General features: G+C 32.6%; 1 protein-coding gene across 1 annotated transcript; it reads left to right on the top strand.

Annotated features, from left to right (window-relative positions):
* Positions 1 to 12925: 12925 nt before the first annotated feature.
* LOC128202235 (kinesin-like protein KIF21A) lies at positions 12926 to 39369 on the top strand. The gene is made up of 3 exons (XM_052901809.1): positions 12926 to 13316; positions 15703 to 15756; positions 38419 to 39369. The coding sequence occupies exons 2-3, from the start codon at positions 15719 to 15721 to the stop codon at positions 38672 to 38674; spliced, it is 294 nt and encodes a 97-aa protein (XP_052757769.1). The 5' UTR covers positions 12926 to 13316; positions 15703 to 15718; the 3' UTR covers positions 38675 to 39369.
* Positions 39370 to 60948: the final 21579 nt, after the last annotated feature.

Genomic DNA, 60948 nt, shown 5'->3' with positions numbered 1-60948 from the left:
TACTGAATCATTATGTAAGCATAAAAAGTACCCACAACTCTACTCTGACTCTGTGATTACATGTCATCTGTATATTTCTATAATATATATTTTTTATATAAATTTTTGCATTATAATTAATAACTATTAGAATCCACAATTCAATCAATATTTATACTTTTTAAGTTATTAAACTTAACTAACTTAATTATGGCGAAATATGTAGACTTATATTAACTTATATACTTACCATATTTCTTGTAAATAAATATTCATTTATTCATTCATATGATAAATAAAAACAAAACTGTAAAAAAAAATTTATCAAAATTCCTCTACATCGATTTAATTTTTCTCCAAAAAATTCTTAAACGTATCCACTTCTCCAACACAATTTTTTTTACCGAAAATTGTGAGAAAAATATCCAATCTGGCAAGCCTGACTGCGTTTAGAACTAGCTAGTTAACTATGGCCACTGCGACATACTTCCCTCAGCGACGTCCACACTTTCGTGCCAAACCTGTTATTCGCTATACCACCCACTTTCCTAACTACATTTATAACGTATGCCGTTTCTAAATCAAATGCATTGCACTTTCTTGTCTACACCGAACATTCGAGTCACAAAATTATTTTGATGTTTTAATTCACTTTCTAGTCATTAGAAAAGCAGTATTAATATAAATTAACATTCAACGTTTGGAAATTCATAATGTATGTACAATATTATTCTTACTGGGCACGGGCCTCTTTTACTTTATAGAAGATAGACAATTGACTACTATTTTTTTTATAGGTGAAAATGAAATGGTAGCCTCGCTTGCGCTTACGGGATACGCTGGCGGAGCACCAGTGAAGCGTGATCGATGAGAATGAAAACAGGCCAGTTCGCCCATCATTATGAATTCATCAGGAATTAACCATGATAGTTTCCAGGGGAAACCGCGAGGTGGTCTACTAATGGTGGTATATTGCTAGTAATCAGATTCTTAGTCTCCATTACTAACAATCCCTTTGCTGGGGGCATTGACTACTATTGTCAATACTTAGTCGTGTGGCTCCGGCATAAAATAGGCCACCCCTTCCTTTCTCGTGGGTGTCATAAGGGACAACTAAGGGATTAGCAGCAACGTCCCTCTTAAAACATTTCCAAAGCCTAACTGCGGTTGCCAATCCACCTGCCAAGTGTGGCAACTACTAGAAAAACCCCTCAAGGGGATGGCTTATGTTCAGCAGTGAACGGTTAGAGGCTGATATGATGATGATAATGATTGTCAATGCTGGCCAGTATCGGCGTATTTAAGAATTCCAGGGGAGAGATTAGCCCCTTTAAAAAGGTGCATATGTACTTTTTAGATATATCTTTGCCCATAGCTGAAAGCATCGCTCCTATTCCTGGGGTGGACGTAGTCCACCCGTCGCGGGGGGAAAGAGATTGTTAGCAATGGAGTTTGACAGTCCCATTGCTAGCAATATGCCTTATTAAGTCGAACTTCACGTGGTTCCTCCTGGTAACTATCGTGAACAATTCTTGTTGAATTCGTTACGATGGGCTAACTGACCTACTTCATCCTCACCTATCATCCATCACTGGTGCCCCGCCGGTTTATACCGATAGCGCGGGTAAAGTTACCATTCCATTATCATCCATTAAAAAAAAGTCCACCCGTCGCCATCATACTTAAATATACCTGTACTGGCCAGACGGTTTGGTATAGACATTTATTTATGTTTTTCTTCTATTCTGGTATATTCTAATTAGATTTTTTTGTCACCTTTTAATATAACCAATAGTAAAACAACATCCTTGGAATTCAGGGAATGGTGACATGTTTATAGTATTTTACTCCGTTTCCACATAGAATAATTATTATGCATAATTTTGCAAAAATAAATGTTAGCAACTCGAACTAACAGCCCATTGCTAGCAATACGTACCCTTCCTATTAGACCGATCTTTACCCGGTCCCTCCCGAAAATCATCGTTAATTCCCGGTCATTTCATCACGCTCAAGCTAGATTGCTATTTATTTATTTACCTAGGTATACTACTATTTTATTTCCATTAACAAAACTATGCCACTACTTATTCTTTATTATTTCTCTCGTTACTCCATTTTGAACTACGTGGAAAGTACACTGCTGCAGTTGAAAGTCCTTCAATATTCGAACCACTAGAAAATTTTATACTTCCGCAAAATCTTTCCAGAAACTATCTAAAGTTGTAAATTTTCTAGTGAAAAGTTCTGCTAAGTAGGTGTATCAGTTCCAATTACGTAAATGTATCGTTGCTCTTACAATATCGCCATTTTGAAACAAAAAAGGTATTAAGGAAAGAAAGTAACAATGACTCTAATCTAATATTCTGTTGCTATGAATATTATATAGGGGAAAATTTGAAATTCAAAAGGGAACAATGATACCTGATACAATTTGTGCAAGTTACATCAGAGAACAATGGCAAACCAATTTTACTCCACTTAATGCTATTAATATTTTCCCGTGTTGGTACCGTACTAATGTTATCAGGATGTAATGTGGAAGACAGGGATTTTTGCGGAGGAAATTTTAATTAATTTATTTAATTTTACATTGTTAATAAAAGATTTAAAAAAAAATAAAACACAACATGGCCTTGTCTGGCATAGCAATTAAAAGAGAGAAGAGTATCTTGATTTAGTATGTTTAATGTAATACAAATTTATAAATATTTATTTAGCAATAGAATTTTAAAAATAACGTTTTAAAAGAGCTTTTATTTTAATTAAAGATTATTTCTATTCTATGTTATCATATCGATTATCTTTAAATGTGCACTTTAAATATACACAGTGAGACCTAAGTGAGGTAGTGTTTTACCAATGAGATTGGACATGAAATAGGATTCATTTATATTAACTTCATAAAGAACTTCTCCGACTTACAAAGGAGGTTGTATGCCGATTTGGAAAATTCTTTTTTAATTGAAAGATTATATAATACATACAAATTGAACGTTTATGTAATAGAAAAATAGAAATTTCATCAAAACCGGTTCAGTAGTTTAGTTTTTAAATTAAAATAACTGGTTTTGCCACAATTAAAGTTAGTTTTTTTTGTGGAATACAACCTTAATTACTCATTCTTAGTTTTCTTTGATTTATAAAACGGTCTCATAAAAGGACGATTTATTGCACCCTGTACAACAGTTAGATACTTAATATCACATAGATGTAACAAATGCCTATATGAAGATAAGTTAATAAGTACATTCGAATGGTGTACCCATGTACTGGAGACAACAATGGCAGCGGAGGTCGCGACACGGCGTCATGCGTCATGGCGTCCCGTGATGCGGGCGCGCGTGTTTGCTGAGCAAACCTGCGCCGCCGCTGCCGCAGCCCTCGCCTCGCTTCTCAAACAAACGCCGCAAGAAGCCGTTTCACACACTACTTAAACTTTTTATTTTTTTCCCCTGAGCTGTTAGCTTTGTAGCTTGGTGGGTAATGCTGTCAGTAACACGACGCGACGTTGTGTGTGGTCGACGGTCCAGCCGCCATGTTTTGACTATTGTGAAACATCCACACGTCAAGTAGCTGCCTAGTACTTACGGTATTATGTACATATCTATTCTGCATAATTTCAATTGTTGTATTTAAGCAATCCTATGTAAATGTAATTTGAATCGGTCAAACGCAGAAACTTAAAAAAATGAAGAGATTTTTAATTCGCTTGTATTTTTTTACTATTTAGAACTTTATCATTTATGAACCAATTTGGACTTTTTTTTTTTTCATTTGAAAAGATACACTAAATCAATGGTTGACTGATAGAGAACATCAGCCGGTGTCCGCACAATGCAACATACAATGACTTTAATGCACAGTGCATTAAAGTTTAAATAAATAAATATACTTTCAGATTGGTCCAATAAAAATTTCATCAAAGTCGGTGCAGTTGCTTGATTTTGAATTAGAATAAAGATTAGGTCATTTAATTTGATTGAATAATGCTCGAATAGTCGATCAACATTCTTAGACAGACAAGTCACGTCGGACATCCTACATTTTAATATCAGCAATGAACTACATCGGGGGTCAAAGCCCATAAAATATAAAAATAACGTGAAATTTGTAAAAACGAATCGCTCGTTTATAAAACTTGAAATGTTAATACCGACACAGGTAAGTTTTTATCAAGTCTAGATTCCTGTCTACACGATAATAAACTGGAAAGCAATCCAATTTGGCCCGCCAATTTTCAACTTTTTCTCGCGACCGATTCTTGTCCATATCAATCATAATTGGCTGCTTTTTGCGATTTTGAGAATCGCGTCGCTGCGTGCACGCATGACGTCGGCGGCGGTGGCCGGGGGGTGCGCGGGCAACGGGGGGTGTCACTGTGCAAATGCACTCGTAAACCTGGCCCGAGGTCAACGCACCCCCTCTCCTCGCAGCCGCCCCCCGACCCGCGCACCCCCGGTCCTATAAAACGTTTACCGCTACGATATTTTATTATGAGTAGGCAAAGTAGGATTAGCAGGCGGATAGGCCATCAGCGGCAGATGCGAACTGCACCAACTTTAGAATGTGGTATTTGTAGTTGATTACAGGTGCGGATCAAAAGTCCACGACATAAACAACACGAGGCTTTACACGGACTGATCACTGATGAGTAGCTATTGTGAAATTCCACGGTAGATGTCGGCTCCACTTTGTCTGTATGGAGTAAGCACGGTGGTCTGGTAGGAACTGTTTTATTAATGCATATAAATATGGATGTACTATATACTTGTAAGGAGGTGGGTGGGCATGCGTAGAAATAATTAATTATTTCAGTTAAAAATTATAGTTAATAAGTACTTATCTGATCTCTGATCATAATTGTTTATATCATGCGGAACTTTCACAAGAGCTCCTTTGTTAGCATCGACTTTGCAAGAAAGTTAATTTCCGATTTTATCGCTTCTTTATTAATGCGTTAATCACTCGAGGCATAATTTTCAGCGTCGGCCGATTAAATAGCTGCTAGCGAAGTTGAGTCCTAAGTGGCTTTTTAAGCTTCTTTAACCGGCTTGTGACCTTCTCTGCCCCTTGGTTCAGGTCACAGAGGACTGAGTAGCTTAATAATAATAAGTGTATTGTTTGAACTGAGGCCATTTGCCTCGACATGCGTTGGCGCGCGGCGTGTGACCGTCTACAACTCTACGCAACGTAATCTGTATGCATCTATTAATCATATTCCAGAACCTAACCTGCATCGCACTGCGCCACTTTTTTAATCGGCAAAGGAAACGCGCTAATTCGAATTGTAAATAATCTTTGAAATGAGAGTGCATATTTCCACTTGGAATGTTTCGTTTTCTTATTTTAAAATAAACTTAGTTACTATAAAGTACCTAATACACGTTAGTGTGCAAAATAAAAAAAATATACTGTTATATTTAAATTTTTGAAGGCGTTCTATAATAGGTTTGTTATAATAACTTTGCTCATCAAAACGTCAGAGGCTAATTCCCGGTTTCCATTAGCAATACGTTCTTACCTTAGGCTCTTATTTTTTTTTAGAAACAATAATAAAATCAAAGTCAAAGTAAGTCATTTTAGTTTTTGCAAAACTAAAATGACTCGAATTAAGCAATTAAATGCAAATCAAATATTTTCAATATTAATGTTAAAATTACTTACTTATTTAAAAAGCAATAAGAAAATTAAATGGTTTCGTGCAAAGCGAAAACGTTTAAAAATAAAATTCTAAGAAAAGTGAATAATTAAGTAAATTTAACCGTAGGAAATATAAACATTTCATCTCATAATATGTTCATTTTAGTACCCGGTTTCCTTTTTCTTTATTGTGTTGAACGCTGCAAACGTTCGGAATGAAATGCACATTATAATCTAATGGTTCTCATGACCGGACCCTGGAGCTGACGGTAATGGGAACCGTCCACCTGCCGCGACATCAACGCACACCACTTTTAATAATAATAAATAATTTATGCAAAACGATATAGCAATGTACTGAACTCCTTTTAACTAAACTAAACGATTTTAAGATCACAACTATTATAATACTAACAGTAGAGGTACAACACAAAAGTATTAATTGCTAACGTACTCAAGTAGCGCAATTCATAAAAAAAAAATCTTTAATTTACATTTATAACATGTTTCAATAGAAATGAATGAAAATTTAAAAAATAAATGACCCGATCAAAAGATAGTTTAATAATATTAAATTATATTAGTAAACTATCTTTTGAACGGATTATAATATAATATTCAATAATAGTACAAATAAAAAACCATTTCATTTGATTTAATGTTTTGTTTTTTTACTAATTTCATTTAGAGAGTTTATTGTGATAATTTGGGTAGCGTGAAAAAGCATTTAGTAAGCCGGCATAATATGGCAAACTGTAATCATAGAATGCTCTCTTTTCGGTTGATCATATCATGGACCATGTTGTCTCTGTTTTAACGAAATGTGACCATACCATTCTTCATTAAGGATGGTATGGTCACATGACATCATTTAATATTTTTTTAAGGAACGTCATGATCTGTATGTAAATCTAGTTTTATGTAGGTTCACATAAAACTAGATTTACATACAGATACGATTCGTAGATGTTTTTTTAATGGATGATAATGAAATGGTAACCCCGCCCGCGCTATCGGTATACACCGGCGAGGCACCAGTGAGGGATGATAAGTGAAAATAAAAAAGCAGGTCAGTTAGCCCATCGTAATAAATACACCTGGAATCAAGCACGATGGTTCCTAGGGTGATCATGGCCATTAAGTACCTTGATCATGGGGCATGGACCACGTCCAACCGAATATAACGGTGGTCCTGTGGCCATTACTCTCCAGCGTCGTAGGGCGAGCGAAATGTCAACTATCGTTCCTAGGTCGAGGCCACGTGTCAGGTCGACCTGTCAGGGTATATGGCTAGTAATGGGACTGGTAGTCCGCATTAGTAACAAACCCCATTCCCCTTCGTAGATGGGTTGACAATTGCAATTAGACTTTTGGTGATGTTTTAAGAGGGACGCTGCTGCTCATCCTTTGACCAGTAAGTTCCCTTAGTTGCCTTTTACAACACCCATGGGAAAGAAAGGGGTGACCCATTTTATGCCAAGCCCACACGGCAATGCCTGTTAATAAAAAAATAATGTAAAATAATGTACCTACAAAAGTTATATTCGTTTATAGCACAAATTGCGCCTTATTATTTTTAATACTGTTTCTCGTAGCCCGGAGATAATCTCGGATGAGGATTATTGAAGATTTGAACAGAAATATTTAGGCTAAGGAAATAGAAATCCAAGTATATTCTTTATTCTTTATGCGCGCATCTCTCTGCGGCAGATTGTAAGAAACATCATCCGCGATCGCTCAATCCTCCAACATCGCGAGCTGTACTTTGGTTACTTTTTGCCATCTTCACGTTTTACGTTCTTTAATGGCAGTGATTTAAAGTTATTTTTGGAATAATAACCTCTTGGGATTTATTTAGCGATATTTATATTATAAAAAATTCTCAATTTGGAAATACTTGTCATTAAGTTTATTTATTTATAGAATATCTTTTAATTACGACTTCATTTTCGTGCCCAGAATATGACTGGCTGGCTTTTTTTATGCAACTTAAAATGGCAAACAAGTGTTGGTAGAAAGTGGTAACCGTCGCCTATAAACACGAGCAGTACTATGGACATAACAGAGTATACTGTTTCGCCCATGATACTCCTTATGCGTAGCTATTCCTGAGGACTCAGGCGTTATACCTCTGTACCCTGTAAATTCAATGCCATATCCCACCCTTCAAACCGAAACACAGCTATGCAAACATAACTGCTTCACAGTAGAAACACGAATGGGAACGAAGTGCCCAAGTAAACGAAATTTTAACCAGAGGGAGCTCTGGTCTGGTCATGTCTATAGGCAACGGTTACCACTTTCCATCAGGTGGGCCGTCAGCTTGTTTACCATTCTAAGTTTCATAAAAAAAACAAGCAAATAATCATTGCATAGTTATGTAAATATTGGTCAGCAAATGCTGTAATTCCCTGTATGTATATGTATATATGAAAGGTAACGCGCTGCGCAATAAAGGAATTACTGCAAAAATTGCTCGAGGCCAGAAATGTGGCAGGAATAAAATTATAATGTTATAGCTCCGGACGCAGAAAAAGTCAAACGACTGTGAATCATTGCCGAATACCGTTACGAATGCAATCAACTGGTAAGGTGAAGAATTAATGATTTACGACTACACACTATAAAAATGATTCGATAAAAAATAATTTGAGACTTTTTCAATAAAATACATAGCTTTCAATTTAAATTTAAAGACAAAATTTCTATATAAAATTTGTCAAGAAACTAAAAAGCGAATATTAAAGTTCTAATCTATTCCCTTAAAAAAAAAAATTATCATATAAATTGGCACACGAAAAACAAAACAAAAAACACTGAGAAACTGAGAAAAGTACTTTTTAAATTTCTTTCTATTTATGATTAAATAAATATTTGTACAGTTTAATGAAAGGTAATTTTATTTTACCGTCTCCGTGGCGAAGTTGTATAATAAATTAAAAATTTATTGAAACTTAATTGAGTGCATTAATAAATTAAACTGTAATTATGTTTGATCTCTCTATGCCGTCTCTACCAGTTAGCCACACCCGTATGAGTGGGTAGGTGGGATACAGTCTGAGTCTTTAACGTTGTAAATAATTATTCATAACTATCTTTTACTCGCCACTTCGTCCACGTAACCATTCTACCATTCAATCAATCCCTTTTCAGTATGTGTGTATAAAACTTTACATCATAAGGAACGGTCCTGAGCCACCTGCATCCACTGACTCCCTGCAATGCATTTGAGGTCGTCACTCCTCTTGCCCTATAATTCTATGCCGGGACCACACGGCAAGCTGAGAGTTAGTCATTAAAGCGGATAACAAGTAATTCTATATATGTATTTAACTTAAATCCTATAGATAGAATATCGAGTCCCAAAAAAATTGTTCAACATTTTGTCAGCTAATTGTCAAATTGGCTGACTCGCTTTTTTTTTTATTATTTTCTATATACTTATAGACACAATGTATCTTCACGTATCTACATATATTTAATTATTTAATAAATAAAATGAACAAAATTTGTACAAAGTCTTGCCCTGTAAAGGTATTTATTAAAAAAATTGTTTTTTTTTTCTTATGCAACTTAAAATGGCAAACAAGTTGACGGTCCACCTGATAGAAAGCGTTAACCGTCGCCTATAGACATACTAATATAATATTACCATGGTTATAACAGAGTATACTGTGTCGCCCGTGATACCTTTCATGTATTGCCACTCAGAACTAAGTTGTTATGACTCTGTACCCTGTAATTTCATTACCATATCATACCCTTCAAACCACCATGTAAACATAACTGCTTCACTGCAGAAACACGAATGGGACAAAAGTACCCAAGCGGGCAACTTTTGTACAAAATCTCTTTGTCGGATGTAAACTGAAAACTGTCATGCGTAGTCATCTCAGGTAATTATGTAAGACAATTGTCAATTTTTCTACACGTGTATCTACTTGTTGGCGATATATGAATGAACTCTTGTTGTAATTATGTTATTAAAATCCAGCTTTGGTTTATGGCGAAAAAAGCGACTGGACAAAAAATTATACCTCGTTTTTGTGTGCTAACTATAATTTGAGTTTGTATAGTAATCAAACGATCTGAGATGGATGACTCACCGTCTTGATTTCGTAAGCAAAAAAGGTGCCTAGGATTTACTGTGGGATACATGACTACATAGTTTATAATTTACTTAGGTATAGTTATTATTTCAACTGACTGTTTGTTACCTCATAACTCCATCAGTTCCAAACCGATTTGGAAAATTCTTCTTTTATCTCAAAGGATATATTTATAGTTACAGCTGATCCCATAGAAGTTTAACTTTTCCATCAAAATAACTGGTTTTGTCACAACTGTAGTCGATTTTTATTTTAGAACACAAGCTTGCAGTATATTTAAATAAGTGCGTTGGAATAAAAAAAAATTACTGTTGATAATTAAAAAAATTGTCATAGTTGAATTTCTTTTTTTTTTTTGAACAACAAATTTTTAAACTTAAAAATAACTGATTATATTTACCATTGATTAATGAATCCCGTCATTCTATGTCTCTTCACACTATACTCTGAAACCGCTTTATCAATGTTAGATAATGAAATATTGTAAATGTGCATTATTTACTCTAACTTGAGAGATAGTTTTATTAATTAATTAATATTCTTTATTGTATAAAAACATACAGTAATAATAATAGTCAAAAACAATGTAAGCGAAGGTGTTTAATCCGATTAGAAAAAAAAGAACCCGACAGTAGTGTTGTAATAAAATATAAAAATGATATATTTAATAATAGCCAAAATACAAATTTATAAGTCAATCTTAGAAGTCAGTCTGAAGTAATATATACATTTTAGTTGTCGGAAAGACGTTCTGAAGTTGATATTGTACCTGTAATCTAAGATGGTACCCAATTGTACCCTACATCGAAGACTGGCTAAGGATACTGCATAGTTTTGCAAAATAATGTTATTAGCATCATGGCTTTCAGATATCCCCATTATTCAATTTAACGGCCTTAATTTATGTTCTAAATACAAAATAAAAGTAAGGATGTAACGGTAAATAGGTAGATAAGATTTATTTTATAAAATATTTTATTAATATTCATGTCTGTGGTGACGAATATTATAAATTAAAATACACACACTCGTCTCTTTTTTCTATAAATAATAATCTTGAAATGAAAATAAGTATAGACAAGTATTAGTTAAAAATTTTAATTTAAAATAAAAAATATCGTCCCTATAAAATATATTTTTTTAAAAAAGTGAATTTAAAGTGACGACAAATAGTATTATTTTATTTACATTATAGCGCCATCTGTGTTCACTAACCATAAATTCATCTGGTAAATAAAACGGCATCTATTACATTTAACTTGTACTTTTAAAATAAACACTATTCATGTCATACGGCGCTAGTATCGAATTCTATGTTGCCATAAAGTAAAAAATACTACTAAAATATAAATTAGCTGTCAAGATGATAACATTAATAATGTGATTTATCTAGTCCAGTATACAATATATTTAAAAGATAATGTAATTTTGCTAGGTAATCTCTCTATATAGTAAAACATGTCGTATAAAGTTGTATATTATTCATTCGTTAATATTTAGATATTATTCTAATTGTATGAAACTAAGTTCCAATATAACTTGTTTGACTAGTTTTTAAGTTCATAGTTATAATAGATTTAGCATAGTACTTTACTGCTGAAAACCCAATTTATGATGTACTAGCTGCATCCAGTAGTTACGTCTATAGCTGTATTGTGACATTGAATAGTCTATAAGAAGGACCTTGATATTTTCCAACAATCCTTGCAATGTTACATTAAGGCTGCCAATTTGTTACTTTAAATTTATAACCGTTATGCAGAGCAGTTATTGGAGTACAAATTTAATGCCATTTTATGTAATATTTATTTTATAAATGTATTAATTTGTAATCCTTGTTATAAATAAATAAAATTCCTCGAGAAATAAGTTATTAATGTAAAAAGTCTTTTTCAAATGCTACTAATGGTTCCAGAAGCTAACACATTCAAATAAATATAACAGCCATTAACTATTGACTGCTGAATATATAGGCCTCCCACATAAAGAGGACGGGGAGGGTTTGTTAGTAGTTACCAAACTTAACAGATGAGTTGGCAACCGAAGATAGTCTTTGGTGATGTTGTAAGAAGGACATTGCTGCCTATACCTCGATCATTATGTTCTCTTAGTCGCTTCTCACTATACCCACGAGAAAAAAAGGGATGGCCCATTCTGTGTAGGGACATAGAATGGGCCACCCCTTCCTTTGACCACACGGCATATCTATGAATACATTTAACCATAATCATGTTTAAAAGTCTTATATGACATTCTATTAAATTTGAAATCAGTCCATAGAGGCCTCTAATTCTATAATAACTTACTGAATTATATTTGCATTTTTGAAAACGTAATTTTAATTAAATCATGATAATATAATCATATAATTTTTTACTACCATTTCTTCTTTTTTTACTCCATAAGTTTCGATTATTGTTTCTCAGTTATATCTTAGTACAATAGGAAAAGAATTGGAACAAATGTCCACATTACTAACAATATGTCTGACAATATGCTTTCCACGCAGTTCCTTTTGGATATAGTTGCGATTTATTTCTAAAAAAATAAGTGATTTCACTTGACCTATCGTGATGAAATTATTGGCTTACTGATACTCTCTACCAGCATATATCGATGGCCTAGACAAAGTAACCATTGCATTATCACTCATAAAAATAAATTTAAAAAAATTAAATTGATCAATCGTTTCCTCATTCTTTTATTTTACTGCTGGTATATAAGAATACTGGTACCACAGCTCGTGAAGTCTGCTTTAAAATATTTATATAAAAATACAATTATGTTTATCGATTGATTGGCTAATCTTATTTAATTGTTCTATTTATTAACTATTAAGTGCAATACTGATAATATTTCAAAACATAACGAAGTTGCAAAAATGATAGAAAAATGGAAGGCGTGTAAGATAGTCTGTAGTTCTTTACTTATATTGAAAAAAATCTAACCTTAATAACGTGAGATTTAGTACTGAGACCGCTTTCACAATTTTTAGTTTTTCTTAAGTAATTACATTAGGCGAGTATCGCAAATTCACAAAATTTAGGAAACTCACATGAATACAATTTACAAGCGTCGAAGTGCCGCAGTAATATTTAATAGCAGATTTTTGGTTTAATAATGGTATCATTGAATGTCAGTACGACAGTTCATTTAATTCCTACACCAGTCAGTTTAGTTAAGTAATTATGTTGTCAGTTTGACGTTTGATGTGACGGATGACGGCTGGTCGGATTTGATTTTTGATTTCGGTTCTGCAGTGGTCGTCGTCCTCTTTCTCGATTTATCATTGATATCGCTTGTTATTTTTTGTAAGCCGACTATTGTGAATGGTGGACGGCTTTTTTAATTGCTAATATTAAATTAAATTGTTCACTGAATATCTTAGCAGTGTAAAATAGAAACTGTAGTGAAAAGTAATTGGAGGATACGCAATACGGCATATCGCGATAGTTTAATTGCATTGTTATGGTGAAAGATGTACAAGAAATTTGGTCTCTGTCGATCTAGCGCAATGTTTAGATTAACTTGTTTGTGAAATGTGATCTAGTGAACGGGGAATCGAGTGTTTTAAAGTTCAGTGTGGTGAGTACGAGTTGTTTGATAACAGTATGGTCGTACTATCAGCTGTAATAGACTAGATTGAATATCGTAGATATCTCTAGAAGTGAATTTTCCGTTAATTTTATTCTAGATACTAAAAAAAGTATTAGTGGTCATTTCTTATAATTAAACTGCAATGCCTAATTTAGTAGACTCTTACTTCCTTCTATAATCTATTTTCTATATTTTGCATAATTAATAAACATCTTAACATATATTTTTTATTGAATTTATTAATTTGAAAATAAAACCAACCGATAATAAGTCATAAAATATAATCAGTTAATACAAAAACTTTTTATTTTTGTTTATTTTATTCAGTGTTGTGTCTACAAAAATGTTAATTACATATTGTAATAAGTAATAATCATTATCAATTGTTTACTAACTGTGCCAAGTATTTAAGATTATAAGTACCTTTAGAATTAAGTCTTCTACTTTTTGATGTTATGTATGTATTATTGACCTAATTAATATTATTTTTCTACTTATAGATACTGGAGATCTTTATTTATAATCTAGGCTCTTTACAAGTCAAGGAGAAAAATATGTTTTTAATAAAATACTTATTAGGATCATATTCAAAACATTTAGAATATTTTTGTAATAAACAATATTAAGCATAGTAATAACAATACTTAAAATGTTAAACATACATAACTTAGTCCTACAATATAGATTTACAAGTAATAACCAGAAAAACAATATACATATTGACAAAAATGTGAATAAAAAGGAAAAGCTTAAACATTGATATAAATAGATATATCCACTGTATATACTTTGTAAATATAGGTATATTATTTAGTCCTTAGTGTTCCAAAAAGCTTATTTAGACTCCATCTAAATTTAGATTCAAAGTTCCTACATGTTTATATAAAAAATATTTATGGACATTATTATAAACAGTGTTACATGCGGTATTTTCTAAATTTTCTAAAGGGGTCAGATCTAGTGACATCACAGTAGAAATATATATCATATGTTTAGTTTTTATATCCCTTAAGGTATGTGTGCCATCTATTTCCATGTATGCTATGGGAAAGAGATGGTATTTATTATCTGCATTCTTTATTAAAGCAGTGTGATATTATTATTAAATAACAATATATATGTACTGTATGGATGATAATTACATAAATATGAGTATCTAACTGTATCCTAGGGCTATGCACACATACATTAGAGTAAATGTACCCTATATTCATTTACAGGGCCGTAGCTAAACTGAAGTTTAAGGTAGGGAAAAAGAAATTATTGATAGTGCAGAAGCCATAATAAAAAGCGAGTCTGTCTATTCTATGTGTATTGTCTATTTTCTCGGGACTTTTAATTTTAAGGTAGGGCTTTGCCCCTCAATGCCCCCTCCCACCTCTCCTTCCTTACCATGGCTATCCATGGCTATATGTATTTATCATCAGATATTATATCAGTGTACGACTTCTCAAAACCATGTAAAAGTTTGATTGTGATCACAAAACTAGAAAATATTTTTTTCCTAAATTGACTTAGGCTGAGAGTTGAACACAAAACCTTTTTTATAATGCAACAAAATATCCATACCATAGTGATAAAGACACAGTTAAATATAAATATAAGATACTTTAGTAAAGAAATTAACAGTTTATGAAACTCTCCCTTAAATATGCCATCATTTAATATTTATTTTAAATGTAAATCATATTAAACATAATATAATATTAATAATAATAAATTCATTATATTTCTAAGGACATATCTCAGTGAAACTAAATAGTTGCTATTTTATGTACAGAAGGCATATTATTTACATAGTTACACCAACTCATCATAATTATATTATTAGATTGGGGATGTCTAATTTTTTTTTTTTTAATTATATATAGCCCATCTTACACATTCTTAATACAGCTTTCTATAAGTGATAGAATAATTTTTTTTATTTGTCCATTATAAACAAAAAATATAACTTTTCCTCTTTATAATATTCATTTAGATGATTTGGCTACATAATGTGTAACATAAATTCATAAATGAATCTAAATATATTAAGTATTATATATTATATGATTTCACCGTGTAGTCCAAACTGAACCTTTTTTATTCCAATTTTTTTTTTATTGTGATTAATATGATTATTTACTAACTTCCATTCAGTATTTATTATGTTTAATTTTTCGTAAATAAAAACGATATACACTACCTTCTATCATAATCGACATATCTCTGACGAAGTCGCGGCAGCTAAAACTAGTTATAAATAATATAGATACCTATAAGTAACTTACAAGCATGCTTATTCCAACAAGAGGTCGTTTATTTTCGTCATAGTTCTATTATTTTATTACGTAAGTTTACAATTGTTCACTTTACAACTCTTTTTTTACAGGTGGTCGCTTGCAGTCATGGCTAGTGACGAGTCCAGTGTACGCGTCGCAGTCAGGTGAGGATAGATGTCTGTACGGGTCTATGGTTCAGATCTATGGTTCATATAATTCGGGCTAAAAACTCGATAGAGTTGTGACCATTTTGTGTTACTATGGCACACTCATGAAGGAAGGGAAAGAAAGGAGATTGTGTTACTATGGCACACGCATGAAGGAAGGGAAAGAAAGGAGATTGTTAGTAAATCTAATCGAATTTTTTTTTCTATATATTTTCACTTTTATCGCCAATGTAAATATAAATTATGTATCTAGTTCGTTAATGTTACTCCATCCGGTATATTACATCCTTAACGCAAGAGATTTATTGAATTCGGGTTATGCAAAGTAAATTGTGTGATTCGTGTATAGAGAATTTTAACTCCCCAGTCAGCAACAGTATCGTAGCATTTTATTGAATATAAAATCATTCATATCTAGATTCTTATACAGCGCTGATTTAAATTGTAATGCCAATTTCATATTAAATATATAATTTTATAATATTTTCATTATTAGTAGTTAGCAAACCTAGTTATATAAATTTTCAATATATATATATTTTTACATATTGAAACTTAGCTCAATACAGTTAAATAAATATAAGTAGATTTTTTTGGTTCTTAATTCCTAATGACAGTCGTACATATAAACTTTAGGTTCGATAGAACAGATTGTGTTCCATAGAGCAACTTTATTATTGCTTTGTTTTTACGAGTACCATAGGTTGAGGATAGTACCTACTCTTTCTATGGCTCTTACATTTTATACCGGTGCGTGTCGACAGCTGGCGTTGTATTTCTTTTTTAATACAGCAAAGGCAATCAAGCATACAGTCCATCTGCCGGTAAACGGCCACCATACCCCACGAACGCTAGCAATACTGAAGACATGCAAATAGGTTTATGATTTTCGTGACATGACATTCTTGACTCAAAATATATCTAATAATATTACAATCAAATCTCATCTTTCATATCAAAATTACATGCAAACTGGCCCTCTTGTAATCTTCGACCGACAATACTTCTGTTACAACTTCGGTCATAGCTAGCTTGAATTGGCATACAAATAACAAACTTAACGCAGAAATTACATAATATACTCACATGACCATTAATCACATTGGCCGTGTGGTCCAGCATAGAACAGAACACCCCTTCCTTTCCCATGGGTTTCGTAAAATCTAACTAAATAAGGGCGAGCGATGGGCAGCAGCGTCCCTCTTATAACATTTCCAAAGCCAAGCATGGCAACTACTGGCAAAACCCCTTAAGGGAGATACTATGTCCAGCAATGGACAGTTAAAGGCTGTATATATATCATGATACTCATTAAAAATACAAGCGAATTGAAAACCTTCCCCTATTTGAAATTATTTAAAAATTTGCTCACATCTGGAAAAGATAAAACGCGAAAAGATTGATCGAAATGAGAACTTCCTTTTTAGTACAATCTGACAGCACTAAAATATACTAAACCATATAACCATCAATAAAGATAAATGGCACATTTATTCTTTTATGGTTAGGGCAGAATTAGCATAGCTCTAATATAGATCTAGTACATTGTCATCTAGAATATTAATGCCATCCACCGCAGCTGCAGTCCTTTCAAGATCGCAGTTTTCTTTCGAGAATATTCTTAAATATAAGGAAAACCACGAACGTGATCTCTATTCCACGATTTTACTGCACTGAACTGTTTCAGTGTAACTTCATTTTGCATATAACATGAGCATATGATTTTGTATGTTTTGGAAATGTTTATGAAAAGTGTATCGAAAATTTGGAAAATGCAACATAACCTTCTCTTGCCAGTTCAACCTATAAATCATATTTTTTTCGACACCCTCATCCCCTATCCGTCTACTGCTGGACATAAGCCTCTCCCATAGACTGCCATAACGATCCTGAATTAGCTGCATCCACTGACTCCCTGCAATACATTTCAGGTTGTCACTCCATCTAGTGGGGGTCGTCTTACACTGCGTTATATATATAATATAAATTGAAATACTAAACTAAAAAAAAAGTCCTTTAACCGGTTAAATAACAAAAAAAAAAAAGTGTCATAATTCAAGATTAATTCAGCAAAAAATCTTTATTTGTGGTAAAACCAGTTATTTTGATTTAAAAACTATTGAATCGATTTTGATAAAAAATCCGTAAGTATATCAAATTTTCAAATAAAAAAGAATTTTCCAAATAGGTTTATAACTGACGGAGTTATGAAGCCTCCATCCAAAGGTTGCCTGGAAGAGATCGCTCTTAGCGATAAGGCCGCCCATTGTTTTTCAGTGTATTTTTTTCTTCTTGTAATTGTTTGTATTTATAATAAGTTTACTATTGTAATATTATGGAGGAAACAATAAAGATTATCTATCTATGAGGTAACAAACATAAAAAAGTACAAACAAAATTGAAAACTACCTTCTTTTTGAAATCTGTTAAAGAAGACAACTAAAATATTTAATCCCTGTGGTTGATACATAAAAGTTTTTTAGTTATAATCCTCCAACGTAGTCTATCGATTTATTATGTAACAATAACAAAAAACTCCCGTATTCTATATAATACATACTAAAAGCTTGTCTCTTGTTGTAATTAACCTTGTTTACGAAATCTGACATCTCTGTAGGAATTGATCGACAAATAATATCAATAACGAGATTACTTACTCGTAAGTTCACCTCCTCCTGAGGGACCTTGTAGAAGGCTACGTAAATAATACCTAAGTAAAGCTAAGAGATAAGTTTGGGAACTAAGTCTCCATCCAAATAATATATTTAGCCTCTAAAAAAATTTGCCAATAAATAAAATAAGTTACATTTTGTGACATTGGAACTTCGAAGTGTTTGATACAGTAGTTAGCTGCCTCCTTGGGAAAAGCTCTAGCTAAGTCAGTGCCCTTATATAAGTCTATCTATTGTAAGCACTTAAACTGTCCTGGTTCACATCCAAAAGTGTTTATTGCTAACTTTGTACCAACTACATAAATATTAGTAAAACAAGCAAGCCCTAACGTCTATTTTACAGACTTATACTTTTCTAAATAGCCTTATTGTGTACAGTTTGAAATATCTGATGAAACATTTTCGCCATACTAATATTGGGAGACCTTGAATAAATTATCGCTGATTACTTTTGGCCTCTTTCACCGCAAACAGAATCCACTGTTACATCGTAGACTGTCAGTAGGTAAATACTCAGGTACTTAGTTTCGTTGATGACAAATCCGCACTGTAACTCAAGTATCTACTATTACAAAAGATTTCGGAAATTTGTAGGTTGCGCCGTGTTATTCAAAAATTAACACCTATACAGCTGTACACTTTGGAAACCACAAACCCGTGGAGTTAAGTTTTATTTTTCTAACAGGTATAGTTTTCATATGAATCAGATTTCTGATTTTTTGTCTACAAACTCAAAGAAAAGTGAAAATTATGATAACGATGTTTTTTTTTTATTTATTAAACACTAGGACTATACAAAATGAGTACTCCGCAATAGGCGAACCTGTATCGCGGGAGTCCATAAATGGATTACCAAGACAATATTTTCCAAATATAGGAACAAACATTAAGAAAAAATATTTGATACTATAAAAACTGTTACTGAAATATACTATTATTGAAAAATAATCGCGGCCATATTGAAAGATAGAGCCTTCTATAAAAAAAGTTCTGTTTACACGTTGTCTTACGGAACCCCACAAACAACATTACACATGATTGGTAATGTTTCGCATATGAAGTAAAATACTACATAACATAAATACGGCAATACTTGACCTAAAGAACTACTTGTCTATGGTAATTGTATCTTTTGTCATTGAGAAGGTAAGCGTTGAGTGTATTGAAAATTGAGAAATAGCTACCAACTTGTTTGTATTGTTGTTATGACTATGAACGTGCATATTGCATTACACTGTACTCAGCTCTCGACACGCTACAAGCCTTTGTTGATAGATAATTAACTCGTGTTTACCTAAATTAGCCTATTTTGTATGAAGATGTATGAAAAGTGAGTCTGGTTATTTATCATTGTACAAAGTGTATAACTGGGCATGACGCCTGATTGACAGACATAAACCTTCACACTAAATCCCATGTGCGGATTTTAAAAGAAAATTTTCCTACATAATCATGTTTAGTCGTTTGTAATTGTAAGAAAAGAAATAAAAAAAACTTAAGATTTTTCATAAACAATACATAAATATTACAAGTAATTGTCATAAAATTATCATCAGACCAAGACGGGAGTAAATCCGAAACGATAAATGGATAACAATAATGTTATCAATTGTAAAAAGAAATATCGAGATGAATTCTGATTTAACGAAGATATAATATATATATATATATATATATACTTAACATATATATACATATATACTTAACCAAATGTTCCTTCAAAAAGTCCCTTGGTTAACATTCTATATGTTTGTATGTTCATTTATCTTTAAAATGTATTAATCTTGTAAAATATTTATTTAATTTACAAATTGTTTTGTTAAATTAATGCACCGCCATTTAAGTACTCTTTCTGTTTAGCGTAACGGCTAACTGGTAGAGAATGACATCAAGCATATTTTAGACACATTTAGTGAAAAAGTACAATTAAATAAATACATATAAAAATATATATAGACGAAATGAAAAATTCCTTTTTGAATTTGCTTAAAAGCGCAAACTATAATTTATAAGGTAATATTTTTTTTATTACTCCTAAGATTTACTAGATAATCTTGAATAACGATGCGACATTGTATGCCGGCCGCGAGGCGTGGCGTAAATGATGTAATCTATGTTTTGTATAATTTTGCCATTGTCACTTGCTGTTTGCATCCGTTAACTGTCTATAAAGAGTATTTCTTACAAATTATTATAGAATATATTACATAATACCATTTATTGCTCCTGCAAAATTTGTGAGTGGTAATGTAAGGGACGATAATAAGGGGCAGAACACAAATAATGAAAATTTACAGATAAATGTAAAAATTCCTTTTATTGAGCTCTGGAAGGGTTAAAAATTACACGATTAATAAAACATTGTGTACTTACTTATTTTTTACAGAGTTTGAGCCTCTTGCAATTTATTGTACATAATTCATACTAAGTGAATTAGTTCGACGTGTGGTCCCCCCATATAATAGGCCACCCCTTCCTTTCTCGTGGGTGTTGTAAGAGTTGACAAGGGAATGTGAGAGATGGGCAGCAGCGTTCCTCTTAAAGCATCTCTTAAGTCTAACTGCAGTTGTCAATCCGCCTACTAAGCGTGGCAACTACTGGCAAACCCCATCTTGGATGAGGCTTATTCTCAGCAGTGGACAGTTAAAGGCTGATATGATGAACTAGTTCGTTACCTCTTAGTGCCTTATAAATAGCTCAACGAGTTTCCATTAAACTAGGTAAACATATTTGAGATTGAGTATCTATGCACATTCTAAAGGTTTACTGGTAGAGAATGCCTATAGCATTAAGTCCAAGGCGGATTTAAAGCTATAGGTATTCTATATTGTACCATATTTTATTGGTTAATAAAGTTTAAAGAAATAAGGACATACGAGTACTTTTTATTCCGGTCAGTCAACATATCTCGGTCACACGAACGAAGTCACGGTTAAAAAATAGTTGTTTAATACCTCAGTAGTTTGTTATGGCTCATGAAATAAAATAAATCTAACACATTTTTAGTAACCAGCAATTAAAATTCAAGATGTACATGCATAGTATTCGAACGTTAGTGAATGAAAAACTAACGTAGTTGAAGTCACGTCTCCAATATGACGAGACCGTGTACAGAATTTCATTATGTATTTAATTTTGTCTCGTTTAAATTATATTCTCTGTCTATGCCGCAGCAGGAAATGCATAATTTTGAAGACATCCTAAATCATGAGAGAAATAATGTCAGTAATAGATATCGAATATAAAGTATTCTGCCTTAATATTTATATTATATGTATTTATATTATATTCCTATACTTATTTTTTATATTTTATACTTAATTTTAACTTCTAAATTTAATTTTAACTACCCGTTAGTATATGATTATAAAACACTTTTAAAAGTATTGTATTGTAATAGTTTTTGTTCTTAATATTATACTATTTTTGATTTATTAATATCTTAATATTACTTACTTTTATACTATTAAATAATTTACGTAATTATGAAATTAAATAGAGAAATAATTCATATATGAACCAAAATATCGATTGTTTAATATATATCTAAGGTAAATTGGTATAATAAGGTAGACTTAGTTTTCGAACACATCGATTACATTTTTTCTTGAATTCTATGCTACCTTTTAAAAATTTAACCCTAAATAAACCCAAGTTTTGCGCTTTTATATACTCCTCCTAAGAATTTGGGATTTACTTCAAAAGAAAAAGATAACGGCCTTCATTAGCTATAAACAAGTTTATTAGATTTTGTACTTTTCATGAATAGTATATTCATTTACAAATTAAGTGAACATACATCAAACTTGATGAGCTGAGTTTTAACAAATGTATACCCTAATGTTTCCAGAAAGTTATGCACGCAAGGGCTGCGTTTTATATCGATATAGCGTGACCTAAAACTGACATTTCTGAACTATACTACTAGTGTAATATATTATCTATGACTATATACTAAACAACCCGTTTCACTTGTCTAGATGCATTTTTAAAGTAGCGCAAACATTTTAACTAGTAACGAGAGGTAATTTATTACACTATCTATAAATCTTGACTAAGATCATTAAAGCACTATTACTTTAACATCTTTAATTATGATGGTAGATATTTATCGCGTTTTTGCTACCAGTTCCGTCCGCATTCTTGCAATTTTTAAGTGACTCTGAAAGAAGAGGTTATATTATATATGTATTTATTAATTTGTCTGGTCTTTTTGTGACTGTGTTACGCGATTATTGATTTCTGAACCGTTTTCTATAATTCTTTTGGCATACGATAAAATTTACTCTTGGATTGGTCTCTTATTAATTTTATAACGATTCAAACTGTATTACCGATGTACGTTGGTCTATTTACCATGCTAGACCAAACAATTTTTTCCTACATACTTGTTGAACCCAAATGCCCGCATAATCACAAAAATCAGCTAAGTTCAAATTTGTTAATTTTGTATCAAAAATAAATTACCTATATTTATAATTGAAGTTATTTTTGCTATAATTTTATATTTTGAACATGAACATTTTTGTTGTTCATTACTTTTATTCTGTAGTAATTTTTGTTTAATTTCTAAGTAAACAAACATGGTCATAGAGCACAAACTTATTTTTTCTTTTTTAAACTCTATTATGTGTATTGTCAACGGACAGCTTTACTTGTGTATAAGATTGATTAGTGAATACCGTTCTAAACGTGTCGCCCCTTATTATTCCTCCGTACTAACCTTGATTCGCAGAGATGTTTGAGCGTTTATGACAGAACATTGCAATTAACCTGCAGATGTTGGAATGTGGATGCATTTGTATGAGGATAAGGCGGGATGCACTATGTAATTACAACATCGTATACAATAAGAAAACTAGCAGATGTAAATTGCTCAGTTCAATAGTTTGAATGTATTTAAATATACATGTGAATGGTTAGAACTCATAAATGGTACTTCTGTAAGTTTATACACAAAATCAGTACTTATTTGATTAATTACTTCATAAGACCAGAGGGAGACTTTGTACAAAAGTCGTTTGCTTGGGTACCTCTGTCCCATTCGTGTTTCAACCGTAAAGCAGTTGTGTTTGCATGGCTGTGATGTGTGTTTGGATGTGGCGTGAATTTACTGGGTACGAAGAAATAACACCTGAGTCCTCAGGAATGGCAACGCATGGGGGGTATCATGGGCGAAACAATATACTCTATTATGTCCATGGTACTGCTCATGTCTATAGGCGACGGTTACCACTTTCCATCAGGTGGGTCGTCAGCTTGTTTACCATTCTAAGTTGTATAAAAAAAAATGTCGCATGTCTTTCATCATTGCTGATGTCATAATGGACTTATTGACCTGACTTCGTTTTCACCTATTCTCTCTTTATCATTAATACGTCGCCATCATAAACCGATAGGTATAACTACCGTTCCATTTTCATACATTAAAAAAAATATATTTACCATTATTTGTGATCACATAAATACATATATCAATAATAAGTGATATAAAAGGCCGTCATTGTGGCATTTGATAGTTTAGACAGAGAATGATGAATATTTAACAGGACACGTGGGTGTCGAGGATATACCTACCAAAACAATCAATAGCGTTGACCTAGTCCGCCTAGTTTTACTAAATTAGATAATATTGATCTAGTTTTTTTGTTACCACCAATATGTCAGACGTTACGTAAATCAGTTTATTTGGACATATTATTTTGTTCGGAATTACGTATACCAACCCACCGTTAACCTTATTTTAGCGACTTCTAAAATATAGGTCTTTTTGTTTTGTTATTTTTTTTTTGTCACTATGTTATTCGATTTTGAATGTCATCAATTTTAAACCGATATTTATAATTATTTTTACAATCGATAGAGTTTACTTCTATGTTTGCAATTGAAGCTGCTGTTTTTTTTTTACGGAACAAATAATTTATAATTACTTTGGAGCCAATCTTTAAGTATATCCTTTCAAATTAAAAAGAATTTTCCAAATTGATTTAAAAATAACTGAGTTATGAGGTAATAAACTAAAAGAATACAATCAAAGAATAAAGATTTGAAGAAGAAAATTGGCACTTGGGTAAAAATCAAAACCAGAATCTGGCCACCCTGTCTATGTTGTCTGTTAATTTTTCAGGTGAAGTTATCACTGCCATGTCGGCCGCCCTAAGCAGCATTGCTATTCTTAGACTAAGAATCTTAGTTGTATAAGACAGAAAACAATAACAACAAATCTCTATTATTTTATTTAGGTCTATCAATAAATAACGTGAATATCAGACACAGACGCCAAACATGCTGTAAAACAATATATTTCACCAAGTTGCCGCAACAAGAATTGCTATCCACAGTTACGTTACGTAACAGTCTAGATATTCCTGATTACCAAAGGCGCTATGTCCGCCAATTGTTAGCGCCTTCTCTGTTTTCAACTGCTGTGTTTATTGTTTTGCCGCAATGCATCCTATTATTCTTGAATTCTTTTATTGTAAATCCCTCCCTATTACATTATTACAAGGTGTAAAATTCAAAGCGTGTGTGCTAAGTTAATTCATTAAATATTCACTACACGTGCACAAGGCAAGCAATGAAAAAAGTCAGATCAAAGTGTATTTTGTTTAGTTCTTATTCCAAAGGATTTGAGTTTAAAATGGCTTATTGTTTCCATTGTCAACTTTTAATGGTTGCAAGTGTAGCGCCAAATATGGAGCGAGCCACCGAAGTTGCATTTCGATTGAAATGTCGGTTAGACAATATTACGTAACGTGTAACCTGTTGATAATAGTTATTCTCACGCCAAATTTTATTTTTTTGTTTCACGAGCTTTTGATTTTTAATTTGTGAAGAGGGATTTTGAAAATAGGTACCCATTTCTAGATGGCGTATCAAGATAAAACAAATAAATAATCTTTATTTTTACTACTCACAAGGAATATTTTACATTGTATGTCTATTTAGAATTTAAACTTAAAATTATTATCCTTGTGAGATACCAGATTTTAAGTTATGTTTTCAATAACACCGCAGTGAAACTATGCTCAAATTGATGCAGTTTTTGCATATTTCCGGAACAGACAAAAATTCTAGAAACTATTATTTCTGATTGTATTGTTCAACTCTTTTATATATCTTCTATGTACAGACATCATTTAGTTATAATTTTATTATGTTAGTAAGATTTTTATTATTTATTTACTTATTTAAATAACATTATTGACCAAAAGAAAATATGGTACAAAAGGTGAACTTAATTCTAGTAACATTCTCTACCAGTCAACCTTTAAGGTAAACAGTGAATAACGAACGTGGTACTTCATTGGGTTATTATATTAGTAATATAACTTTTTTGTACATACTATTTAGTCTGTCTAGGATATGTCGATTTACCAGAATAAAAAGCTTATGTTCTTGTCCATTTCAAATATTGCATGTGTACTTAATTTCATAACGATTCACGAGTCATTAAAGCACCAAAATTTAACAAACATATAAACTTTTAAATTTACATTATTAGAACAAATAATTAATAATACTATGTACGGATTAACAGGAAATAAATGTAGAATCAATACGGATTATCTATATAAGGGTGTAGTCAAACATGTTTGTAACGCTACAAATTGTTTCTGTGACTATGACTAATTGGTTTCAACATGGTAACTTTTTGTTCTTATATTTATAGAGATCACTACGTAATCGAAATAAAAAACTATTAAATTAAATAGGCCAGTGGAAGACAAGGAATTTATTTCAAAAGGAAAAGTTTCTCAATTCGATTGTGTTTTTTGTGTGTATTTTATGTGATATTTTACTCAATTTAGAAAAGGATTGAATTGGATGATCGAGGATTAAAGGCCCCATTGTTAGCAATACGCCATGGAAACCATTGTGCTTTATTCTTGATGAATCCGTCACGATGGACTAACTGACAAGAGAGCCTGCCATGAAATGTTTAACGAAATTTCGGGGCCAAAGGAAACATAATGTTCAAGTTAAAATTACATAATACATATTTTAAATACACTATCGGCACTTAACGCGATAAAAAATTTTTCATTGCATTCACATACCGTTTAAAAATATTGAAATATCGTTCCTTTAAACTTTTGTAGTAAGATTTATGAGAAACAAAATGTTAAGTTACATTTACTGCACCGATTTCGCTATGAATGAAAACATGAACTTGAGTCCGAAAATTTGGAATTTCATTTAATGGTAGATCTCCTGTTTTAGCCTCACATGTATGCCAGCGTATACCAATAGCGCAGGCGAGGTGCCTACATGCCACATGCATTAGGTCATAATAAATTTTTGTTTAATAAAAAATAAATGATCTGCATAAAACCTTTGTACAAAGGTCATCAACGTGGGCACCTCTGTCCCACTCATATTTTTGAGTGGTCAGAGGTAAACCATACAGTGTATTCTATAGTGTGCATAAGCCGCGATAACCACTTTCTATTAAGGAGGGCCGTCAGCTATGCCATTTCTATTCACATAAACCTTGCTGAATAAATATTGACCTTCACACACCTGCAAGCAATTTGGAAGGGCTAATGATATTCTGAGGTTATAGTTTTCACCGCAGCCCACGCCATCCGCGGTGGCTGTCTGTAGGCGAGTCCGGTTGCATTCGTATTTTGGCTCTATCTGCCCACACGCGTTCCACATTGCCTTATGCAGTTTCGCTATAATCTTGCAATATTAATTCATATCCTAAGTGCTTATTAGATCTCTAGTAACAATAGATTCTATCTGTTACTGTGTGTCAATCTCTAAGCAAATTTCATAATTTTATTTTCAAAGAAACCTAATACGTAATTTTGATTTTCTAGCGACTTAAAAAATAGGCGATTAGTAGGCGATACGAAACTGTTAGAATATTTAAATGATTCAAACACGAATTCGTAGAATTGGAGTTTAGACTGGTTTTGAAGGTAACTTATAAAAATATGAAAATTTTATCAAAGATATTTGGATCTTGATGAAGGTGTTTGGTCTTAGAATATACAAGTCTGAAAATAAGAAATGAACCTCAAGACGTGTCCCAATATTTCGAAGTTTACCACATCTGAATCTAAAAAGATGAAAATCACAGCATTGCATACAACATGCATATCTCGTAATCTTATTACTAGCATTTATTCGCGACTTCGTCCACGTAACCGGGATATGTTCACTGACTAGGATAAATAGTATATTTTCTCTTGTCTTCTTCTCTTATTACTTGTGTACTAAATTTCATAGTGATTAGTTTAGCCGTAAAGGCGCTAAGAGATAACGAACAAATTAATTTTCACATTAATAATATTAGTAAGTATAAATAATAATAAACTCTACATGGGTTTTTGTTTAAATGTAAAGAATAAGCCAGGGTCAAATAGAAGCAAGTGACACATTCGGTAGTCTCTGTCTACCCTATTATTATGTTATATATATATATATATATATATATATATATATATATATATATATATATGATGAAGAAAAATGTACTTTTAACTGACATAATTTCTTTAGGACCACAGTCACGGCCGGCAAATCGCAATACAAATACGCTGTCATTCATGAACCATTGACACAATTCTTCGACATATCCGTTGCTTGAATGGCCGGTTTTGTGTCGGTATGAGTCGACAGTTTCACCTAACTCTTGTATTGTTGTACTAAATTGCCACTAGCTAGTACTAAATTACACACACTTTTTATAGAATTGTATAAATGACATGTCACTAAAGTCACAGAAAAAATATTTCTACAGCACTACTTACGCTAATGGTTTGTTGAATCAGTAGTTTCAACAATTATCCACTTACTAGCTGTTCCCTGCGGCTTTGTTTGCGTGAATTAGGTATATTTATGTTTATTTATTCATTGTATAAAATTTCCTAAGCGTCAAATAAAAATATAACCTACACATGTACCAAATTTCATTTCAAATGAACGGATTTGTTTAGTCGCCTAAGAGTTATTGAGCGACAAACAAACAAACATTCACATTTATAATATTAGTAGCATTTTATCTAGATACAAAAAAATTATTACAATATATTTTATATACAAACCTTTCATAAAAAAATACTAATGGACAGTAAAACCAAAATGTCGCACATAGTAAAACGTTTTTTTCCTAGTGTCCCCCAAAATTTTTGTCGCATTTGATTTAAAGCATAGTTTCTCAGTTCCTTATCTCGCCCGCTCTGCCAAAGGAACAAACAAATGCAGATGACGACTTTGTTTTATCGCCAATATGTTTTTTGAATGTTTCCTAGTGTCCCCCATTTTAATTTTACTTACTTTTTTTAGACTATTTTATAATCTGACGCATTATTCATTATCCCCCTCATTTGATCCATGATCATTTGAACCACTTTCCAGGTGGGCCGTTATCTCATATACACTTACAAACTCTATGTAATGTGCCTTTGGGTGTCTTGACTGGTTGTGGTGCTGCTTGCTTATTTTAATTTTTTTCCCTTAATCTATTAGTTGTGACTCAATCTGTTCGTTATCCGAGCATAAAACAGTGAAAGGATTCAAAACAAAAGCTGGTAAAATTTTAGTGCTCATATCAGTTTTCTAAAGTGTCCGTTATCGCTCATTTAAATTAAACGTCAAGAACCTACATCGGACGCCGTAAATGTTCAAAGAGCTAACTAGTGTGGCCTCCTCCTGGCAGAATGAAGAAAAATGAAACACAACAAATGCAGATCTTGGATGACTCTACCGCGGAGACAAAACAGGATTTAAATAGTGAAATTATAGCCGAATTGAAAATTATTAAGGACGAATTGCTTTGTTTCATTTCGCGCTGAACTGATTGTATTTAAAAAAAAGCTTAGATCGACTTAAATGAGAGGGACCAGGAATTGCTCATCAATGACCTGGAAATATCGAAGTAAAGGGTCTACAACTATACAATAGTGTTCACAAATACATACATGAATGTTTCATTTAATCTTGCGTGAAGTATTGTCAGACATACAATAGGTAAAGACTCCACGTCCATTCTATATAAACGAGCGCCTTACCAAGTACAATAGGGCACTATTTCAAAAAGCGCGCGAAGCGGGTCGTCGTCTCGGGTGGAGATTTGTGTGGACGAGGCGGGGTCGTATATACACCAGGAAGGACACCACTAGCTCCTTTCACCTATTACGAAGCGAATCAGATCTCGTCACTGTTTTCGGATCAAAATAATAAACGTAGCAATATTTTTATACTGTTATTTCTCATAATTTACTGTCAACTTATTAACCATTTTAAATTTGTTTTTTGTAAAGTGTGTTTGTTTACGATTATCTTTATTTTAACAACTGGTCTTGGTTTGTGTGTGTGTGTGTTTCGCTACCCTCTCGAAAGTTTATGGTACAAAATTAGTCTCACTATAATATATTTATTACATTTATACATTGTATATATTGATAGGTGTGTGTTTTCTGGTAATAAATGTAGAATAACAACCGTTTTGTATTTGGTTATTATATTATATGTATTGATATTATGTACAATAAATTCACATCTCGTCCCCTGATTAACAGGAAAGAAAATCTATTACGCGGTATGATGGGCCGAAATAAATTTTTAAGAATTGGATTCATTAATGCCGGTTCACTGGGGACGAGACATGATGAATTTCTTCTGGCGATGAATCACCACGCAGTTGACATTATGGCTGTCAATGAGACTTGGCTAAGACCAGGGGAGGAAGGACGCGCACCAATTGTGCCTGGATACCGACTGCGTCACCAGCCACGGTCGAACGATGTGCGCGGGGGGCGTGGCGGAGGTGTCGCCTTCTATATTAAAACAGATATAAATGCACGAGTGCAAGCGCATCCAAGTCATCCAACTGTTGAACAATTGTGGTTGACTCTAAGCTTAAACAATAAAAAATTGCTTATCGGTATAACCATGGCTCGATTCTGAAATATTTTTAGATGCTATCATGGACAGTATCTGTTCCTTTGCTCATTGTGATAATGTCGTTCTGCTTGGTGATTTCAATATTAATATGATTGAAGTTAATGATAGCAAAACTAAAAAATTACATGATTTTTTAAAATGTTGTGGCTTGATGCAAATTATTACTGTACCTACTCATATTCTAAATAATAGTCAAACACTTATAGACGTTGTATGTACAGACGCACAAACTAGAAATATTTCGGTGGATCATGTCCCTGACCTTGGCCACCATTCATTCATCTCCTGCGAAATATTAGTAAAAAAAGATAAACCGCGACCTAAAATTTTAAAATACCGTCCTTTAAAGGATATATTACCGCATCTGTTCGAAGAAGATTTGAGATCAATACCATGGAATTCCATACACGAATGCCGTGGAGTAAATGATATGGTATTGAGTTTAAATAATTTAATCTTACAACTTTATGACCTCCATGCTCCAATTAGAAGTAAAAAAATTACGACTCGGTCTACGCCTTGGCTTACTGATAACGTAAAATATGTAATGAAATTACGGAATGAAGCCCATAATAAATATCGCAACTCTAAACTAGAATGTGACAAAACTTATTATAAGGAACTTAAACGTCACACCACTATTGCATTATCTTGCGAAAAAAAGGCATATTATGATCAGCATATCAATAATAACATAAATAATCCAAAAAAATTATGGCAAAATCTTAAATCAGATATCTTACCAGATGCTAAGAACTTTGAAATTGTTATAATACGAATCGTTTTATTTTTCTTTTTCAATTTTATATATATATATATTTTTTTTTTTATAAATATTTTTTTGTGTTGTTTCTTTATTATAATTCTTAATATATGGATTTTTTTTTTAACCCCTGTGTGGGTGCCGTCACATATTTCTTGTAAAATAAAGTTTTTTCTTTCTTTCTTTCTTTCTTTCAAATAATTATCAAAATCGCGTTGCGTTGATATCGTATAACATACACATCATCATGTCATCATTTCAGCTATTATTTGTTCCTGCTGAACATAATCTTCCCTCGTACACTACCATAAGGAACGGTCTTGAGATGCCTGCATCCACTGACTCCCTGCAGTGCATTTGAGGTCGTCAATCCGTCTAGTGAGTGGTCGTCCTTCACTGCATTTGCCCATACGGGGCCGACACTCAAGGATCTTTATTCCACATCGGTTGTCGGTTCTTTCGTGTTATGTGACCAACCCATACACATAATACAGGCCAATTATGAACTTTCTTGTTTTCGAGATGGATTTAAGACAAACATAATAGAGAATTGATAACAGGAAGATGTCTAATTTATATAAAAAGAAAAATGCAGTCAATTTGAGTATTTCCGTCTGTAATCCGATTAAAAACAGTCAAAGAATGAAAAATTGTTAGATCGATGTTTTGTTATATGATGTAACTTAGAATGGCAAACAAGATGACGGCACATCAGATGGAAAGTGGACACCATTGCCTATAGAAATGAATAGTACCTTGAACATAACAGAGTATACTGTGTCTCCCAAGATACTCTGCATGCGTTGCAATTCCGGAGGACTAAGGTGTTATACCTCTGTACCCGGTAATTTCATTGCCATATCCCCTGCCCTTGAAACCGAAACACAGCCATGCAAATACAATAGCTTTACGGTAAAAATACGAATGGGACAGAGGTACTTAAGCAGACACGGTTTTTGTACAAAGTCTCCCTCTGGTAAAGTAATAATATAAGTATGTTTATGAATATGCTTGGTAAAATAGGGTTAGATCGTTAATTCTAACTTCTGGCCATGGCCTAATGAGCTTATTGCTACCTAACGAGTGTTTATGGCTATAAGAAAAGCTATATAATATATATTACAATTGTGAAGTTGTAATTACGGTTTATCGATGGTAAAATGATGGTTATAGGCTATAATCTATGGAATTTTTTATCGTTTTTACGGTATATGACTGTAGCTTGTCCTAATTTAGATCTATTTATGTAAACGAAAGGCTAAATTCAACACAGAATTTATATATTTATGTAGACAAAAGATCTCCGTAAATTCGACGCATATAATTGCATTGCATTATGCAAACACATACATGAGGGGAGGAAGGGTTTATTAGAAATGCGGACTACCAGTCCCATTGCTAGCAATATACCCTATCAGGTCCACCTCCGCGTGGTCTCCCTGGAAACCATCGTGTTAAAAATTTGGCAGTGTTATAAATGTGTAATTAGGGAAAAGTCTATCATTAAAAAAAATTTTCAAGCGCATTGATGAGCGAATATTTAAGATTTATTGAAAAACTGTCTTTATTTGAAATCGGTTGATAAAGCGGTTGACAATAATTAAAGATTGTGTCCCACAAAATCACCGACTTCAATTTGTGACAAAACCAGTTATTTTGATTTAAAAAACTATACTACTGAATTCATTTTGATAGAATTTCTATGGGACCAATCTCTAAGTATAGTATTCTTTCAGATAAGAAAAGAATTTTCCAAGTCGGTTTAAAACTAATGGAGTTATGAGGTAACAAACATTAAAAAAATACGACCCATTAAAGAACCTCCGGCCTTTTGAAGTCGGTTGATGATAAAAATAAATCTGTTGATGAAGTAATTAAAACTTTAAGCGGTTTGTGTTTATCATTAGAAAAATGTCATTGCAGTCTAAAATTTCAACACTTAATTAATCTTTGTCTATGGAAATAACCAAGTGCAGGCGTTGTATCATTACAACGCCTGCACTTGGTTATTTCCATAGACAAAGATGGACGACGCAAATATCTAAATGTATAATAATATAGAAACTAGTGTGCATCTGTTTATTAATAGCAGAAACTCTCCGCACTAAACACATCCATAATGCTGACTTATCAATCCTTTAGTTTTTTTTTTTTTTTTAAATAAGTTGTGACCAAACCGTCTATTGCAAAGAGACTTTTTTTTTATACAACTTAGAATGGCAAATAAGCTGACGGCCCACCTGATGGAAAGTGGTAACCGTCGCCTATAGACATGAGCTGTACCATAGACATAACAGAGTATACTGTTTCACCCATGATACCCCCAATGCGTTGCCATTCCTGAGGACTCAGATGTTATTCCTCTGTACCCAGTAAATTAACGCCACATCCCACACTTCAAACACAGTCATGCAAACACAACTGCTTCACGGTAGAAACACGAATGGGACAAAGGTATCCAAGCAATCGACTTTTGTACAAAGTCTCCCTCTGGTAAAACTTAAAAGCGGTTTGCAATTGATTATGTAATAGCGATTCCACAAAAAAGTGATGAGGCCTTATCTTAATAACTTAAAAATTAAAAGAAAAGTATAGAAAGAGTAAACCTTGTTATAGCATACCTCGAAATCTAAAACTCAGATACCTCAAAAACTTAGAAGCAGCAAATAATAGCTGACTCTTGTTGCCAGAATTAAATCACTCGAAAGCCCTGATTTTTTTTCCGAAAGTTACTCTAAGAAATTTTTTTAAGTACAAATATTATGTATGTGTAATAAGAACTCTCAATGGACACTGCAAACTAAACAAGCACATGGCCCAACAAGGCTTATGCCAAAAAGTGTTTGCAGATTTTGTCACAATGAGGAAGAAACGCCGCAGCACTTTGTGGCTGTAGCCCATTCAAATATAAACGTGAAAAGGGACACTATAAAAACATTGCTACAAAAAAAAAAATCTTAAAATTCCTATCACTGATAGGAATTAGGAGCGAACTTTAAAAAAAGGGCGAACACAAAAGATCATGAAAATGTCGCAGTGTTACGTGTTATTTTGTTTAAAAAAAAAGCCCGTATTTCAATAATAATAATAGGAAAAACGAGGATTCGTTCAATTTTCTAACTCCACGTTTATATGCAATTGTTTCAACATTTATATTTTATTGAACAACTCTGTACGTAACGTTCCTTGGTAACTCGGTGCTCGCGTGCGCTCCATTGTGTATATTTGAGGTTGCGGACAATAGCCCCCGCCTGCAGTATAATCGCAATTGGCGAGCGCAATGCACCTTTGTTTTGCCAAGAGTAACTAAGACATGTTAGGGTGTAAGCACAGCGATAGGGGTAAAGGGATTATTAGTACTGAGGTCTAATAGCCCCATTGCTAGCAATATATCCTCTCAGGTCGACCTCCACGCGGTTTTCCCTGGAAACCATCATGGTAAATTCTTGTCGTCTTCATGGTGGGTCAACTGACTTGCATTCCTTCTCACCTATCATCTGCCAATGGTGCCTTGTCGGTGTATACCGATAGTGCAGGCGGGGTTACCATTCCATTTTTACCTATTAAAGAAGCATAGCGATATAACAACAGCCATAAAAATCCGAAATTTTGAAGCCGAATAATAAACAATAACATTTATAATCTTTACTAATATAAACCAGTGATGCTCCTATTCACTTTTGGGTTTGCTGAAAGAGAACTTTTTTAGTGTTAAGCTCGTCTTTGTACATAAGCTTACCTCTGTCATACTTGTTATGTATTATTAGTGTATACAATAAAATATAAATAAATAAAAATAAACCTGAAATGGGTTTATTTGGTTGATATCGTTTGGTGTTTTAACGGCACAAATAATTTCCATAAAATTAGGCATTCGAGTAGCCATAGACTGTGGGAACAGCTAGTATTAAACTAACGAAACTAATATACAATATCGAGCGTATGGGATATTTTACGGTAAAGTCAATGGGGCTTAAAGCACTCTCCGTCTATGGACTCCATTTTATATGAACGTACCGTTCTCATTCCCAAGGAAATATCGATAACTAAAACTAACCAAACTAACTTTTACGTTTATAATATAAGTACTATTAAATAGTTTTATTATATTCTGATATATTATGGTGTCTCAAATTATCTAATATATAAAATTCTCGTGTCGCGGTGTCTGTTACCAAACTCCTCCGAAACGGCTTTACCGATTTTTATGAAATTTTGTATGCATATTGGGTAGGTCTGAGAATCGGCCAACATCTATTTTTCACACTCCTCAATGATAGGGGCGAATCCCACCCCTAAATATTTTATTTTTTGGACAATTTATTTTATTTTTATTTTATTATGATTTAGCATTGAAAAATACATACAAATTCAAATTTTCACGCTTTTACGATCAACCCCTGTTGTTTAATCACAATTTTTATATGCCGCAATATGGTTACAAGATGACTTTCGAATATAATAATTGGAGTACGATATATTTTCATGTATAGTTCTAGAAATAATGTATATGGTAAAACAACGTTTACCGAGTCGGCTAGTATTTATATATTTTTTTAATTATATTTATATTATATTTATGAAAGAGGTAGAAACTGAAATAAACATAGATACTCCTCGTGATTCCCCTTCCAGGTAACACGACATTTATATTACTACCATTTCAAATTATTATGTATAAGCCTTTACTTTTAGCCATAAGGGGAGTATCCCCTATACTCCACATGCATGGGTTTTTTCAAGTTGACTCACACAATGTAAGTGCATGTACTGCATTCACATTTGTTAATGACATTCACCTCTAATTTATCTGATACCGAGTTACCGAGTACGGTTGCCATATAAGTGAATACTCAACACGCACACATGTAACTAACCCATTTTTATAATAAACATATGTAACACATAAGCCACGCCTTTTTCTCACAAATTCGATTAAAATTTAAATGAATTATTTATTGGACTTCTATCTCTGTGAATGTTACATTTTTACAATTGTCTAGGCATAGATTTAATAATAATACTGGTTCTGGTTAGCAAGAAGAAATAACAGCTATTTTAAATTTAATACAAATACGAATGTATTGTAACTTATTTATTTTCTTTGGAAATGGTGTAATTTCCTATATACATGGGTTCAATAATTAGCTACTGGCAGACGAATCATTTTATCTAGAATTTCAAACAAGTTAAAGAGTAAAGAAAAAGTTATGAAATCAGATCAAAAACACGCTGATATCCCGAAAACAATGTATATATGAAAATTATGATAATAAAAAGTAGAAATTAGATTCAGGGTGTTTAAAGTTACTTTAGGATCGGTAATGTGCACCTGACAACCTCGCTCTAACGTGCTATTGTAACTATTTACCATCAATCCAAATGGCTGGTCTGTATGTATGTTTAATACCATTTTAGTAAAAAAAAAATTTGTTGGATAAGAAATTAACAAGTCATAACACATAATTATATTCCGGTGAGCGGTAAGTATGGCCGCCCGCCGCGCTGTCTGCAACGTCGCCTAACCGCACAGTCTCATGGCGGGAATAATTGCAACTTCCTACCATCTGCGGCAATCATAACCTACTGATGGAACTGTATGACTCCAGTTACGCATAGCAATGTTACTGTTCCAGACAATACGAGCGATTCATAGCGCGTATAATGAAACGATTGCGACTTCCTTCTTTTGTATTGCTGTGTTCAGTACTCCTGTTGCTAGTTGTTTGATGTTATGGACTTTGGATAGACAGTTGTTTATAATCGTCGTGCATTGTTCTGTTTATTAAGATGGCATGTTACATTATGTAGTCGCCTTCTTCAGAATTTTAATAACCTGCCCCCAGATAAATGGCAACAATTCTATCGCTAACGTGATCATTTAGGTAAATTGAGTGATTTATCTGTAATAACTACTTTACTAATAATTTACCAGAGGGAATCTTTGTGCAAAAGTCGATTGCTTTGGTACCTCTGTCTCATTCGTGTTTCAACCGTAAAGCAGTTGTGTTTGCATAGCTGTTTCGGTTTGAAGGGTGAGATATGGCGTGAATTTACTGGGTACGGAGGAATTACACCTGAGTCCTCAGGAATGGCAACGCATGGGGGGTGAATGGCAAGCAACTCATGGGCGAAACAGTATACTCTGTTATGTCAATGGTACTGCTCTTGTAGGCGACGGTTACCACTTTCCATCGGGTGGGCCGTCAGCTTGTTTGCCATTCTAAGTTGTATAAAAAAACTACTTTATGGTTTAACTTATGTGTAAGCAGTGAGGCTCACAATCGCGTCACAGTCGCTCATGACTCATCATTATCATACCAGTCTTTAACTTTCCACTGTCGAACATAAGCTTCCCCCTTGGGGGGTTTGCCAGTAGTTGCCACGCTTGGCAGGCGCATTGCCAACCGCAGTTTGGCTTTGGAGATGAGATGAAGAAGGACGGTGCTGCCCATCCTTCGCCCTCCCTGAGGTCATCTCTTACGACACCCACGGGTAAAGATGGGGTGGCCTATTCTATGACGGGACCACACAACGATTCGTTTGCTATGCTACTTGTCTAAGGAAACTGCGATTGAGGATATTTCGTCCACGGACATAAATTCTATTTATTTTTTGTTCACCTTTAAATGCGACAATTTAACAATTAACAAGAGAAAGTTCAATTTCACTGATTACAAATCCCCTAAATTCACATTCGCGTGGCCATCCATCCACCTTCATGGTTAATTCCTGATGAATAGATAGATAATTTATTTGCATTACTTACATTTATTTGCACACAAACAACAATAAACATAAATGCACAGTAAAAAAAGATACATGTACAAAAAATAAAAATAAAAAATAAAATGCATAAAATTAGTAAAAAAATTTTCCTTTCATGAGTGTGCCACTGTGACACAAAATGGTCACAACTCAGCTTATTCAACCCTAAAAAGAGCAAAACACTGATATTACTGAATTGATCGCAATGGTCCGATTGACCTGACTTGATTCTCATTTACCATCATTCATTTATTAAATATAAGAAATTTACAACAGCGAGTACATTGGAGCCCGCACTAGGCGAACCTGTATCGCGGGAGTCCATAAGAGATTACCAAGACACGGTGATTTACAAATATAAATTAAATTAAAGTACTAAGCCAGTTTTACGAAAGCAACAAGTTAGAATGAAGTCATTAGTACATAACCAAAGTATACGGATAGAGCATTTCGGGTTACTATTCAATTTTCATGCTATACAAGTAAAAACGCATGTGTTGTGCAAGTGTAGTTTTTTTTAATTTGTCCCTTCTTCCCCAGAATTCGACCACAGACACCAGCAGAGGTGGTAGAGGGATGCGGCGTCTGTGCACGAGCTGGCGGTGCCGCGGGCGAGGGCGGCGTGGCGCTGGGCACCGAACGCGCGTTCTCCTTCGACTATGCCTTCGATCCTCACATCACGCAGCAGGATGTGTACGACACTTGCGTGAGGAAGCTGGTGGAAGCTGCACTCGACGGCTACAACGCTACTGTACTCGCGTATGGTCAGGTCAGTGAAATTGGTAACTTTTTATAATCGTTATTTTCCAAATCCTCTGATTGATGGCTTATTGTACGATAGCGTTACGTGTCCTTTGACACAATTCAAAAAAAAATCAAAAGTTTATTCCTGGGATTCGATTTTAAGATTCTTAATGCTTAATGGTTCATTCTAGACTACAGTCAAGCATTGTGTTCCTAAGCTGATACTGCTCTCATACGTGTATGTAGGATGGGAGCCCTTTTCGTTCAGTTTCTTTGATAGCGTACTCTGTGAATATTCCTTTATATATAAATATTTTTGATTATTCGTTTGTATTGTAGGGATCCGTACAAATTTTTATTGTTTATGAGTGGCGTTTAAATAAGACTTTATCATAAATTGGTAATTGTTTCATAAACGTAAATTATGAATGAATACATTTTTAATACTCGTAATTTAATTGTAGCAAAACCATTTATTTTCATTAAAAAACTAAACTATTATACTAATTTTGATTTTGTACAACTTCTATGAAACTAATGCAAAAGTATATCCTAACAGATAAAAAAAGAAGTTTACAAATTGGTTTACTACTGACGGAATTATGAAATAATAAACATTAAAAAAACCGAATTGAGAATCTCCTTCTTTTTGAAGTCGGTTGAAAATGTAAATAAACATATACCAACATACTATTTGTTGCTAGATATACGTGTATGTGTGTATATATATTATATCACTACGTAACTCTTACTTATGTCCTTTTAAACGTTGTTATAGTGATTGTAAGATTACAAATATAACATACTGGAAGTTTTTGTGTTGCTTGTTTTGAAATTGCTTTTTTTTATAATTATGTCTGAATTACTATTAATAATTATTTTAAGAGGTAAATATTGATAGAAAAAGAAACATTATTTGTGATATTATGATTATAGTGTATCAAATTAATGTATTTTTATTATGTTATTTGGAATGATGAATATATAATTCCAAGTGGCAATTTTCATTTTTTTAAATAATTCTTACTACAAAAAAAAGTTTTTGTTAAATAATAACTATCGTAAATTATTTATGTCAGCTTTACTCATGTTTTAAATTCAGGTATGCCTAAATGTTGATGATAATAGAATAAGAACTCTTATGGAGTTCGAGACTAGTTGGACATCCCCGAATTTAAAATATAAGTAAAGTCAACATTAATTATTCGAAAAGGCTTTATTTGTATTATTCTTTTTGTCTAAAATTCAATAATTTCAATACAAAAGTATATAATATTACATCAATCAAACCTAAAGTAGAACCCCTAATACTATTGTCGACAATTATGGGCAGACCTTTCAAAACATTGCGTGTATAGGGCAATTGGTGCCTACAATTGTAAATATATTCGTAGGTGGTTAGAACTTGTTGGAAACCATTGACCCCATTCTTCTAAAAATATGACAGTTGAACATCTGTAGATGTATGGAGTGAGTTGTGTTGACGCTAGACGCCTATGCAGAAGTGGCGCGTCAACAGTCTGCCATGTTGGATTCGACGCTTCATAGATTTAGGGCCAAGTTAGACTTGACACTTTTAGTATCGACGATCGAGAATTTTGTTTTTCGAAATTCGATGTTGCGTCAAAAGTTTTTAATCCGCACACAAATCCTAGCCATGGTCTTGTTGTTTTTGAGACAGAGATATGAAGAGTTTTCCCTATATTATGTACATACATTCTGATGTAATAGTACTTTAATATTGCCTCTCCTTCCATTCCCTACCATGTTTCACGCCTCTGATAATCGTCGTAATGGTTGTCAAAACCACGCCGGCCATGTATGATGTGGCCCTTACATTTATTTGTGCACATTGCGGCATTGTCGCTTTGTTCAGTGATTGTCGTGGTTTCTATTCACCGTATTATTTATTATTATGTCTAAACAATTTAACTTTTTCTCTTTCCTACTACAACTTTATATGCTTTCAATTTACTCTATTTTGGAATGGAAAGCAAATGTACTTGTACCGCAAAAGTGAAAGCGAAAATGATATCTTTTTGTAATCGTTAGACTTTACCCATGTTGAATCAATATTAATTTTATGTAATTGGCTTGTTGTGAATTAAAGTCCATGTCTAATATTATTATTATTTTAGCTGTTAATTGTCCATTGCTAAATATAGGCCTTCCCCATAAAGGGAGTTTTACCAGTAAGTTTCACGCTTGGCAAATGGTTTGACAACCGCAATTAGGTTTTGGTGATGTTTTAAGAGGAACGCTGCTGTACGTCTCTCGACCATTGAGTTCCTTTGGTCGCCTTTTACGACACCCACACAAAAAGAATAGTAGTGACCCATTCTATGCCGAGATCACACGGATTCTACTTCTAATATAATCATTCTAAATTCAAATTTGTATTTTTACATCTCGTCATTCATTGTTTTTGAATGTTTTTACGATCAAAGTCACTGTTTTTTTTTTTTTTGCTTTTCTAAAGGTAACTTGTCAATTTAAATTTTATACTTTGGGAATCTATCTATATGTAGAATAATATGCCTGTTCATATAAAGTTACAACTACAATCCTAATAGAACAGCGTGAAGGTCTCAGGCTCGTTTAATTACACGTGTGTGTGTGTGTTGTGTATTCGTGTTGTAGGATTATTTACAAACGCACACACTCACATGTATGATAATCGTCTTTAAAATTAATCGAACCTACTCTAATAGAAGCTTCGCTATTCGAACAAGGCGGTGTTTATTTTTATTAAAAAATAATTAGCTTGTCTCAATAAGGTATTCGATAAATGATCATGTAATTAATTAATTTTTATTCATCTTTAATTTGCATAACTGGTAAGTTATATGTTTATGTAACTACTACTTGGAGCACAAATTAACAAAAATCTTGGCAAATTTTATATCCAGTTGCATATCTTTTGTAGCTTATATTTGGAAATATAAAATTTAAATGACCAATTTTGGAAAATTTATCGGTAAGCAATTCTTCTTTTCGTGGTTTTAGGCGAAATCCGACGTATACAAAGATAGTTACAAGCAGCTACTGCTAAAAATGCGATATGTAACAATGGATAGTACTTATAATAATAATTAAGTGTATGCTTAGAAAATTAAGAAAGCATATGAGAGAAGTTCTTACCAGTAGGAAGGTTCATGCAAAAATCTTATAAAATCCGTCAGAAGAATCGCAAGGCATATTTTTTTTATACAACTTAGAATGGCAAACAAACTGACGGCCCACCTGATGTAAAGTGGTAACCGTCGCCTATAGACATGAGCAGTACCATGGACATAACAGAGTATACTGTTTCGCCCATGATACTCCCCACGCGTTGCCATTCCTGAGGACTCAGGTGTTATTCCTCTGTACCCAGTAAATTCACGCCATATGCCACCCTTTAAACCGAAACACAGCCATGCAAACACAACTGCTTCACGATTGAAACACGAATGGGACAGAGGTACCCAAGCAATCGACTTTTGTACAAAGTCTCCTCTGGTAAAATATTATATATATATAATATATTTTACCAGATATATATAGGCATATTCTTATCGTTTGTTACAAAAAAATACCTACTGACGATCATTTGATGATGACAAGTGAAATAATCTCGTTATGTGAGTAAGATACCAATTTGGAATCATAAACATAGTTATCTTAATAGGGTCGTAAAGCAAATTGTGAACAATATACGAGTGTCAAATAAAAAAAAAAGTTGCGTGCACGTACGTCAATTTGCTACACTAAAATTGCTTAATAGCGCAGTTAAACTCTTTAAAATTACAATTTGTCATCTTTGTGGTACGGTTTATGTAAATATAATAATGACGTATTATATTATTATTATTATATACTATCGCTGTGTGTACTCTTGCATAGAATGGACCACCCCTTCCTTGCCCGTGGGTGTCGTAAGAGGCGACTAAGGGAGAATGAGGGATGGCCAGCAGCGTCCCTCTTAAAATATCTCTAAAAGTCTAACTGCAGTTGGCAATTATTTGTATAGATTTATTATTTGTATTATATAGCAACATTCCAAAATTTAATCATAATTGTGATTTAAAAATTTTGTAAATAAATTCATTTAAATGCCTATAGATTTTTTATTCTATTAATAAACAATAAATATTTGTATTTTAAAATTAGAATAATTTCTTAGAGTAACAACTCAACAACAACTTTTAAATAAAAAGGCGATAGAAATGCGCTCGACATTACCCTAAGCGCTTAAAGTTACTAATAAGGTACCTACCATAAGCCAATTTTCTTTAATCACGTTGGATTATACTGAAATTTTCTAGTTAAATGTACTATTAGAATTACTAATTGGATATTTTTATGTTGTAACTAAAAAAATAAAGTACTTTCCATAAGAACTCTTCAAGACTTCTTAGTTGCTTACGGCACGCTACCCTTAGGAAGCGAGGTTTTTTGCTATGGTCCGTTTTATATCCAAACCAATAAGACAGTTGCAAAAAAAAAAAGTAGATATTAGAAGTTGTCAGGCCTCCAATGAATATTAACGACCAATTCTAGCATCGAAACAGAAACCACGTTGATTTCTCGCGTTAAAAATTTTCGCTTCATCACTGTCTGAAAAATACACTGACATGGATATATGTAGACAACGCCTCGATTTATATTAAAACTAAGCGTTTCACATTTTATCTACTCACTATGACGTTGTGAAAGCTATTTATTGATTACAAACTCCTTCCGCATTTAATTCTTTCTAAATTACCACCTACAATTTTGATTGTGTCTATTAAAAAAAGGGCATTGTCAATTCATCTGAATTTTTTGTACACGTTACGCAATGTTTTTCTCAATTTTAAATCAATTTGACAATTGTTTTTGTGTTTTGATAGCGTTTATTGTTCCTTGTTGATTCTATATTAATTCTGTGATTATTTGATGGCGCAAAATCCTGTTTGTTGCGAACTAAAATGTACTTGTTCAGGTACAGATAGAATTCAATGTTTAATTATTTTGCTGATGAATTATTTTGTTTAATTTCACTACCATTGGTATGTGTGTCACTGCCAACACTAAAAAATTGACCACCACTCTTACTACCAGAAGTTCCACAATTCTATGTTTAAACATGAAATTTTCTTTACATATTTTTAATCTATATCTCTACAAAACATCTTGTCGTTCATCGACATTGTCACGATAGAACTTTTTTTTTAACATTATATACTTGTTATCAATTAGTCAATTAAATTATTTCCTAAACAAGTTTCATGTAGAGACTGATCTCTACATCTATCTAAATTCTAAATTAGCTTACCGAGTCAAATAGATTAATGTAGTCTACAAAATTGCCACATCAACAAACATGCAGTTGCGACATCTATTTAAATCCATGTCTACGGAGGTAAGTGACTTCATTTTGCAGTCTCATGGCCAATTTGTCGTTCCCGTTTAATTCAACTGCCATTTCGCACGCATCCATGTAAATGCCCGTGTAGTGGTCGCGCCTACTCGTTTCGTATTGATATGAAGTTATGATCGAATTAACATCAAATTGAACTCGTCGGTAGTAATTTTCACGTTTAGTAACATGCTAATCTAAAAATAGCACGTGCTTAAATGATAATTTATTTTGCATTACATATTAAATTTGTAAAATAGTTTGGTAATTGGATAGATGTAAACGAAAAGCAAAAAATTATTTTGGTAAGAAGAAATGACAAAACTGTTGATATTATGAAGTATTTATAGCAGTGTTTCTTACCCAAAATATGGAATATCCAGTACAATATCTGTCCTGAGACGTAACGGTCTTAGTCCTCAAGACTAACGTATAATAGGTAACCCATGAAAGGTGCCACAATTGGCATAATATATCATGGTTTTGTGAAACGTCCGCTTGTTTAATAGTCTCAGTAATATACAATATATAGGAAATACCTTGCACTAAATATCTACGCCAACGCCATTACTAATAGTTAACCTATTAAAATAATCACCTGTTATGGATTTAGCTTTTGTCAACTTATTTTGAAAATGAGGTTATCGATTTGTCTGTAGTAATATCTTATTAACTTATAGCTGTATGGTGGAAAGTAAATTGAAGTTACGGCCATGACCTTAAGGTGCTTTTAACATGCTTTCCTTACATTTTATTCGTATTAAAAGTTCGTTAACTCCGATCTGTTCAATTTTATATTTAGAATATTTTCATATAAAATTCCACATGCCACAAAAACTTCTGGCTGTGACGTTAGCGATAATTTTGCTTGACCATACTTAAAGCTGAAAAGGCACATTATAAATAGTTAAAAGAAAATTATCTTGGAATAAATTTATGTAAAGTATGTAATTATGAAATAAATACGTTTGGTAGAGTTATAAGACTCGACAAATTCATACCACCTCCGTTGGTGTATTCCAGTGGTAACAAAACTTTTATTAAAGTAGGCGATTTAGCAGCTATTTGCATTATGATCATTCCTTGAATGATACGCTGTGTTTCTTTAACTGTGTATGCATATCTTAAAAAGTACAATTAATCTTCAGCAGGTATCCAACTAAGAGATCGACTACAATCTGTAAACCCTTGTCTACCTTCATTGAAATCTTTTGACCATCGTATCATAAGGATGGGGTAGTATCTATATCTGTTTACAGTGGATCGTCTGTGGTCGCACATAAATAAGGTTATAAACTTCTCCACACGCCGGGTCATATATATATTTTTTATACGACTTAGAATGGCAAACAAGCTGACGGCCCACCTGATGGAAAGTGGTAACCGTCGCCTATAGACATGAGCAGTACCATGGACATAACAGAGTATACTGTTTCGCCCATCGTACCCCCCATGCGTTGCCTGAGGGCTCAGGTATTATTCCTCTGTACTCTGTAAATTCACACCATATCCCACCCTTCTAACCGAAACACAGCCATGCAAACACAACTGCTTCACGGTAGAAACACGAATGGAACAGAGATACCCAAACAATCGACATTTGTACAAAGTCTCCCTCTGTATGACTGTACTATCATTTATTTCCGTCTTCCTATATAATTTGAAGCGTGACTTTAAAAAGCATTAGGTTATTCGACATTATATGTTCAACCGTTGAGAAGGAATTACTTTACTTCATTGTTGTTCATTCAAAAACTATATTGTATTTGCACTCACTCGTCATACTATACAGCCTAGCGATGATATATCGAGCTGTTATAAAAAAAAATGTATTTATTCACGTCAACCTTAACAGTACCGAATTCCTCCGCCCACTGATCACTCGCTAATTACGCGCCATTACAAAAACACCAAGCAGATATTACGATTTGCATGCTGGTGTCACAATAACAATAAAATTTGATCGCTAAGGTGCGCGGGCGGTGCTTGATCCTTGCGCCCACGCATGCCTTCAATGCCTCCGCTGATTATGTCGTCAAATAAAAATCAAGTACTTTAGTCATTACATTGTCTTTTAATTGTTAAAGACTGTAGATTGTACTGTTATATGTAATATGTAATTGTGTAAATTTATAAATTATTTTCAGCGATGATGCAGTTTAAAGGAATGAATTGTGTTATAAAATCTTTAATGTACATACTTTGTAAAACCTTTATTTTAACTATGTATAATAGTTTAAATTGGACACATTAATAAATTTTGACATGCAATGGTGGACTTATACAATAGAAAACTCTCTTGCAGTCTTTTACAATCAATCAGTAAGAATAATATTTAAAAATAGACGAAAATATATGACATATTTTTGAATAGATGTTGCAACTGACTATAATTTTGGACTTAAAATAGGCTGAAATATCTATTTGACTCCAAATTTGATTGACTCGGAATTCCTGTTCAAATTCCACGAGAACTATATTTAAGGAGTTTTACAATGTATGTTATTATTATTTTAAATTATTTTATTTAATAACACATACCCTCATATCTATATATTTTTAATTTAAGTACAGTATTTTCTATGTGTAATGATTTAGAATTAAGTCCAAGATCTTGATAAGTGTTATAAATTAGTATCATTTACTATTTGGTCGTTAATATTGCAACTTTAAATGGGCCAATTATATTCGAGTGCAAAAGGTAACCGGACATCTAGGCAATAAAGCAATGCTGTGTTTAATTGGCCCGATTACTGCGCTATCCGACATGCTAGGTACATTGACCTCAAATAATGAAACCTCTGGTTATTAGTATTTTTTCCCTGGTTATTCATCAATACAGTAACCATAGAACTCTATTTTAGTGCCTACAGTATTTATTTATCACAGATCTAGCCAATTTATAAATAACTAGACAATTCGAGAAAGACTGGAATAACGTAAAGGTTAAAAACAATATTTGATTTGATTCATGCATGTGCATGACTTGCATGTGTAAGTCGCAGGTATTGGGGGAGGCTTAGGCTTACCTTTAACGATCAGATGGTTATGAATGTGGATGAAAATGATGAAAGAGATATACATTATAAAAGCCTTTAGCATTCTTTGCCTACACTGTAAAAGACTTGGCGTAATGATACATGGTAGAATGGAAATTCAAACCATGAAAAATGGCAAGAAAACAACAAACATTAAATGTCGGTTTATTTTATTGTGCGTCATGAAATAAATAATAAATTAATAAAACATCCATTGTTTTTAAATATGTTTATTTTTTTTTATCTTATCCGTTTATCAACGGATATCCGGAATACCTGCGTCAACGATGTGCCGTTTTTCTGAAGTACTGATAGGTAGGTACTATTGCTAACCAGGACGTAACTACTAAATGCAGATATCTTCAAAATAGTAAAAACAATGAAACTGTTTTTTTTTTTATATCTTCGACATTCATAAATGGAACACGTGTCTTCTCTAGATAGATACACACAAACCTCTATTGTACACTAATTTTGTATATAATTTGTCTAATTAAATCGCTCGAATGAAGGTATCAATAAGGTTCAGTATTGAGTAATATTTCTATCAGTTACTGAAGCATTAAGGTCATTCGACTTCCGAATTTTCGACTAATTTAACGCCTACAAGTTCAACCAGTTCGAGCAGAGAGCGTTTCGATGAATGATTCTCGTCGTAAACGTAAACGTTTGTGGCCAAAGGTATTTATAGTAAACCTGTTATGGTAACTTGTAATTCGGCAAATTATTAATTAATTTGATTTTATGGTAAGATTCACCGCCTGATAGCAGCTGGTGGCCGTGGAATCTTATGATTTATGACAGATATACATTATATCCTGACATGACAAATAACACGCCCCAATTAAGCTATTTATATTTTATTACACGAGTCTCATAAATGTATATATCCGTGTCAGTTAATGTTTCCAGGATATCATAAAACGGGTGTAAACTCTAAGTATCAAAAAGACTCATCAAATCGGTTCAAGATTGGCGAAAATTTCGCCTAATAACTATATAACTTGTTTTGTTAAATCAATACACTGCCATTTACTCTCTCTGTGTAGCGTAACGATTGACTGGTAGAGATGCCATCAGGCATTAAGTCCGCCCTGTGGACATATTTTAATGTGTGCAAAAGTATAAATAAATAAATATTTTTTTTAAGTCACTCCAAATCAATCATCACCATTAAATCAGCTGTTCTCTGTCCACTGCTGACCATAGACCTCCCCCATAGACTACCATAAAAGAAATAAAGACTCATGAACCTGCCTGAAAACCTGCATCCACAAGGTACAAATAGTATTGTCAGAGAGGGTTGATACATAAAGGTATTGACTATCAATAAACAAAATAACTTCTGTAATATTACAGTAAATAGTTTACTGGTGATTTAGATTAGTTCCATACAAATTGAAGTACATGCCTCTTCTATCTATTTTATGTCTGTGGCACCACCCAACGCCATTAGTGTCCAACGCCATTTATGGGCGGGCGGCGTACTCTGATCTGTATCGACTGCGTACGCGCACCGTTTTCCTACTACATACCAATAGCTATAGATCCACAGTGTTGCAAAAATAGAGCACGTATTATACGTAAAATATGTAGAAATTTATTTAACACTCTTCTTCTTACACGTAAACTTAGATAAAAAAAAATGCCCTGAAAAAAATGTCTATTTTAAATTTTGTTTAACTATTATGAAACATATACAGAAATGGCAACGCATGAGGGATATCATGGGCGAAACAGTATACTCTGTTATGTCCATAGTACTGCTCATGTCTATAGGCGACGGTTACCACTTTCCATTAGGTAGGCCGTCAGCTTGTTGCCATTCTATGTTGCAAAAAAAAAAACTTACATGAAACAATCGTCATAAAAGAAATCTAGTAAACCAAGTGATATTCAGATACTATGTTGTTCGAACAAAAGCAACAATTGTTGATACTGACAATAACATGAATCACTTCATTCATTTGTATGTGCAATTGTAAACTGTTCCAATATTAAATTGATAAGATTAAATTGTAAAATTAACACTTTACTTGAAACTAAACATTGTCTGTTCCAAACAAAAAACTAGGTTAAGAGAGATTGCGTAGCTGTCAACCGCTTCAAAAAGTAATCACAGTTTGACTGTGGATTTTGCATATATATATATATACATATATACCTGATTATATATACCTGTATCATACGATAACTTTTCCAATTCTTCTCCAATTTTAAAAAATCTTTTTATCGACGGGTTTTTCTTTGATGTTATATACATGACAAAAAATGTAATCGTAAAAGAACAAAACCACAAAACAAACCACCATGCGTTTTTCAATGCACTTTCACGCACAACCACTCTTTGGAATCAACTTCCAACAGCACTATTTCTAAACCGATACCTGCCATGCCTCTGGTATTGCGGGTGATTATGGGCGGCGGTAGTCACTTATCATAAGATGAGCCTGTGACGGTTCGCCTATAGTACAATAGGTTTAATACCATAAGTACATAGAAAAGAAACAGGGGTTCCTATGGGTGACCGCTGCGAAAGCTGAGCTATTTAATATAAACAAACTTTAAAGTCAAGGTTCACAATAGCGTACAGAGAAGACGTTACCATATATGAAATATTGACACAGAAGGGAAACTCCTTTTGATGTGTTTCCAAAGTGTAGTAGATGTCACAAGAAAATTAAATAAATTAAACAAAAATATATTATATTTTATATATAACCAAATTATAGTTTACCTTTTATCATCAAGTGTAAAAAGGATGCATACAACACAGTTTAATAAGGTTTATGAGAGCCTTTAAAGTTTTATAAATTCGATAATAAAATTAATAGAAAATACCAAAATACGTTAACATATAATTAAATTGAATTTGAAGAAAAGTACAGTTCGAATAATAGGCTAAATCTGATTATTGAAATATCTACCCTTCGGTGACATAATCTATGACGTTATTAGAGAAAGAATAGAAAGAAATAAAGAAAAAAAGAGAGACGGCAGATCGGCGGGCGCGCGGGAGTCGCTTTTTAGGAATTGCGCAATGAAAGAAAAAGAAAGAAAAAAAAAAAAAAGGACGGCAAATGGCGGGGAGTCGTGTTTTAGGGATTGCGCAATAAAATAAAAAATTAACTGGGATATAGATCTAGGAGGGACTGGATCGACGAAGGGGTTTGAGATCTTAGTGTATCACTATCGATTAAGTGTGTGAAATTAATCAATAGAAGACTGGAGAATCCGGTGAGCTTGTTCCATTTATTACTACGTAGTTAGATTTTTGACTGTGATCACAGGCAAAGTCTATACTTAATATTTTTCCCAACAACTATTAAAAAACGTATTTAGTCGAGTCCATATACCTTTAGGTAATGCGTATATCGTTAAATGCAATCACATTTAAACAAAGTTTACATCAATATAATTTACGTACTTACGTTATTTTACTCATATACAAAATCCAATTATATGGTCGTTTGATAGAACTTCATCAATTTGATTCAATGTTCTAATTGTCCAGTTTTGGAAAATACTTATTGAATCAACTATTGAACTATTACAATACTAACTAGTTTCATATCTAGTTATTATAAAGTATTTATTTATTGAGGATAATAGACTAAAGTAACTATGGTCTGGTCTCATTGCTGGGAAAACAACCATTGATGAGAGAGAGGGGTTATTGAGTGGCGACCCTGTGAATGCAAGTGCGGTGTGGGCTACCTCCATTGTTTGGAGTGACTGTTTTATGTGTATTGTGGGGCCGTTCCTTGTGTCAGTCGGTGGAAATTGCCTGTGTTCAGTCGTGGGTTGGTGATGGTTGAGACGATGATGATGATGAAATATTTGTATTTATTACACTATTACAGTGTCGGTTTAGAATATCTATTCATACTTAACGCTTCATGGTGAAGTGTTTTTATACCATTACTCGGTCGACCAGATTAATGATTCTTAGTCTATATTTGATTATCCATGACTACATGTGGGGATTTGTTTTACTCCAGATGTACAGAGAAACAGCTTAGCTGTTGCAGGTGATTTTATGTGAATGTATTACTTTTAATACATTATTGTGTTAGTAGATAAATTCATGTAACGGTGGGATGTTTATGGTAAACAAGCCTGTATTGTTTAAATAGATATTTTGTCTTGATTTATTATAAACTTTAATATTGATTTTGTTGTAGTAAGCAAGCTGATAATAACAATTCTGTGTGTATTACTGGTTTCTAATAATATTTAATTATGCTGATATTATGGGTGTGGATTTATTTCCTAATGGTAATAAATGTACTAAAGGATTCTCTGACTATAGTTACTCTTAACTAGGTATGAGATACAGTATAAAATTAGTACTAAATGACAAGTGTGAGCTATGTATTTTACTCATATTTAGGAAGAAAGTTGTCATGGCGATAAGGTTTGTATGTGTGTTGTTTGTTCATGCTATATTGACTAGACAAGTTCAGACAGGGTTAAAATTAGTGAATCTTTATTGGATTTATATTTAATATACATATTTTGAATATTTATGGGAATAGAATGGAGATATACAAGTAATAAAATATAACATTAGTATTTTATAAATTTCATTATCGAGTTAGTTGTATATGTTGGGCTGCATCCAAGGAGATATGAACCTATTAATATCAAGTTAGGACAATTACTTTAAATATTAATAAAGCAAACACTAACACTGATTATTCACTTCTTTAATAAATTTACATTAGAGTTTAGAAATCAAATAGATAGCATATTGGGAAAATCTTCACCACACATGTATTTGAGGAATGTTCTTGATAATTAATACTGTATGTATATATTATTGCAAGTACAATTGCAATAAGAATGTTAAACTTCTAATCTTCTGTTTATTCTTGAATTTGAGAGTAAGCTTGGCTACTGATATGAATATAAAACTGCAGCATTACTGGATACTATTAATTATTTCTGGTGTAAACCATGATTATTTATGTCACTGATAATTTAGTTGTATATTACGGTTGATATATGATGATTTTATATTTAGTTATATTAAACAAATACAAATAAACAAACTTGCTAGTATTTGTTACGTTGACAGTTGTGATAGATAATCAAAATTCAATTCAATACATCAATACGTCATTCAATACGTCATTAATGTGACAGATGTCAAACAAAAGGAGATTATACACGTTATGATTCTATATCTAAGTCTATAGAAAATTTATATAATATTCTGTTATTTTATAATAACTGTAGGGGGAATATTGGAATTATTTATATGAGAAATTTCACTTAAATGATATGATAATTATTTAAAGACCTAATTTCTTAGGGATTTAATCATGATGATTTAAACACTAAAACACTTGTTTATCCTAGAAATCTTCTTAGTAAATAGGTTTACTAAGACACTAAAAGGAAGTAAATATAGTATAACTATAGTACAGCTACAATAATTGTATAAGACTTACTGTCCTTTCTATACAAATATATATTTAATCTATATCTTTCACATTATAATTATGCAATATATTGCCTCTACTACTACAACATACACAAATAGGACTTATTGTCCTTCCTATATACCTATATATAATAATTGACCTGGCACTTTAATGTGTAATTTATCAGTACTTATGACAACAACCAATTAGGACTTATAGTCCTCTCTATAAAGCTACATAATTATTTAATCTGATTATTTCACAATGTGATTAATCAAACCTCTACAAATATTACAAAAGATCTCTATTACTCTCAACACAATAATAGCTTGTTGGACTTAGTGTCCTCAAACTTATAGAAAACCCAACTGGTTATTTCACGAGACGTTGTTAACTTGTGATTAATCAGTGTCTTTTAAAGGACTTATAGTTCCTTTAGATATATCTCTCTGAATAAATAATTGGTTAATTCACAATGTGGTTAATCAACAATAATATTATATATAATTGACTGGACTTATAGTTCATTCAATAGCACTCATTACTTTTAGTAGCTCTCGACCTATGGGTTGGACTACTCGTTCTTAGGCTCCGGCCTAATCAACAGATTTAACTTGAACCTTGAGTATTCTTGGTATTAAGTAAATAATATTAAATTGACAATGCTATGTTATGATATAGCAATTATCAACATTATATGGCTTGGCCAATTCCAGGGTGTGGAAGGTATCCCCTATCACACAAATCTTCATCTCTATCGGACTGTCTTCACAGGTGATCTCTAATGTCACATTATAGGGCCGAAGGGTTATGTCCCAACAAAGTAAGTTCTGGTGTCTGGGTGATCTCGCTTCTTGGTCTGATCTCTTGTGGAGCCGAAGGGAAACCCCCATTGAGTAAGCTCGTAACAGGGTGACGCTGGGAAACAGTTTCGTACTGTTAGTGGGTGATCTCTATGTCGCCATATAGGACTGAAAGGGTCATCGCCCATGAGTAAGCTCTCGTGTCGGAGTGATCCTGGGATTTCAGTTCCGATCCTTTTGCCTCTGGCAAACACCAATTTATACTGGAAGCATCGTGGGGCTGGTGGAGCCACTGTAATGTTGAAGTAAATGTACTTATGTTTGGTTTGGAACTGAGAATACTCATGCCCTTATTACCATCAGAGTGCATTAATAAATAGTAATACCCTTCCCTACCTTTTAGGAGGAAGAGTTATAGATAGTTGGAAAGTCTTCCACTGGTCCGGGCGTGTGAGGGGCCCGACCGCTCCCCCATTTTTTTATTATTACAGTTGTTCTGTAATTTACTATTAAATTAACATAACTTCCTAGTTACATGAATTATGAGTATAATTCATTAATTATTCTTAATTCTTAAAGATTTATCAATCATCTTCATAATTTAACTCCTGTCATATACCAATTAAAGAACCTTTTGGTTATTACACACACAACGGGTCCTACATTACTAGACGATCACACATTTATTTATCTGGCCAAATGATCAAGTGTTCTACTATAAGATCTGTTCAATATTATATGTTTATTGTAAGGGTTTATATGATTCATAGGATGTTTGGGATATATAAAGCAATATAGGTATGGGCTATATTGAGGGTGTTAGGCCTTTCTTTAGGGTAGATTTTCATTATATTTTCATAGATTTCATTAGGTAAAGCCTTCGTAGGCTTTTCTTAGGCTTTGTAGGTTTTCCATGTGTAGGTTAGTTTAGAGGGTAGTTATTATAAGGGGTACACAAAAAGGGGGGACCATCACAATTGGTGCCGTGACCAGGATATAATTGGTTCATGGCTATTTACATATCAGATCAATAAGAACACTTGGTCACAATTGGAGCATGTGACTTTAGGGATTGGTCATTAAAATATGAAGGAGTTATAAAGTTAAACAGTAATATCTGTTAATAATATAATTCAACTCCAACTTTGAAGATTATGACTAAATAATTATACTGTCATAATTATTATAAAATCAGAGCTTTATAGTGCTTACCTTATGGTAAATAAGCCCATATTAATAATTCTTTTACTCTGAATTATTTTAATTATATATGTAGGTTAGGTATACGGGAGTCCATTCATTTATTCTTATATTTAATATAGATCTAGGATTTGGACCTAATTTCATGATCTCTATGTCTATAGGTAAATAGCCTATTTTACTGTTATTTTATGTTATTAGGATTTAATTTATCAAATTCATTCAATCGTTACCTATTGATTACCTATTGTTCCTATCGTTACCAATTGTACAACAAATTACATAATTTGGTTTTTTTTTTCTTATTTACTCTGTATCAATTGAATAAATTATATTAAGAACTACACTAATAGGTACATAACAATAGCAGCAAAGATAGCTTGCTACGTTATACTCAGTTCACACTGATCTAATTTTATGCTATAGGACACATTTATTATTCTTTTGCTTCATTAATTCTCAATTCTTACTGAACTATTAATTTAACATTATATTAATTTTATAAACAATAATTATGCTATAATGACTTATACATAAAATTTATTAATCTCATTTTATTATTAAAGAAATAAATTAAGATGAATTAATGACATTATTTATTTCTGAGGAAATATCCAATTGATTTTTATTTCATAAACTTTTATGATGCAGTGACATTGATTTTATATATATATAAAAAAAAATCAAATATTATATAATTATGATTTGATTTTAATTTAGGATGTTTAAATAGCTTATACAATGTTTTATAGGGGTTTCAAATTGAAAGTTAGACGTTTCATAAAAGATCATTAAGGTTAGTTAGGGCCTTTAGTTACTTTATTTGATTACCTAAATTTGAAAATTTAATTAGGTATTTTCATATTGTTAAATTTAATTCCAACAATTTATTAGGATGCTATTATAAATATTTTATTTAGTTTTCTTCACATAATTTCTTTATTTCACTTTACAATTATAGTTCAGATTTTATTTGATTATTTACTTATTTTGACTTAGACACTTTATTATATAAAAAAAAAAAAAACCCTTATACTTATATCAGAGGGAGATTTTGTAGGTTATTTATTCAAGTACACTCTTTACATGCCTAAGTATTTTACATACTTAGATTTTGCGCACACTTAGTTATTTAGTTCTTTGTAGTTGCACATAACACAAGACATCTGTATCTTTTGAAATAATAATTTATTGTACAAAATAAATTAATTGATGTATCTAATGTAGTTGTTTGTATTTATGTTAGGTTTGCTATTGTGATCTTTTGGGGGAGGCGATGGGGGGTGTCTATCTACCTATCTAATGTGGTTACATAATATTTTATTATAAAACTTATTGATCATGTTATTTCTGAGAGTATTAAGAAATAGTCATTGGTAATTTAAGTATATTAAAGGAATTTCTTATAATAAGAGTTTTAAACTATGTTTGTATTATTTTATGTAACATATTTATAGGAGTCTTAAAATTGGGGGGCCGTGCAAAATTTGTCAGACAGATAAGAGTTTTAAACTATGGGGGCCGTTTGTATTATTTTATGCAACATAATTATAGGAGTCTTAAAATTGGGGGCCGTGCAAAAATTGTAATACAGGGGGGGCGGTGGTGATAAATTATTATTTATATAAGCTTTACTTCTATGATTAAAATTAATAAATAAAAATTAAATTTATTTGAATTTTGTTAGGGACTATTATTTTTTTATTCAATGAACACTAGGTTATTTCTTAGATGAAATATGTGTTGTGGTTACTTAGACGCTTCATAAAGTTTTATTCGTATTGTTTAAATTTATTTTAACAAATTTATTTGAACATCTTCATTTTAATATTTAATTAACTTGGGATTTTATCTAATCATTTATTTACACTTAGACAATTATTTTAGGATTCTTTCTTTTTGCATTTATTACATTTTAATGCTTAGATTTTTCACTTCATTTCGCTTTAGGTTTTCTATTTAGGCTCTTTCGCTTGTTGATACATTACACTCATACATTTAGGCTTTTATTCTGAACTTCCACTTAGATGTTTAACTTGTATCTTTAAATAGATACTTTATCTAAATTTACTGATACAAATAGAGTATCTGTTAGGTTCTTTACTTGAAGCTCTTCACATATTCAGGTTTTATACATTTAGACTCATCACATACTTAGGCTTTTCAAACATTTAGGTTTTATAGATTCCTTTACACACATTTAGGATTGTATTCATTTATGCTGTTTATGACATTGTAATTACATGCATTGAATTTATTACATATAAAACTTATCTTATTGTAATTATCACTCCGGTAAACTTCTTGATAATTAGGGGGCCGGATGTGACGGTTCGCCTATAGTACAATAGGTTTAATACCATAAGTACATAGAAAAGAAACAGGGGTTCCTATGGGTGACCGCTGCGAAAGCTGAGCTATTTAATATAAACAAACTTTAAAGTCAAGGTTCACAATAGCGTACAGAGAAGACGTTACCATATATGAAATATTGACACAGAAGGGAAACTCCTTTTGATGTGTTTCCAAAGTGTAGTAGATGTCACAAGAAAATTAAATAAATTAAACAAAAATATATTATATTTTATATATAACCAAATTATAGTTTACCTTTTATCATCAAGTGTAAAAAGGATGCATACAACACAGTTTAATAAGGTTTATGAGAGCCTTTAAAGTTTTATAAATTCGATAATAAAATTAATAGAAAATACCAAAATACGTTAACATATAATTAAATTGAATTTGAAGAAAAGTACAGTTCGAATAATAGGCTAAATCTGATTATTGAAATATCTACCCTTCGGTGACATAATCTATGACGTTATTAGAGAAAGAATAGAAAGAAATAAAGAAAAAAAGAGAGACGGCAGATCGGCGGGCGCGCGGGAGTCGCTTTTTAGGAATTGCGCAATGAAAGAAAAAGAAAGAAAAAAAAAAAAAAGGACGGCAAATGGCGGGGAGTCGTGTTTTAGGGATTGCGCAATAAAATAAAAAATTAACTGGGATATAGATCTAGGAGGGACTGGATCGACGAAGGGGTTTGAGATCTTAGTGTATCACTATCGATTAAGTGTGTGAAATTAATCAATAGAAGACTGGAGAATCCGGTGAGCTTGTTCCATTTATTACTACGTAGTTAGATTTTTGACTGTGATCACAGGCAAAGTCTATACTTAATATTTTTCCCAACAACTATTAAAAAACGTATTTAGTCGAGTCCATATACCTTTAGGTAATGCGTATATCGTTAAATGCAATCACATTTAAACAAAGTTTACATCAATATAATTTACGTACTTACGTTATTTTACTCATATACAAAATCCAATTATATGGTCGTTTGATAGAACTTCATCAATTTGATTCAATGTTCTAATTGTCCAGTTTTGGAAAATACTTATTGAATCAACTATTGAACTATTACAATACTAACTAGTTTCATATCTAGTTATTATAAAGTATTTATTTATTGAGGATAATAGACTAAAGTAACTATGGTCTGGTCTCATTGCTGGGAAAACAACCATTGATGAGAGAGAGGGGTTATTGAGTGGCGACCCTGTGAATGCAAGTGCGGTGTGGGCTACCTCCATTGTTTGGAGTGACTGTTTTATGTGTATTGTGGGGCCGTTCCTTGTGTCAGTCGGTGGAAATTGCCTGTGTTCAGTCGTGGGTTGGTGATGGTTGAGACGATGATGATGATGAAATATTTGTATTTATTACACTATTACAGTGTCGGTTTAGAATATCTATTCATACTTAACGCTTCATGGTGAAGTGTTTTTATACCATTACTCGGTCGACCAGATTAATGATTCTTAGTCTATATTTGATTATCCATGACTACATGTGGGGATTTGTTTTACTCCAGATGTACAGAGAAACAGCTTAGCTGTTGCAGGTGATTTTATGTGAATGTATTACTTTTAATACATTATTGTGTTAGTAGATAAATTCATGTAACGGTGGGATGTTTATGGTAAACAAGCCTGTATTGTTTAAATAGATATTTTGTCTTGATTTATTATAAACTTTAATATTGATTTTGTTGTAGTAAGCAAGCTGATAATAACAATTCTGTGTGTATTACTGGTTTCTAATAATATTTAATTATGCTGATATTATGGGTGTGGATTTATTTCCTAATGGTAATAAATGTACTAAAGGATTCTCTGACTATAGTTACTCTTAACTAGGTATGAGATACAGTATAAAATTAGTACTAAATGACAAGTGTGAGCTATGTATTTTACTCATATTTAGGAAGAAAGTTGTCATGGCGATAAGGTTTGTATGTGTGTTGTTTGTTCATGCTATATTGACTAGACAAGTTCAGACAGGGTTAAAATTAGTGAATCTTTATTGGATTTATATTTAATATACATATTTTGAATATTTATGGGAATAGAATGGAGATATACAAGTAATAAAATATAATATTAGTATTTTATAAATTTCATTATCGAGTTAGTTGTATATGTTGGGCTGCATCCAAGGAGATATGAACCTATTAATATCAAGTTAGGACAATTACTTTAAATATTAATAAAGCAAACACTAACACTGATTATTCACTTCTTTAATAAATTTACATTAGAGTTTAGAAATCAAATAGATAGCATATTGGGAAAATCTTCACCACACATGTATTTGAGGAATGTTCTTGATAATTAATACTGTATGTATATATTATTGCAAGTACAATTGCAATAAGAATGTTAAACTTCTAATCTTCTGTTTATTCTTGAATTTGAGAGTAAGCTTGGCTACTGATATGAATATAAAACTGCAGCATTACTGGATACTATTAATTATTTCTGGTGTAAACCATGATTATTTATGTCACTGATAATTTAGTTGTATATTACGGTTGATATATGATGATTTTATATTTAGTTATATTAAACAAATACAAATAAACAAACTTGCTAGTATTTGTTACGTTGACAGTTGTGATAGATAATCAAAATTCAATTCAATACATCAATACGTCATTCAATACGTCATTAATGTGACAGATGTCAAACAAAAGGAGATTATACACGTTATGATTCTATATCTAAGTCTATAGAAAATTTATATAATATTCTGTTATTTTATAATAACTGTAGGGGGAATATTGGAATTATTTATATGAGAAATTTCACTTAAATGATATGATAATTATTTAAAGACCTAATTTCTTAGGGATTTAATCATGATGATTTAAACACTAAAACACTTGTTTATCCTAGAAATCTTCTTAGTAAATAGGTTTACTAAGACACTAAAAGGAAGTAAATATAGTATAACTATAGTACAGCTACAATAATTGTATAAGACTTACTGTCCTTTCTATACAAATATATATTTAATCTATATCTTTCACATTATAATTATGCAATATATTGCCTCTACTACTACAACATACACAAATAGGACTTATTGTCCTTCCTATATACCTATATATAATAATTGACCTGGCACTTTAATGTGTAATTTATCAGTACTTATGACAACAACCAATTAGGACTTATAGTCCTCTCTATAAAGCTACATAATTATTTAATCTGATTATTTCACAATGTGATTAATCAAACCTCTACAAATATTACAAAAGATCTCTATTACTCTCAACACAATAATAGCTTGTTGGACTTAGTGTCCTCAAACTTATAGAAAACCCAACTGGTTATTTCACGAGACGTTGTTAACTTGTGATTAATCAGTGTCTTTTAAAGGACTTATAGTTCCTTTAGATATATCTCTCTGAATAAATAATTGGTTAATTCACAATGTGGTTAATCAACAATAATATTATATATAATTGACTGGACTTATAGTTCATTCAATAGCACTCATTACTTTTAGTAGCTCTCGACCTATGGGTTGGACTACTCGTTCTTAGGCTCCGGCCTAATCAACAGATTTAACTTGAACCTTGAGTATTCTTGGTATTAAGTAAATAATATTAAATTGACAATGCTATGTTATGATATAGCAATTATCAACATTATATGGCTTGGCCAATTCCAGGGTGTGGAAGGTATCCCCTATCACACAAATCTTCATCTCTATCGGACTGTCTTCACAGGTGATCTCTAATGTCACATTATAGGGCCGAAGGGTTATGTCCCAACAAAGTAAGTTCTGGTGTCTGGGTGATCTCGCTTCTTGGTCTGATCTCTTGTGGAGCCGAAGGGAAACCCCCATTGAGTAAGCTCGTAACAGGGTGACGCTGGGAAACAGTTTCGTACTGTTAGTGGGTGATCTCTATGTCGCCATATAGGACTGAAAGGGTCATCGCCCATGAGTAAGCTCTCGTGTCGGAGTGATCCTGGGATTTCAGTTCCGATCCTTTTGCCTCTGGCAAACACCAATTTATACTGGAAGCATCGTGGGGCTGGTGGAGCCACTGTAATGTTGAAGTAAATGTACTTATGTTTGGTTTGGAACTGAGAATACTCATGCCCTTATTACCATCAGAGTGC

The sequence above is a fragment of the Galleria mellonella genome, unplaced genomic scaffold (genome assembly GCF_026898425.1).
Source record: "Galleria mellonella isolate WM207_F2 unplaced genomic scaffold, CSIRO_AGI_GalMel_v1 utg800, whole genome shotgun sequence".
NCBI classification, from domain to species: Eukaryota; Metazoa; Arthropoda; class Insecta; order Lepidoptera; family Pyralidae; genus Galleria; species Galleria mellonella.
This window is presented reverse-complemented; position numbering and strand designations above follow the sequence as displayed.

Excerpts from the sequence above, each read along its gene's own strand:
- LOC128202235 (XM_052901809.1), top strand. The coding sequence starts at position 15,719 with ATGGCTAGTGACGAGTCCAGTGTACGCGTCGCAGTCAG. Across the intron at positions 15,757-38,418 it reads AGTGTACGCGTCGCAGTCAG|AATTCGACCACAGACACCAG; the intron begins GTGAGGATAGAT and ends CTTCTTCCCCAG.